Here is a 72,089-nt window from a genome sequence, read left to right as displayed (position 1 = left end):
GCGTGTTGAAGAGTTCGCCTCAGCGAAAAGCCTCAGAAGGGTCACATATAGTCTGTGTAACAGTACATGAACCACGTTAATTTCTCTACTGCCTCGCCCTCCCTGCAATGCTGAGACCCTAAATGAAGCAAGTCTAGATTCCTTCAGGTTCTGAATTTCCCATCTGACTGGGGCATTTTTATTTAATTTAAATGGGTTTATTTTTTACTATCAAAATTATATACATTCAGAGATTAAGCATTGGTCTTGGTCACATACGCCAGTTTGATCAAACACTAGCTAGAGCAGTAAATAAATTCACATCTATTGAACACGAAAAATGTAAAGAAACACTTGCGACCTGGTAATGATCAATACCCATTCACAAATCACTACACAAATTACATTGCAAAGGCATTATAGTAGATGAAGAATGTGTAGCTGCAAATGTCATCAGATTTCAAAACAAAAACTTGCATCGATATCGAGGTGTTGATCGAGAAAACACAAACTGGTTATTGATTTGAAGTTACTTGTTATGTTCCTTGGCAGTGGTCGGTGACAAAGTGCATTCACCCGCTACGAAATTACATTGTATGTGCATTATTGTCGCTAGAGTATGCTTAGCTCCAACATTTCAACATATTTCTAAACAAGAATGGCCATCGGTATAAAGGCGGTCTGTCAATGTAGTTACTTTTAGTTACAGCCATTATTGAGTTGAAAGTATTTGTTTTTGTCGTGGTTGTTGTTCTTGTTATTGTTGTTACATCATGGTTGGTTTCAAAGTACATCCACCCACACTATTTGTGATCTACACAGAGATCCATAATTGTTTGTTCTCGGAAATAAATGCGTTTAATATGAGTTACATCACATTACTGCGGTTCATTGTGTCAGATCCAAAATGGTGTCATGGTGTTGCCAATCGCATCTCACTCACTCACTCACTCACTGATGGGCCATGTTTACAGTTACACATGATGTCCGCAAACAACCGTGATGACACCAATGTGTCGATTGACAGAGTTATTAGCATCCATAAGTATCCACAGAGAAAGGACGATGGTCGCGATGATGGTCACTCAGTAAATTTCTATTCAACATAATATAGTGACATAAGAATCGTGTATTCATGTAATAACTTGATGCTAACAAGCTGTCAATGTACAGCCGAACGTGGAGATTCATAAATGTGTCTAAATTATATTTGTGCTCTTAACATCATCAGTAATAGTGGTCTAATTATGTAGAAAATGTGCTTCCCAAGTGCCGAACTCATTATTCCTCCGTAATCAGAGGAGGCCATGTCACGGATGTAGTCGGAAAATATTTCCTGTGACCCTGCCAGCACGATGTGTGCATCAAAGTGCACAGAGAGGACTTGACGATTAGAGATTGACGTATGAACCAACTGCTGAAACCCTCACTTCATCATTGTTTCTGCTGTAAGGAATCTGTCAGATATTAACATCTTTGCATGCCACACATTGCCACGTTTTACCACTCATCACCGCACGTCACGACCAATCACCACACAACACGACATATCACCACACGTCACAACCAATCACCACATATCACGACATTAGCCGTGAAGATCCGGGTTAGAATTGGTCTTCAGGAACTCACGCTTTCAGCCCATTATTATAGTAAAACAGTAAAAACCCTACATCATATCACACAGTATGAGTTCTATTAACCGGGTTAGAATTGATCTTCAGTAAACCATGCTTGTCGTAAGAGGCGACTGACGGGATCGGGTGATTAGGCTCGCTGACTTGGTTGACACATGTCATTGTATCCTAATTGCGTAGTACGATGCTCATGGTGTTGATCACCGTGTTGACTGGTCCAGATTATTTACAGACGGCCGCCATGTAGCTGGAATATTGCTGACTGTGGCAACCAACCAACAACATCACGACATATCATCACTCATCACGACATATCACCACACGTCACGACGACTCACCACACATCACGACCAATCACCACACATCACGACCAATCACATCACACATCACGACTAATCATATCATCACATATCATCACACATCACGACCAATCACCACACATCAACACATATCATCACACATCACGACCAATCACCACACATCACGACCAATCACCACACATCACGACCAATCACATCACACATCACGACCAATCACCATACATCACGACAAATCATCACACATCACGACATATCATCACACATCACGACATATCATCACATATCATCACACATCACGACATATCACCACACATCAAGACATATCAACACACATCACGACATATCACCACACAACACGACATATCACCACACATCGCGACATATCACCACACATCACGACCAATCACCACACATCACGACCAATCATCACACATCACGACCAATCACATCACACATCACGACTAATCACCGCACATTACGACCAATCACTATACGCTGATACACACAGCCTCCTACAACACAAAGTTGCTACCTAAAACGTCAAAAGCATTCAATTGTTGTGCCTCAAACGTTGCGATATATATGTCGCCTAATTATATATGACTCCAAATAGCTATATATTATTAATGCGCAAATAAAAACATTTGAAAGAATAAGATGACATTTCTAAAAGCTTTCAGAGGGATTTCAATCAGATGGGCACATATTCATGCCAATTTACATCTCCTTCTTATGATGTTCAGGAGTGTTCAAGGAGGAAGATTCTTCAAAAGTACATATGCTGCAATTGTCAAGGCTCTGAAACCAATGTTTCGGTTTGGTCGAGTACATGAAAGCTGTCATGATGACAAGGCCTGGTCTGTTGCTATTAATGAGACCATTTAGAATAGGAATGAATCAGGGTCCCAATCCACAAAGCTTTCGTATCACTACGGCATTCGTTAGCCTTTTATAAGCTATAGAGTTACGACAGGTCATAACGTTACGATTGCCATGTGGATTTGAACTTAGGACTGTAAATATAGCTGTAATAACCCGTAAAAGCTTTTAAGGGCCGTGTAATAATTGAACCAGTTTGTACTTTTGCACTCATTGTACATATCAGGAGACTCATCTGATGTGTTCTCCGAATCTTAATATGAATAAGGTCTCTTTTAAAACTCAGTTTAAACCCATGTATTAAGATCATGTGTGGATTCGAACTTAGGACTGCAAATATAGCTGTGTTTGGAGTAGAATCTTAAATACAGTTATTTGTGTGACAGATAACCTGTAAAAACAATTAAAGGGCTGTGCAACTATGTTTAACATGTTTGTACTTTTACAACTCATTGTACATATCAGGAGACTCATCTGATGTGTTCCTCGGATCTCATCATGAATAAAGTCTTTTTCTAGAAACTCAGTATAAATCCCTATGTCGACATCAATTATTCCAACGTTATCGGAAAAGACAGTGTTAATCCAGTGAATTCATCTTCCCTGCAACTCTTTGTACCGCCACCAGTGTGGCTTAAATCACCTGCAGCATGACAAATCCAATTAGACAATGGAACCAAATACAAATGCACATTAATAACCCAGTACATGTTCCCCACTTCAAACCCAGCCTCTGCTCCTGTCATCGCGTGTTATTTGAACCTCCTCATTGTCTGGGCAATCTCGCTCGGTGCTCCTGTTTATACCGAAACAGCCCTCTTGAATGGTCATAACGCATGTGAACTGGAGCTGACCGTCAGTACATATTCGCAATATCACTTGTGAGATGGTAATAGTTGTATATACCAATAAACGTTTATTGAGTTCACAAGCTTTTCCATTTCCGAAACCACCATAAAAGGTTACTGACAATTACGTCGGTTACCAATAAACCAACAATATTGAAATTTTCCTCTAAATTTCGCTTTGGGAAATGTGTCGTAAATCACACACATCTTTTTACAAATTCTCTAGTGCCTTTAGTAATAAACTATCGTAGCCGTTTTATGTTCGTGTCTTTTTTCTCAAAATATATTGCAACAAAATGTTGGGAATATTCAATAAAACGGTGTCGCAACTAAACGTCCCAGTGTCAAGATTGGTTCATTCCATCCCATTCTTCTTGAAGGGCAGCACCAAGTTCATTGAGAGTGATCGGTGGTTGTTGACGGTAACGTACGCGCCATTCAAGGCTACCCCAGACATGTTCGACGGGTGACAACTCTGGACTGAGTACTGGCCATGGTAAGATGGCTATTTTCTCCTGTTGGTGCTTCCTCCGTAAAAATACGAGTCATAGGCGGATCCAGGAATTTTCAAGGAGGGTGTGTGTGCGTACGGGTGTGTGTGTGTTCGAACCCCCTGTCCGGGGACATGTCCGTGAATAACATGTAAAGGTGGTCTGTCATTCACAGTGATTCCACCCACATCATCACTGAGCCATCCCCAAAACGTAAAAAACGTCAAACGTTAGCGGCATGAAAACGCTCAATCTACTCCACGCTATGTTGTGCCTGCCAAGGAAGTCCAAATGAAACGTTGATTCATCCGAAAACATAACCTTCGTCTCACCACAATTGTTCCTGCGCTCCGCTCGTCTTGTGGTAAGTACTGTGACGGCCCGTCAGTCAAGGGATAACATATTGACGTTGGGCATGCATGTATCATCTGTGTAGCCGCTTACGAATCGTCTCTACTCACTAAAACACATGTAGCTTTGCGAAGCTTATCTCCAATCTGAGAGTCTCTTTGACCACAGTTTTGTAACACAGACGTTTTGATGAAACGGTCTTGTGCGGAAGTTATCCAGACCGACGTCTGTTGTTTATCTGTCGATATCGTGAGTTCATAATCTGCTAATTACTGACTGTGAAACGTTAAGAGCTCGTGCCACAATGTTCCTTCCTGTTCCATCTTCCAACATGCCAATAACAGGTAGCCGTTCCTTAAGTGAATAAGTTTAATTAATTTTAAAACAATATTAGTATTTCAGTCGGCATTTTATCACTGAAAGGGGCAGCCACACTCCGACACGTTTCACTGCAAAATTCGATATTTTTCTCGACCATGTTCACGTGCACATCATGAAAAACATTTGCACGTTTTCCCGTGTTTTCACGAAATTTCATTACAGGTTGCGAATGGAATAATCATTTTCTAAACCCATGTAGAATCATACATCTTGGTTCTCAAATAATGTCACAACAAAACACCTCCAATTCTAATATTATAGAATTTATTCCTTCAGTCAAATATCTCAGTTATCTCAGTAAACTGTTTTTCTTTATTCCATAAAGTCATGGTGGGACAAAAGACACGACTAATGTGTTGATTAAAGGTCAAATGTGAACATTCAGGTTAAAACAGGAACTTCAAGTTAATAAAATTAAGAAATTTGAATGCATTGATGGAAATGTGGATGAGTATGTACTGAAAACATTTCTGTGCCTTATTCAAGTGACAAATTCAGTGATTTGAATATATCGACACCTTTAGATGCAATAATACGGGAACTTTTTTTATGTACAGTAAATACGGTTATAACAAACACCGTGCAACAAATAAATTTAGTTTGTCATAACAGTAGTTCATTCTATGCATTTCGTTTACGATGTATCTCAAGTGGTCGGATATACAGTTTGTTATATCCGTGTGTTTGTTATAATGGTTACGAATATTTAGCATATTTGATAGAGAGAGTGAGTGAATGAGTTTAGATTCTAAATGTGGAATCTTACCGCCCAGTTGTGTGTATTTAGCTTGTGATTCGTTCTCCATGCTGTTAGGTTATCCTAGCATGAATAGTGTACAGGATAGTAGTACTGAGATGATGTATTTTTTGGCCTTTTAAATTAAAAGATTTGTGTTTGTTTGTTTGTTGTTTTACGCCGTTCTGAGCAGTATTCCGGCTATATGGCATCGGTCTGTAAATAATCGAATCTGGAACAGGCAATTTAGTGATCAACAGCATGAGCATCGATCTACACAAATGAGATTCGATGACATGTGTAAACCAAGTCAGCGAGTATGACCACCCGATCCCGTTAGTCGCCTCTTACGACAAGCATGGGTTACTGAAGATCAATTCCAGCCCTGGTTTTCACGGGGAATAGAACTCATACTGTGTGATATGATGAAGGGTTTAAGTTTTTGCTGCTTTACCATAATAATGGGCAAAACCTTTATTGATTTTTTATCATTCAGCTACCTGAGCAGGAAGCAAAATAGGCCACTGGTACAGCCTCATCTGTTTCAGTTTTAGATCGATGAGACACGAGTCCGTGGACAATAATCCAAAAGAAGGTATGACAAGAGGTATGACTTCAACTTTCCATAGTCAACCTGACCTTTATGTCAAGCAATATAACAACAGTTCAAGCATGTGGTGTCTACATTCCGAAACGCCTGAGGTACCATCGAGCACGTTGTATAATTTACTGGAACAATTTACGTACCTTTGTTGTGGGAGACAATTGACTTACCTTTGTTGTGGGAGACAATTTACTTACCTTTTGTCGTGGTAAGCCACGTGTAGCAGCCTGTGATAATATAAGGTGTTGTGTGGTGATGAGTGTCGATGTGCGCTGACGAGAGGCGAGATGCGCTGATGAGTAGGGATGTGTGGTGATGAGTGGCGATGTGTGGTGATGTGTGGGGATGTGTGGTGATGAGTGGTGATGTGTGGTGATGTGATGAGTGGTGATGTGTGGTGATGTGTGGTGATGTGTGGTGATGTGTGGTGATGAGTGGCGATGTGTGGGGATGTGTGGCGATGTATGGTGATGAGTGGCGATGTGTGGTGATGAGTGGCGATGAGTGGTGATGAGTGGCGTAGATGTGATGGTGATGAGTGGGATGAGTGGTGATGTGTGGTGATGAGTGGTGTGGTGATGATGGTGGCGATGTGTGGTGATGTGGTGATGTGTGGTGATGATGAGTGGCGAGTGGTGATGTGTGGTGATGAGTGGTGATGAGTGGGATGATGTGTGGTGATGATGAGTGGCGATGTGTGGTGATGAGTGGCGATGAGTGGTGATGTGGCGATGAGTGTGATGAGTGGTGATCTGTGGTGATGAGTGGCGATGTGTGGTGATGTGTGGTGATGAGTGGTGATGTGTGGTGATGTGTGGTGATGAGTGGTGATGTGTGGTGATGAGTGGTGATGTGTGGTGATGAGTGGCGATGTGTGGTGATGAGTGGCGATTAGTGGTGATGTGTGATGTGTGGTGATGAGTGGTGATGTGTGGTGATGAGTGGCGATGTGTGGTGATGAGTGGCGATGTGTAGCAATGCGTGACGCACGGCTACGCTGCTATTTGAGGATGAGTGATAGTGTATGTCTAGGTGCGGTTAAAGTCGATGTGGAAGTAAATGAGCTACATCAGCATGAAGAGGCTGACAAAGCTGTATTCACTGACACCTTGCCAGAAACAATGACGAAGTGAGACTATACATCAGCGGTTGCGTAAATCTCTTCCAATGCATTCACGTAAATACCTCACTTAGTAAACACTGTTACTCTCGTGCGAATATTATTCGCATCTTTGTTCATCAAACCTCTTTAAAGTTGACATTGCATTTTGATGTGCATCACTAAAGATGATGATAATAGTGATGACAATATTACCATCCGGTCAGAATGTTGTTAGCCTTTATTATTGCTTACAATGCCGTTAGTTACACAACACTGGTTGTAATCCCGTTAGGGTTACAACACTGATGGCAATGTACGAAGCCTTCCAACATCGCTGATAACGCTGTTAGCATATATCACTGGGTATATTAGTCACACAACATTGGATATCATCACTGCATTAGCCGTACACCACTGGTGGTTATATTGGCCTATCAACGCCGGCGGTATTGTTTGCTGTACAACCGTAGGGACAAAGGGACTTAGAGGGACTGCACTTTGAGTTGGAGGGGGCGGGGATCTGTACCCGCTCTGTGGTGGGTGCTGTCGTTGGGGCGGTTCATGCTTGCCCTTTCACAAGCAGCTGGTGTCGTGTGTGGTTCTTGCTGCAGTTTGGCCTTTTGTACTCCATGCAGTCTGCTCCGTCAGATGATTGAGGTGGTTGTTCCCTGGCGTTGACGTGACGTAATCCATTGCCATAACCAACGCATGTTTAAAAAAGCAAGATAAAAGACGTTAATGAACCGTGTTTAGAACCTGCTGCAATGTGACGCTTTGATGTACGTACGTAAATTATGAGCACTCACACAGCACACGGGGAACAGAGACTTAGGTTCCTACCCTCTTACACGTGGCTCCTCATCAGCTGTTCTTGCATGTACCGGCGGGCGTTCCATTGTTCCTGCAGAGCTTCAGTGGGAGCATTAAACCTCAGCAACATGGCTATATACGGCGTCTGGCGTGTTCTTTCTAGTTAAAGATTTCCTTCCGAAGCTGCTTGTGGTGGTTTTATTTAATCTGTAATTGAATCTAGTTTTAGCTGTTCAAGTGTATGCCTTTCAAATGTGGTGAGCATCTATGCACATGTCTACTACAACACGAAAGGCTTCTATCCATATTTGAAATATCCCTTTCGAAATCCGTTGCAATTTTTATTAACAATCATCAGATTTGATACTGTTCCTCGTACTCGGCGTTGTATCTGATACTCTATATAAGACTATGTGTAGTGCTGGATTGATAATAATTTTTCGATTAGGAAGACAAGTATATTTACTATATAGTGTAGAGATTTATCAGCCAAAAGATTATATAACTACAAAGACGTAAAACGACGGAATGTATGATGGATGGCTGAAAGAGATGAGCCTAACTACGAACTATGTATAGAACAACCATACAATACGGTGAACGCTTACCGGCGTCCTTTGGGCTGAATGCACAACCAATTCACACAGTGTTGCACGTAAAAGTATTGCTGGGAATTTTCTGCTGAATACAATAATCCAAACTTGCAACTTCACTGTTATTAAGTATAGCCATCAACTCCAACAGCCATCACTGACTGCCATTTTTAGTAGGTAAACAGCTGAAATGGGAAGAGAGAGCCTGGTAAATGATCCAAGACCAGAAACATCTTCAAATGACACCCACCACTGAGGACAATGTCGATAACATACATGGAATGATCATGGAATGGTCGACGAATTATGACAAGTGAAATGCGGAAGGTATCTCTCATGAGGTAATCGACAAGAAGGTCATCTCTCGTGAGAACAACTGAATGTGTTGTAACTATGGGTATGTTTTGGGGTTAGCGACTAAACCGCAGTGAAAGAAATGGAAACACTTGGAGTCTTTCTGTTTCCAGTTTTCTAGAGATTGAGTTTTACCGGAATTTCTAAGAAAAAACAATGCAATCTGTTTTGGATGCCAGTGAGATTATCACGCACGGATTATACTCTTTTGCGCAAGTCTGTTGCAATATCTGCAAGTAATGGCCATAAACACTTCAATGTACGTATACCAGATTTGGCACCGACAGTTTTCTTCTCTTCCCTGACTTGATGAAAGAACTCCCTTGGAAGCATTATGCAAATGACGAGGAGGTTATTTTCTGTGAGGAGGATTTTCAAACCATCAGTAAGATGCCTACATCCGTGGGCACTACAGCCAATCGCAGACGTGTGTCGACCTCGGTGGGGATTATGTTTCAAAATAATCATTTATCAGCTATTACTTTATATATCAACAATCATACGTTTTGTAACTTTTTTAGTGTCGAAGCCGAAATGTATCATAATAATAGGCTGTAGCTTTGAAGAGATCAAGGTAGCTGTTCATGGAAATAACGCTTGAGACAGAGATTAAGTAAGAACACATGTAAAGCTACCTCCAGGTCAAATTGTGCAGCAACAGTAATAAAATCCGTCCCTGATCATAATAAATCTTAGGGTTTTAAAAGCAGATGCAGTTACAAAACTACACCAAAAGAAGGTTTTTGTGAATAACTAAGTGTTGGTAGTTAGCGGCAGTTTTCGCATATGTCCCAACCGGTGGAGTCTCTTACAGACACGTGTAAAGGTAAGTCAAATGTTCACTTGTCCATACACAGAAACGTATAGTACAAAGTGGCCGTATCTTCCCCTGCCGGCGATTGTTGATATGTAGACAAGGTGAACTGACAGTTGTCATATTACCGTGGTAATAAGCATAATAATGAAACCAAAGATGATGCAATTCAAATAGCAATCACCTACTCATAGAAAATCTGTGTCACAAGCAGAATCCATAGCGCGATTCATCAGAATTGTCATCCAGATCAGTGCCATAGAAACTTTCGAAAGGTCACCTCAGTAGGCCAGTAGAAAAATCCCATAACTTAATTAGACCTAGACATTTTCGATGACAGACAAATATTTGTGCCAAATGTATTCTTTTGTTCATATGTCTTTCCCCCAAACCCCAACAAAATCAACCTCTGGTAAAGTTGTTAAACTTGAGTTTGATTTCCAGTCAAATTTGCTTAATGCCATTTTTTGCATCTTAAGTAGTTGTCAACAGAATAGTATCTGTTGTGACCAAAACAACATGGCACCCACTGGTGGTTTCTCCAGCTCATAGGAATTTTTGTGCGAAGACATTGTTTCAAGATGATGCCATCACCAACACACAGCAGCTCTGGTAAGTATTTTACATCCAAACTCATCCTTCATTGTCGTAATCAAGAAACAACTCCTCAGCAAGAACCTTTGAACTGCTTGAACAACTGTACATCCAATTGTGTGTCTGTTAAGTATAAGTAATTATAAAGGCAGTTTTAATTGTTGTAAATACACCTTTAGTGTTGTCAGTCTGTATCAGTTTTGTGTCCTATATGAAACTGTTCATGTGATATTTTTGAGGAATGGGCGACTGACAATTACAGAATAGGATTTCTAACAATACTTGCACACGGTAAATGTCATGTGTTTAAAGTGCACATTATTCAGCTGTGCGCGATCGTAATATGAAGTAATATGAATATTGATTATGCATAGGCTTTACCTCCAGCAACTGTCTCCCTATGTTCTGAATCACAACAGGTTTTTACAAATCGATAGTATTATCAATATATAAATAACACTGACTGCATTCTAAGAAACCAAATACAAGTGCCTATATTAACGGCATACTGCAACGTTATAACCATACACTACGGCGTGTTAGCGACAACAAGAATGTTAGGGTAATGACAGTGTTCGAGAAGCGGATAATCACGTCCGCCCTATTGATAAATCGTGAGTGAAAGTCAAGACTAAGCTTAAACAAACAGTTCTTTTTATGAATCAATGTGATGTGGTAACAGCAACGATTTCATGTTTTTGTGAAGTTTCTTGAAATTTGTTGACAAAGTAATAGGTAAATCATAGTAATAGCTAAATCAAACCACCTTCGATCGTTGGGCACACTCTTTTTCAATCTCTTTTTCGTGTAGATCATACTCGAATGCTGTAAGTCTAACTGATTATGGTCCGGATTACAATTGATCTTCAGTAACCCATGCTTGTCGTAAGAGGCGATTAACGGGATCGGGTGGTCAGGCTCGATGACTTGGTTGACACATATCATCGGTTCCAAAATGCGCAGATCGATGCTCATGCTGTTGATCACTGGATTTTCTGGTCCAGACTGGATTATTTACAGACCGCGGTCATATAGCTGGAATATTGCTGATTATAATAATTGATATATCTGCTCGCAGAGAATACCAGGTGGCAACTGCCGGACAAGATAGGGAATAATGCTTCAGTTAACCTTCAGAGCTATGTTTTATATATTTAATTTACTTTTGAATAGTGTGGAGATCATTTTATTTATGTCACTGTAGGGTGATAGAGGGAATAATGTTTCGTTTACATTAGACCTACTGCGTATGGTCGACAATGTTTCTATTACGCTTTCATGCTGAAGATGATAACGTTTCATTTGCTGTTGAATAATACTATGGGTACACATGCCTCACTGAATGTGAGATATTGTGTGTTTTAATGAACAAAACTACTGTTTCATTGTTCAACTATTGTCTGATAAAGGTTATAATACTGTTGGATGATATGGGTGATAACGTTTCATTTACTGTTTCGTGATTAAGGAATGCCGTTCAGCATTTCAATGTAGTGTTCCATTTTTATTTCGGTGATATATAAATGTGATCATGTTTCTTCCACTGTTGACGTTTTGGGTGAAAATGTTCATTTATTGATGGATAATGAAGATGAGAATGTTGAATTGACTGTTTTTATTCTATACTTCCCTGATCATTTACTGTCGGATGATATTACAATGTATGTCCAAAAGTACTGATGGATTATACCTTATATAACATTTCATGTACATACATACATACTAACATTTGTATAGCGCCGATATCCAACTCAGCTCAGCTGCTCAAAGGCGCTTTTGTTTTTCCCTCGCTCACTGGATGTCAATCTCAACGGCACATCGTATTGTCAATCTCAACTCCCTGGGGAGCATACAACTCTTGCAGGCACTAGGCGCACCGAGTTATTGTGGCATTCCCATCCTTACGAGGTACACATTCACAGCTGGGTCAGTACACAGTCACAGTACTTTGTCCAAGTTTACTGCACGTTGCTGTACCCGCAACTGGGTGTTTGCACGTATTCATGTGGCCACAATCTGGTCATATACCAACGGATTCTTGGGTTCTTTTAAGTGTACAGGGTTGTGTACTGTACACTAGGGGTTGTGACAACACTGAAAGAGTCTGCACACAAAGTTGACTCCAAGGTTTTAACACCCGGTCACAGATGGGCTCGATCACATCACCTCAAGCTCGCTGGATCACTAGCCTGGCGATTTAGCCAGTTCGCCCACTGTTCGTATACACAGTTTTATTACCAATGGATGGGCTTATTTCCTCTGCATACCCGTGAAAAGCACTGACGTTACGTTTTCTAATATATTCATAATCGGGACATTCGTAAACGAGAAAATTCAACATCACATTCTGGCGAGGCAATGAAAATGTCACGATATATATTTTTCTGTAACTGTTTTCAATTTTCTTCCAAGGTAGACCGTTGTTTCCTAATGAAATATGTGGCATAATGCATTAGTGGCTGACTTTGCAAACTGATGTAATCAGATATCAACATTCCAGACCAGTATGTACATTATCTGCATATTCTGCATAAACAAAGCTGATTTAATTTGTGGATTAGGCCGTCTCACCGCCAAATAGATACAACCTATGTTGATCTATCACAAATTGATCTTTCACACACATTTTGTCAAATATCTCTGCACATAAAAATCCTACTTTCTGTTTCGTCTGCTTGTTAGTGAATGTTTCAATTATGTTTACTTAAGCCAACATGCTGTATACCTACTTTTAACATATTAGTGTATGTCACCTCCACAACGGCATTCCCATTACGGCTATAATATCCCCACGATTGAACACATTTTACACTACTTCCTAAAAGATGCAAACAAATACACATATTGCTGCCAGTTAACCATTTCAGACTAGGCCTTCAGAGTTCTCCACAATTCAATTAACAATTTCCACCAGTGCGGAAAGGCGACGTTCTTTGGCCCTGATGAGGACGAACATTGCTGCAGACTGCTGCAGTCTGGGAGTACGGCCAGGCAATGGATGTCCAGGACAACAGGGTAATTGATTAAAAGAGATGCCGTGTTGGGTTTGATGGCAGAGTGAGTGCCTCCTTCACCCCCTCTACATCCTCCCCTCAGTTCAAGTGACCAACCCCTGCCCTTCTATTAGTGTTTCTATAGATGGTCAGCGTACACAAGACTCTCCTAAAAACAGATTTACGTAGGCTGCTAGTCCAACACATGTGCCCAAATTGTCAACCTATCTTGTAATTCCAACCTCAATAACCCTTCAGAAAATTAAATCTTACCGTTTGGGCCAAATCTCTAACTATTTTTGGCGTTAATTCAGATTTAACTGAAGCCAAAGTTAATTAGAAACACTGAGTTGGAGCTGCATATTGCGCTTAATCAACAACACGGGAATTCATTGATGCAAAATTTGCTAAGTTACATTCGATATTCATGTAAGTGTTTAAGCTGCTATATAAATTTGTCACTTTTAGTAAATACCCATTTGCAATCCGATATGTTTGCTTTTTGCAATTTCGCATAAATGAATCAAGCCACGTAGGATGTCAAGAATACAATCATTAAAATACGAGAGACACATTTGCTTACAGCGACCCTTTAATAGAGTTGTCAGATCAAGGAAAAGGCGTCTATAAGCAAAAACAAGCTCAGTTATAAGCAAACTCCGTTGTATGATTCCAGCAATATCGTGTCTTTATGACATCACACAGTGATTCAGATGAGATAAGGATTTCGCCAAAAAAAGGTCAGCTTATCATGAGCCGCCAGTGGTGCCATTCAAACACAATGCAAAAACAAGTCATTTGTTCACTCGAACATAAACCACGGAAACATACGTGGGGCGTTCAAAAACTAATCAGCCTCATCTAGAAAATTATACAATTGCAGCTGTTTTTATGTTTTATTTTTCTACATATTATCTGTCAACCAAGCAACCAAGCAAATTGGTTTTGCTATGTTCCAGCCTCACGATTTTGTTTGACTTTTTATCCTGGTACCCACAAAAAAACGAAAATCTGCAATAAATGCATCACAAACTTCAGGAAACAAAATATGCAAGAAACATTTTGTGTGTTTAAGATAGGCAGAAGTCAAAACTAGAATCAAACTTAGATATTAAAGTGCATAAAAAGTAATCGCTTGTTAAAGTGACTCCCTCCCTCGTGTTTACCGAATGAGCTTGTTTTGGATACGCTACCCACCCACGTAATCATAAGGACATAACTTATTCTAATGTTTTCACTTATTCATACAAGATGTCAAGGGTTCAAACTAAATACTGAATGGTCACACAAGTGTCAGCTCTTAATACATTGTAAACAGTGCCAGCTTGAATATCTGGTCACAATGTTTTGGAAAGATTAAAATGGGTGTGACCTTTAGCCACCGTCCGAGTATAAATCATGCAAATCTAAATCTTTGAACGTTGATCCAATACTATACGGAACAGAACATATTTCTGAAGGCATACTATTATCCAAGAGGTACCAAATGACAGATCGTTTTTCATTTTCTGCAATTTTGTAAGAATTAGTATACCCCAATTTGTTGTGATAAGTAATATCTTGTTAACCACATTACTAAATATGTGATTTGGATATGGCTTTGCTATTATTTGCTTCAAAATAAAATGGAAGCTTTGGACATCGAGTATATAGCTATACTTTTTGAACGCCACTCGCATGGTAAAAGCCACAATAACATACTGAATCTGACATCAGTTTGGGCACTGATTATCATATTTCAAAACTGTGAATTATTTGATAAATGACAGGTCAATGGTTACTTCCATGAACCTACATTTAACTTTGAATCCAATTCCATTTTCTGAATCTGTTGACAGAGTAGGCGCAAAGAAAAAGACGTTATGCCACACCTGTTACTGGCAAGTAAGTGGCCATTTAGCGGCAGTTCAATGAGAAACTGTGTACAAATATTTAATTCAGTTGATATGTGTACACGTTTGTATGGCTGTCTGTAGTCACGTCATCATAGTTAAGCGTTGTCTATAGCCGAATGTGTGACCAGTAGCTTTCATAATCAACTGTCAGTCGTGGGTCTATCGCTATCTTCAGTCATCGGTGTAAACCATCGCCTTCAGTGGATCACGTCACCAGTAAGTCGAACAGGTCACAAGCAGTCGAACACCTCACTAGTAAGTCGAACAGGTCGCAAGACAGTCGCACACGTCACCAGTAAGTCGAACAGGACACAAGACAGTCGAACACGTCACCAGTAAGTCGAACAGGTCACAAGACAGTCGCACACGTCACCAGTAAGTCGAACAGGACACATGACAGTCGAACACCTCAATTGTAAGTCGAACAGGACACAAGTCAGTCGCACACCTCACCAGTAAGTCGAACAGGTCACAAGACATTCGCACACCTCACCAGTAAGTCGAACAGGACACAAGACAGTCGCACACCTGTCTTCCGCTGTCTGCAGGCGAAAACCTCCAGCAGTGTAGAGCATTTATAAGAGTGTATTGCTAAGATCTTCACCGGATTCATCACTGTCCAAATTAGTTAAATTTCCTTGAAAAAGTGCTTTCATGTTGAGTTAATGAAATCAAGATCAGTGGAGATTCATGACGACTGTCATGGCTGAACCTTCAATCAATGAAAACTAATATCTTCTGACGCTATTCCAAGATGATGGTTTTATATAGCACCGCTTGACAACATTCGCACATACTTTACTATGTTATATCATGTGACCTATTTGCTGCAAAAAATTGCTATGGACCCACATAGATATTGGGCAATATTCCCACTAGGCTACCCCACCGCCCCTATTTTTTGGTAAGAATGTGATCTCAAAAACCTATTATTGTCTCAATAGTTGATTGAACGGATCGGTTGGACATGCGCGGTTACTTTGTTGATTACAAGCAGGGTCGTAAAAAGGCTTAAGCCCGTCGTATGTAAATCTGGATTCCATAACACAGATTCGTCGTGATTACCTGGACTATTGCTAAGTGCGGTGCTAATATCAGAACAAACAAACATATACTGTAGGTTTGGCTGTTACTTAGTTGCAAGTGATACGATTCTGTCAGACTAAATTAAAGAAGAAATGTTTCAGGAGAATGTAACAAGAAACAACGTTTTCGACATATATACGCTCGATGTCAGTTCAAGACTTAAAATGCCGGACAAAAGAACGTAAACAGCTACGTTTGATAGTTGCTACAATGAAAACAACCACGAATTGGTTATCCGATGGTAACCTATTTGATATCACAGATGTATTTCGAACCTTTCGTTTGCAGTGTGTCGGCCACTGTTTTCAGACGAGTAACGTTCAGATCAAATGACTCACGACCTTTCTCGTCACCATATGGTTGAAATATTGCCGAGATGACGTTAAGTTTGAACTCACGCATACACTCACTCTCACTCACTCACTCACACACTCACTCACTCACTCAGGTCAAATGAGTAATTGTTTGCTTCAATCAAGTCGTCCCATATATCTCCCTTTATCCGGCAGTTTAAATCCATACCATTGGAACAAAACCATAAAGAAACTCAAACCTTGAACACAACGCCGATCTGTCGAGTATGTCCCGGGTGCGTCATTCCAGTCGTGTTATGGATCCATTCAGGAAATATTCAACACTGTTTGCATTTTACACCCTGTGAAATCTGTTCCGAGAGGTATTCCATACTGAGCAGTCCTTGGTGTTGACGTTTTGAAAGGATATAAAAAGCTATTCGACTACGAGACGTTAAAGTCGATTCAAAAGACAACCATTGTATTTCAAATGAGCAGCTGTGACACAAGTAAGCAAATTCATTAACACCCCCATAAATCAACAAATCCATATCACGATTTCCGAAGACTCACTGTCTTTCCAGTGATCAGCTGTGTCACAAGTAAGCAAATTCATTAAAACCTCCAAAAATCAATAAAACCGTATTACGATTTCCGAAGACTTCCATTGTCTTCAAATGATCAGCTCTGACACAAGTAAGCAAATTCATTAACACCCCATAAATAAACAAATCCATATCACGATAGTGTAATGAGTAATTTAATTCTTGTATAATTCACAGAACGGCTTAAAATTTTAATCAATAAAACAATAGAGGAGAGGCTAAACGTTTTGAGATATGGAATGAAGGAAATATAATTAATAACACTAAACTCATTCCTTATATTTGCATATAGTCCGTTTTAAGTCCAGATAATGAAGTATGTACGAGCAGTGTCACGGGGGGCACGATACAACTAACGGTGCAGTATGAAATTCGTCCCTAGAGGGATGCCATTAGCTGCAAATCAGCCCCTTGTAATTACACCGCACTAAGGCATTCATCATTGCTAATCTTGCGACTCGGTAACCACTGTTCCGGTGGACCATACTTCCTGTAACTTTCACTGCACAGAGCTCTTTTGGCGTCAATGGATCTTTCATATCCGTCACCGTCGCTCGTTGGTGTATTTCCTTTATTCAGTAACATTAGCGCATGCGTATTTTCAGCCACTAAGTCGTTGGTTACTTCCGCAGAAGGAAGGGTAATTCGCTTCGCTTTGGTTTTGAAGGTTCCTTCAGACGCTCGACACTTTCGATGCGTACCACCATTTATGAGTCTATTTTTTTCGCTCGACTTCCGTATGTTTCTACTGTTACAGCAAAGACATCGGAATATTCTCTTCAAATGTTTGGGTCGTAATGTGAAGAGGCCATAGAGAACTGGATTCAGAGCACTGTGAGTCATGAAAATGTTCTCAGACACGATTAAGGCATCTTTGAGTTTTAGCTTGTAATTGGAATATATCCGCATCAAGGTGACAATAAAATATGGCGTGAGGCACACGAGAAAACCGATGATGACGGTCAATGTCATCACAATTGCTCTTCGTTTGGATGCTGTAACTAAGCCCCGACGAACAGAGATCCTTGGGTAATCCTGCCCTGGTTTAGGGGGTGTCGGCGTAGGTCGTTTTTTACCATAAAGCGAGTGTGATTTACTACTTGGGTGCTCGTTCGTGGAAGCGCGAGCCCATACAACTGTGATGATATTGGAGTAACAGAACAACATAACAGACGCTGGAACCAGTAAAATGTATGTTGTCATGAATGTAAAATAGAACTTTCGCTGCCATTCCTCCGTGTAGCCTCGACTGAGGCAGAGACGTTTTGGCGTCCCGTCATACTTCACACCTTTATTCACCTGCACGAATATAGCTAACTGGGGCAGGGCGAACACAAAGGCCATCGTCCAGGCTACAGTCACCTTCAACCATATCCGGGGTCGATTGGCCAAAGTCTGCATAGGTTTCACGATCACTTGATATCTATCAATACTCATAGCTGTGAGCAGAAACGTCGCACTAGCTAGTGTCACTATTTGTAAATATACAGAGAGCTTGCATAAAACAGGCCCCAAAGCCCAATCTCCAAAGGCAAGAAAAAGAATCTCAGTTGTGTTTGTGATAAGTGCTACAGCTATATCTCCAATGGCTAGGTTGACAAGAAACACATTCACTCTCTTAATCCTTCTCGACTGCTTACATAGCAGCATCAACATTAACACAGAATTGCCAACAATCGTACATACCATTATAATCGCCACGACAGTGACACGTTCCTTAACCTCAGGGGTCCACACATATTCCTTTGAGTTTCTGGGAGTGGTCATTAACCATTCACCGGTAATATGGTCATCCAAAGGGAGGTAATCCGTGAAGTTTGGGTTCCTGGTTTCAATGAGAAGTACTTCCTCTTCCCCCATCTCGGCTCCTCACAGCTTGTGTTTGGTGCAGCGACAGGTGTGAATACATTCCTCCGCTCATCAAGGGAGGTCCAATGTGAAGGTGGGGCTCAGGTTTCTTTGAGAGCGCTTTTACCAGAGAACACCAAGTGTGGGATGCCAAGCCTAACGAACCACGATGAGCTTCCTTGCGTTTATCCACAGATCTTTATCTTACTCCCTAATTGTGGGGCACCTACGTCCAAAGCTTTCCATCTGGGAGCCAAATGTTGATGCAAGGATATGTTGAGTTGCTGAAACAGAAACGAAAATAAGATAAGATTAAAACGTTTCAAAATATTGTATGTGATAGAGCCCACGATGCAGGTAATTATTTTGTAAAATAATAATTATATATTATAATTGGGGGTGAACAAAAGACAGCTGGAATAATATGAACTCATATTTGCAATCTATTCAGGTTTCGGGTGTCAAATTGGAATTGGCTGACTGTGGAATTGAAATTATTTACTTCCATTTCAATTAATATGGGATAAAAGAGTAGCCTTATAGTGATGACATCTAAATGAGAAATGAGAGGTGAAAATGCTATTACTGTTGTGCATTGTTGACTCACATCTGGATAGCTTACATGTTATAGTTCACTTTCATCTCTGAAAGAGTTATAATTTGCTGGTTTAACGAAGCGTTCCCCTTTACTGTAGGTGGATTATGCCCATGGCAATGTCTAAATGTGGAATCTTACCGCCCATTTGTGTGTATTTAGCTTGTGATTCGTTCTCCGTGCTGTAAGGTTATCCTAGCATGAACAGTGTACAGGATAGTAGTACTGAGATTATGTATTTTTTGGCCTTTAAGTTAAAAGATTTGTGTTTGTTTGTTTGTTTGTCGTTTCATGCCGTTCTGAGCAATATTCCAGCTATATGGCGGCAGTCTGTAAATAATCGAGTCTGGACCAGCCAATCCGTGACCAAAAGCATGAGTATCGATTTATGCAATTGGGATACAATGACATGTGTCAACTGAATTAAGAGTTTAATATTTTTTGTTTTAATATCTATTCATTTATCTCCATTCTACCGTGACAAAATAAAATGCGAACTCATTGTGGTTTGCGAAAACATTGAGTGAAACGGCAAGGTTGGTTCAATATTTTGAATGGATTGTCGTGTTAAGTCAGATAAAAGACTTTCAATGAGTCATTGCTCTTCATGAGCCTGAACATCATATTTACATCAGTATGCTTTACTGATATATATGGCAGGCGAAGAAAGTGTGAAGCACAGGGTTATTCTCAGGTTAATTTAGAAAATGTTTGAGCGCAATATACCACTGTGTGAGTGTCAGCACTTCACATTCTTAAACACATTCTTTTCTACTGTCCATGGTCAGAGTAAATCAAGTGTCACAATGTGCTCTTCCAAAACAAACACGGGAATACCTTGAAGAAACGAATCGGAAACACGTTATAGACCGTAAACGACCTTGAAGGACGATGGGGGGTAAAATATGAAATAATAAAATTGACGTCTTTTATCTTTTGAACGTAATACCGCGCCTATTAGTATATATTTCAGTGGCGATTCTTGAGAGTCTTCTTACACCGCCTGCTCAAGTCTAGCCAACGAGGTCGGTGGCCAAAGACTATGACCGTCCATGGGCTCATTGCTAACCATGGCATCGTATGGGTGTTGTGCTGCTGAAGATAAGCTTTGACGAGTCGTTTACCCTTTCAGAGTGATTCCGGTTGATACAATAAACGATTCATGGCCAGATCTGACGCAGGGTCTCAGGTAGACATTGTTTTGACGTTCACTTCAGACATAACCCCAATCTTGAAGTAAGTGCATTGTGAATCGGAACTCTCCTCGAAAGAGTACGTGAAATCGTCGACGATTATACATTTGACACGTGTTTGACAAATGACCGTGGACATAAGCTGTTGACGATTTCTAATTGTGTGACTTCGAACTCCAGCAGCCTGAAGCGAGTTTGCACAAATTTGATTCGCAGTTTAAACCCGATTCCGTGTAGCCTTTTTCGGATCAATCATACTCTTAACGTTGACCTGTGATGGGTCGATAACATGCTGGGTTTGTTGGTCCCCTACCACGGTCTGCTAAGCACAGACTTTGAAACATTGAACGTCCTGGGCACTGTATGATGATATCTGCCGTTCTTCAGCAAGTCAATAGCTTATAGACTCTTCGCACGTTTCAGATGCAGCATCACCAGATCACACAGAAACATGAAATCACTCAAATCCAGCTTTAAGCAGAATATAAAGGACTGACAGTGACAATGATCAACAGGGATTGATTGATCTGCCTTGAAAGTTTCAAAATCAGAAATGACAGCTTACAAATGTATTATGCTATAATCCGTTCGAGGCATGCAAACTGTCGGATTTGTATTGGTGTTACCTTATACATACAAAATGTTCCAACATAGGATGTTTGGTATCAATGATTAATATCATTTGTTACAATACTTGGAATATATATTATATAATTCAGGACACCTACATTTTTGTAAGAGCATACAATTGCACTTCACTTTCAGTTTAGCATTTATTTATAATTATCCATTTTTCCATCACCGTGCCCATAATAAAGGTAAAGAAACACCCACCAATATGGAACCATTTGTCTTCAAAATCCGTACTAAGTTGAATACGTGCACATGTGTTTGGTTAGGTGAGAATCAGTAGAGCTTTAGTTAGGATTACACAAACAGCATTAAGCTCTCTGTGTTATGTTCAGCCAAAATAAGCTTATTTGGTCTGGATAGCGACGCAAGCGAGCATCAGAACAGCCGTAAACGCTAATGTGGTTCTTGTTAAGAACTGGTGCGTGTAGACATATTGATTTTCAATTATGACCGTGTGGGGGAATGATGCATGAACTCAGCGTATGGACAATACCGTGCCTTCACATCAAAACAACCATTGTGTCCTTATCATTAGTACACTACGTAGTTAAACTGACATGGCGTAAAATGCTGACCTATGTACAGAGTCATCTGAGACAGTGACACAGGTCTAACACGCTCGTAAATAACACTGATGTTTTTGGGGTTATTACGTTAGAATTGCACTTCGTTGTCTCCGTTTCAGGTGTTTCGTGATGATTTACTGCCGGGTTGGAAGGGAATTTATGTCAAGGGAAAACATGATTATTTGATGGTTGTTGGTGCAGAACAGTGCATAAGTGTTGGAGATAGAACCTCTCAAACTGAGAGAACTGTGATTCATACCTGAGTGAGTGAGTGAGTTAATATTTAACGTCACATCGGCAATATTTCAGCCATATCGTGACGAGAACATATGTGACATTGAATGGAATAGATGCATATTATAAAAACCTGTCGACGAAGGACAGTAAAACAACTAGAATATCACAATTACAACTACAACTAGTTTGGAAAATTAAAACTAATAGCACTATTTGGACAATACAATATAAAAACTGGCTATAGATCGCCAACAACTGAAGGTAGATCACCAAACTAGGGACCATGGGGACTTACAGTACTTTTGCTACCTGCATGGACTATTCATACTTGAGACAAGTGCATGAGGACCGTACATGAATATTGGAGAAACTCTTATAAAATATACAGAAAAAGTTGTGGGAACAGTGCAAGATTATAGGTGACAAAGTTGGCAATATGTCAGATCAATATCCAGTTTTTAGAACTACGCATAAGTATTAGAGACAGACTAAGAACAGTGAGTAAATATTGGAGAAACACTTATCATGTGCTTAGAACAATTTGTGAGAACAGTGCAAGATTATTGGTGACAAAGTTGGCAATACGTCAGATCACTTATCCAGTTTTTAGAACTACGCATAAGTATAAGAGACAGACTAAGAACAGTGAGTAAATAATGGAGAAACACTTATCATGTGCTTAGAACAATTTGTGAGAACAGTGCAAGATTATGGGAAAAAATATCAGAGCATGAAAGTTTTTTGAGTAAGTGAGGTTAGTTTTACGCCGCACTCAACACTTTTCCAATTATATGACAGCGGTCTGTAAATAATCGAGTCTGGACCAGACAATCCAGTGATCAACAGCATGAGCATCGATCTACGCAATTGGAATACGATGACACGTGTCAACCAAGTCAGCGAACCTGACCACCCGATCCCGTTAGTCGCCTCTTACGAGAAGCATGGGTTACTGAAGATCAATTCTAACCCGGATCTTCACGGGTCTCTTTTGAAATGTCTAGAATTGCTCATGAACATTGGAGACAAACGTGGTAAATGATTGAACATTAGAGATAAAGAGTGATTCAGTATTGGAGACAAACCTGATATGTTTGAGTGAAGTGCATTGAAGTTGGATGCTAACGAAGTACTCTATAATTGAGAGTGGGACAAGGAATATGTGTGATGGGAAAGTGCTTGATACTTCATAGCAAGGTACACATTGCCAATAGACTGACTGACTGAGTTTGATTTTACGCCGCTTTTAGCAATATTCCAGCAACATCAAGGCGGGGGACACCAGGAATGGGCTTCACACATTGTGCCCATGTGGGGATTCGAACCCGGGTCTTCGGCGTGACGAGCCAACGCTTTAACCATTAGGCTACCCCACCGCCCCCATTGCCAATAGATGAACCAACGCTGTGTTAATTTGTGATACACAGATCAGTCATGGCAATCAGGACAGAGATACAGAGTGATGCAATTGCGTCCTGAAGGTACATATGGCAAACTGATGCGACAACGCTGCATGTATGCTTGATACACAGGACAAAGATATAGTGGAGTGGACTTAAAAACAGCAGAAGCATAAAACCTATGACCAGGCTATGAAAGATATCATGAATACCGGAACATCGCATTATGGGAATTGTCGACAGATGTTAGCATCACATAATGCAACGAAATAAACAATATGCTTGAATGCTTCAGGTATACGGGATTTAGATATGGTCCGGTCATCATCCATGCAACTGCATGCAGTTATCACATATTGACAGCTGCGAGCTTAATATATTCTTTTATTGATTGTGCGAGAACAGCTTTCAGAAACTTGATCATCTATAAGCGCATGCAGAATTTGCTGTGTAGAATTTCGTTTGATATTTCATTTGAGTTTAAAGTTGTCCGGGACAGAGCAGATAAGCGGGGCAAGGATTTAAGAGAGCATATGTATGTTCTCAGTAGAGGTCCTCAGTTTTCAGGTAGCTGGATAATGAAGACTCTACGAACCGTAGAGATAATAGCATGAGCCCTTAACGCATAACCAGTGCTCCTTGTCCATTAAGATTTACAATGTGTATGGATAAAACCATGGAGCTTTCGGTAATGCAGGATAGTTTTTGTCGGAAGCTCATTTTTAATGTCTTATTCGGTTACGTTGGTATTTGTTCTGTTTAAGTGAACAAATATTGCTTAACGTGGGATCAGCTGTCATGCACCTATTTACGACGATTGTCACTTTTTTCTTGAACCAATCGCAGGTCAAAAGTGAAGACTTGTATTTGATAAAATAAATAACGACATTCAAACGTCGCTACAGGAAACTGTCAGAAACGTTTCAAACTTAAAGTCAAAAACATATATTTGATACCAGAAATAATTATATCACCGCGGAATAACAACGTTTTGTTTGTTTCATTTCCAGCCGCTATCAAAAAAGTGATCTCCTGACCTGGCAGTTCAATAAGCTATGCTGTTATCCGTTTATATACATGCGACCAAGTTCCAAAACATGGTCGTTAACATATACAATATCTCCCTTGTGGGCAATTATATAAACCGGTCCCCTTGTTAATCAACGCATACAATTTGTCCCTTGTGAGTTCTTGTATAAACTATGACCGTGTTCTTGACGAACACAATATGTCATTTGTGCTCTGACATACACAATAAGCCCCTTATTTGAAAGTAGTTACCGCATAAATACATTTGCCTCTTTTAAAGCTGTATTCATGTAAATGTCAAGACCTCTGTCCATCATAACGTACTCAATGGCATGCATGGAATGTATGACTTCAGTTTGTCCATGCACAGTCAATGATACCGGTCATGCCAGGGATTTACTTGGTATGAGAAAACGCGAGGAGGCACCGTCGGGAGAAATAATAACAACAAACGAGAGAACGTTTATCAGTAGGGTTGAGTTGGTACGTGTTGTTTATCTGTGTCCGGTGTTGACCATACAGGAAGGGCTATCACCCGAGATAATTGGCTGGGGCCAGACCATGGCAAAGTTAAACTTGCCCCCGTAACTGTCTTTTCCAGTAACGTACTCTGACAACTAATTACATGCTTGGACGTTCAGGTTTACACAGAGGATAAGTGTCTGAGCTTTGTCATTATTTCGCGAAAGCTTCAAAGTTTGTGTACAGGTATTTCTGACAAAACATCCAGGTTAAATATGTACTTTATTGTGATTGTTCTAAAACATCAAGGCCAGAATAAATAATATAACCATACAAAACAACACGATTTAGAATACATGTGCACACTCGTTACCAACAGCTGGGTCTTGTATTGACAGAAGATGCATAATTGCTAGTGGAAACAGGTTGCGTTCATAGCAGTTATTCGATCGCTTATCAAATAGAACAAATCTAGGGTTCCCTGAACTATCTACTAAAGTTCTATATGTAGATATGTAGCCATTCCAACAGTGAGTCACCGCTCGCTCGGGTCAGGTGAAATCAGCATACGATCAAGTTACTGTATGTTTTCATTTAAAAAAGCCTTTTTTTCCATCAGGAAAGGTTATGCATGTGACCTATGCATAAACGAAGTAATGTAGGAATGGTTGCTAGGCATCGAAGGTCAAGAGTGATAGTGATTATTGCTTTTATTATGACGTACACGTTATCGATACAGTGGCATTAACCTGGACATCTTGCCGACGACAACAACGGAACTGGCTTTCGCCGCAGTATATTGGAAATTAATAATTTTGATCCCTACCATGGCGTCGAAATTTGATCTGGCTCGGTGTGGATTTGTTTCCAGACATTGACAGGTGTGACGATTAAATACGTTATAACCAACGGAAAAATGTAAATCATTACAGGTAGCCTCCATACGATCTTTACAACAGCCAACATTACGGTTTTGATGGTGATAATATATTTTTATCATTGGCTGATGTGGCAGTTTTGTGAAGATACAAATTGGTATTGCGATGACTGAAACAACGTGTGTCACTGAAGTGTCATGTGGTGATTAAATCAATAAACTAATGGAAAACACGCCAGGTAGCAGTGCAAGGGTTAGAATTAGACACGGTCCAAGCAGCAGGTCTAGCGATAGACAAGGTCAGTACAGTAGTTCTGGGGATAGATACGATCGTAACAGCAGGTCTATAGATGGGCACGGTAATAACAGCAGGTCTATAAATGCACCCGATAATAACAGCAGATCTAGACATAGACAGAGTCATAGCAGATGGCTTAGAGAAAGATACGATCGTTATAGAAGGTCTAGAGATAGACATCATAGACGTATACATATAGACAATGTCATAACAGAAGGTCTAGAGAAGGACGCGGTCAAACCCATCGATAAATACAGTTAAATGTTCATTACAGCATGTCTAATGGCAGACACAGACATTACAGCAGGTCTAGACATAGACACGATCTCACAGCAGGTCTAGTGACCTACACGGTCATTACAGCAGGTCTAGTGACAGACACCGTCATTCAAGCAGGTCTAGTGACACACAGGGTCATCACGGCAGGTCTAGAGACAGACAAGGTCATGAAAGCAAATCTAGAGACAGACAAGATCAGTACAGCAAGTCTAGAGGCAGACAGGGTCATTACAGCAGGTCTAGTGACAGGCACGGTCATTACAGCAGGTCTAGAGACAGACAAGGTCATTACAGCAGGTCTAGAGACAGACAGGGTCATTACGGCAGGTCTAGTGACAGACAAGGTTACACCACCAGGTCCCATGACACAACGGTCGAGAGTAGTGTTTTGTCACTAGAAACAAGAGATAGAGACGGTCAATCCAACAGGGTGTGACTGAACGCACGATTGTTAAAGCAGTTTGTCTAAATTTAGACATGCACGGTCTTTCCACAAGGTTGTGACTATGGCTATGGACTCGCTGTGGGCTATGGCTATGGACTCGATGTGTGTCAGGATGTAGAATCACTGTCCCACAAAACAATTCGGCATCAATACGTTAAGTGTCACTGTGTTAAGATGTTTATCGCTGAAGTCAGTATGTTCTCACTGACAGCACAAACCTTGAGTTTAAACATCAGAGCGTTGTCACTGCATGAAGCTGTTTATCAGTGAAGTCGCTATCTTCACAAAAGGTACCTCTAAAGTGAAAACCAGACAGTTGTCAGTCTCTGTAGCTGTCTAGATCTGCTATTTGTCTTGTAAGTGTGAAAACACCCTTGATATTAAGTCATTAGAAGAATCAGTATAATCCAACTTTTTTTTTAAAGGAAGACGTCTCGTTACTCCTCTGTAGTTTCTTTAAACAACTCACATTGTGTAATCAATGCATTAAAGCATACGCGAAACAAGAAATGACAAATCACCAGTTTCTCGTGAATAAGTCAAACAACATTCCCATGTTCAGGAGACATAATCTGTATCTTCCCAGCCCGCCAGTTGCTCTCTAGATCAAGCAATGAAGGCAAGCAAATAAAAAGCCTCATTAAGGAACTGCGTTTTTAACTGAAATGGCTTTACTGCACGGAATTACTCTGATGTGCCTCTCCCGATGTAAGTGGTGAATATGTATGGTTATGTCAATCTACCCTGCCCTCTCATACCACCATGCGTTCAAGATTCTGTCCAAATTGATGTTTATGCTTATAACTAAGTCTGGTTCACTGACTTAGGTCTGGAAGATGGATGGTCTCTTGTCAAAATTGTCGAAAATCAGTTTCCATTATCTTGAAGCATATGGGATTCGAGAAGGACGGGCTTAACTGGGAGATTTCCTGGCATGCTGTTGTAGGGACTTTATAATGATTGCGTATTTTCCGAATTTAAGTAACTCTTTTGGTTGTGGCTGATGTCACATGATCCGTATAAATATTCACTTCTTTATGTGTAAAACGGGAAAATGACATTTATGGTTTGGTCCAATTAATGCCACGATTAGTTGACTGTAGCCTTTTGACCCCAAGTGTTACATCATGTCTGTGATTGTGTGCAACTGCATAAATCCATATGTTATGATTTCAGGACACCGACATTCTCTCTGTGGCTTAGACACACTACAGAAACATGTTTATTTCATGATGTGCCCGACTTGGAACACTGAGTGAGTTCAAAGGCACTGCCGGTGTTTACACTCTGTATCGGTTCTTGTACTCTATTTTCATATTCTTAGAACTATGACTAAATGTTAAAGTGCCGATCATGTCAAGTGAACTTTGCAGAACCAGTCCCTAGAGTGTCTGTGACAGTCAGTTGTATAACAGATGGAGTCTGTGAGTATGGTTACCTCTGTTGGCAATATTCCAACATTATCACCCTGATCATTCTATTTCAAATAGTCTCTGTGCTTCCTGCTCAGAATATCTATTCTTTAGAGACGACTGACATGGGATAGAATGGTCACTGTCGTGACTGATTGTCTGTCATTTGTGGAATGTGTCTCATGATTTCAGTCTGTGGTTTGTCAGACCCAGCGCGAAAAATCACATGATTACTGGGGCCTCTGCAGCACTGTTTAAGGAAGGTTTCGTTTAACAATGAGACAGTTGTTACCGTGGTGCAACCCGACATACTAATAAAAAAACAAACGATAGAAATATTTCTTTAAAATATTATGCCTATCACTGGATTGTCAGGTCCAGATACATCAATTTATAGACCGCCTCTGCATTAAACAAACAAACAAAGTGATAACGAGTCACGTGGGCTGTTATCTACGACCCAGGATACATATTACATAATTAATGAAAGTAATTGGCGAATGCATATATTTCAAAATTGGAAAACAGCAGTTTGGCACAATTGGCGTTATTGAGTGTTAACAGCCACAGTTAAAATAATACAAGAATCGGTATCGAAACGCCGCATCACCTGAATAAAGTAGTAGTTCATCCAAAAAGTTGTCCTTATCTGACTCTTCAACTTCTGAAAATGTCACTCAAAGAGGTCACAGTGACCTAGTAATGACAACCATTGTCTGATTGAACATCTAATTACAATGGTCAGTTAACACGTGCTAATGACATGCATGATTAGAATCACTGCCATGAAACTCAGTTTGATAATCATTTTATATGTACTGTCCACCCGTGAAGATCCGGTTTAGAATTGGTCTTCAGTAACCCATGCTTGTCGTAAGAGGCAACCAACGGGATCGGGTGGACAGGCTCTCTGACTTGGTTGACACATGTCATCGTATCCCATTTGCGTAGATTGATGCTCATGCTGTTGCTCATTGGATTATGTGGTCCAGACTCAATTATTTACAGACAGCCGCAATATAGCTGGAATATTGCTGAGTACTGCGTTAAACAACAAACTAACCAACAGCCAATATGTGATGTCAGCGGGACAGGGCAGCTGAACTACTGTTTGAATATATGACTTAACCCATGACCGATGACCAAGGCGATATATACCTCTCGTCTGAATCACCAGAGACAAAGGGAGAGAAAAGGACACTAACACTTCGAGTTCAGTAGGTTTCTAATTAACTTGGTACACTGTACAGCTTCTATATGTCTATCTGTTAGTTATGACTGACTGACTGACTGAGTTTTAGTTTTACGCCGCTTTTAGCAATATTCCAGCAATATCACGGCGGGGGACACCAGAAATGGGCTTCACACATTGTGCCCATGTGGGGAATCGAACCCGGGTCTTCGGCGTGACGATGTTAATTATGAACGTGATGCTGTCACTTTATATGGACAACAGTAAGTCGCCAATTTCTTATATATATATGATGATCATGACCAATTTCGCAAGCGTCCCTAAGCCATTTGCCAACGCGGCGTTAGAACGTTATGGCGAGACAATACTTTTTTTATGATATCTAAATAATGCGAAAGCTTCCACGTTTGCATCAATCAATCAAATGCTAGGGGAAGCGATACAATCCCCTGAACATCTTGACTGAAGAACAGTTTTTTTTATCTCTCTGGATTCTCCCTGGTGATAAAACAGCGATACGTGAAACAAAACAAGGCCCACTGGCTCACTCGCCCAATCGCGCACTCACGTTCACGGAATGACGTTCATATTGATGGCAGGACATACGTTAGGAAAACGGTAGGAACGAGTGAATAAGTTTAGTTTCACACCGCTTTGCTTACCCAGCAATGTCGGGTGCAGTAGGAATTAAATCTGAACTTCAATGCATTCATGAAGTCTGCAGTGATAAGATTTACATAGAGCTGGACATGAAAACACCTGGTGTCATAACTGATTTCAGTGTTCAGTATTTCAAGCTTTTGCGCCCTTCTGAATCTGCAGATAATCGAGACTGAGTATTCCCTGGCTTTTACGTTTGATACGTAAAACTTCAAAGGGATGTCATTATGTCAGAACTTCGGATAGCAATCAGGCATTTTCGTACTGGCAACGTGACAGACAGAAGTCACAGCCTCAAAGAGCCGGGCTCATGTTTGAACTTCATACAGCATCGCGTACGACAAATGTTCTTTAAACAGAATCTTATTTCTATATGTATTGTTTGCAAGGAATGTGTTTTCCCATTTTTCCGATACTAATAACGTACTAGTTATTACGTATTTGCATAAAACACAATTTTCACGAGCACATGAATAATTTCCTAATCAAAAATGTGTATCAATCACGGGCCATAACTCGCACAACATGTGATGTCCTTACATTAGTTGGTAGACAATACATCATCATGTTATATTAATTGGAATGTGCATTCACGTGAATAGATAACCGAGTATGACAAATACTGTAAACAAGATGACGCACACATTTGAATTCATTGTTCTGAGGTCAAGGTATAGTTGTAAACATGAATCCCTGATCCTATTGACAGTACTAAGTGATCTTGTAATGAGTTGTTGCAAACCATGCGTGACATGCCACATCGCTGGCATGAGAATCAATAGAGAGGATTCAATGTAAATCGCTGCATGTCTATATTCAGCTTCAGATAATAAGGTACAGGCGATTTTAGCAATTAGGCACAGCGCGATCTGCTACAGACGCCCATTATTCAGCTGTTTGATGCTGGCTAAATATGTTTGTAAAACTGGCTTTCGGGGACTGATTTCAACCAAGTTACGTTTAAATAACGTTTGTAATCGTTTCGTTAAATTTAATTTTCTAATTTTGCAGTTTACTTGCAAGAGAATACATGCATGTCGGTTGAGAAAGGCAAAGCTGTATTTTCGTGATGCTTTGCTCCAGGTTGCATTCTAGGCAGCGGAGGTTGTGTAAACGCCGCATAAGGAACTACACCATTGCTTGTTAATGATAGATTGTTTGATTCGTTGGTTGGTTTGTTGTTTACGCCGCACTCAGCACTATTCCAGCTTTATGGCAGTGGTCTGTAAATAATCGAGTCTGGACCAGACAATCCAGTGATCAGCATCATGAGCATCGACTTTCGCAATTGGGATACGATGACATGTGTAAACCAAGTCAGCGAGCCTGTCCACCCGATACCGTTAGTCGCCTCTTGCGACGAGCATGTGTTACCGAAGATCACTTCTAACCCGGATCTTCACGGATCTGCTGATGATGGAATGTTAAGCATCATATGACTGCACGCCAGAGCAAGACGCCACGCTATAGAGTTTGGACGACTCCCAAAGGCGTTTTAGTAGGCACTTCCACAAGCGGTGTCTTCTGGAATTTGATTAACCCAGAAGGCTTAGAGATGAAAACGCAGCGATAAAATTGTTCAAGATTTGTACTTTATATTTTGTACAGGATATGAGATCGTGGATGCAGCATGTGCTCATTTTCATATGTGATATATGATTTAAACGATTATATTAAAATTATTTACAAGAGGATTACTTTTAACGCGACGGTTTGCGATTCCATTGTATGAAGTATGTGGATAAAGATAACTTGTATCAATGGTGGTTAAGGGATCGTTTCCCGGATATCTTGTGGACATTTGACTGCATGTGAATATTTCCCATGCTAATCTCTTCTCGCTCAATTCAAACATTCGGAGAAAGAACATACTTTCTGTTTTGTAAACTTCATCTCAGTATTTTACTCCAACCAAACAGATATCATTCATGACATTCACGACGTCATATATTCTGTGATGACGTCATAACATCCAGAGTGACAATTTGGATGTGTGCTCATCTATAGAGACACTTACGGAATATTTCCGTTCATATTTGTAGTTCACAATTTAGATACTCATTATCAATTACCAAGTCTGCGCTAGTAATTGATTGAGCATTCACCTACCTGAAATTGTAACATTTTTAGGGTACCAAATACTTAATTATGCACATAAACCTATTTATTTATGACATAAGTGTTTGTGGGAACAATAATAAGAATAATATATAGCATCTTTCATGGCATAAACATGATTATAGCATCGGTAAAACATCCTTGCATTTATACATTTGATTTCAATATCATTTACACCTAAAGAATTGCAAAGATTACTTTTTGCAAACATATAACAGCAGAAACGATAATTATAAGAAACACTGAAATCATTAGTAACAATCAGAACTTCGACAACAAGTTTAGTCTCTGCAGCGACTTACTCACCGTACTTCTGGAGTGGTATGCTATAATGAGAGTTTTACAAGCGTTAAATCGCTTATCTGACAGATGTCCAGATTCTCTTGACCGAGAGTTCTTCTTTATCTGTCCCTTGTCCTCGCCAACGCGCACTGACCACCAGAAGGTATTGTCAGCATGACGAAAGAATCATCCACGCAGCGCCAGTACCAACACAAAGATTTCCAAAACAATCATAGACGTCGCACCTCCCACTCACATATGTGTAGTATTGGAGTTCCTCCTCCAGATTGAGTGCTGAGATTACGGTGCATCAACAAGACTCGACTCAGGTCTTAATGAACAGCAATTATTTCCTCTTAGAATACAATTACATACACCAGCCGAACTGTCAGCTATGCGTTCTTTCAATGAATGTTCCAGTGTATTTGTTATCCGTTCTGGTGTTCCTTGTTTAAAGACTTCTAGCGACTTTGTGGTCGCTCGGCACCGTCAGGAGCCCGGTCTTATACATACTCCTGATTACGGTGTTTGTGGAACTATGCAAAGTGGAGGCCGAACACCTCCCCTGTTACAATGTGGGATGTATGTGCCGCGCGGCTAATGTGCCGCCACTGACGTCGTCACGAGATCAATGCTAGTGGTTACTATAAGCGACGTTGTGGTAGAGTGGAAGCAGCAGCCAGTCAGTCAACAGCACGACTAGCACCAACAGGGGCTCTGGCTGAAAGCTGGGCGGAGAGCGGAGCCTATAGTCGCTCTTACACACGTACAGGAACGCTAGATGTAGTAGCACTGCTGGTGGCCAATGCAGGTAGATGTTGAGATGCTGTATCTGTCAACACTTGAGTCTCTGGTGAAATCATTGCAGGATTGGTGCATAGGAATATGGACTTTGGTTTGTTATGACTGCATTAATCACCCCATTGATAGGAAATTGGTAACATTTTCGTGCACTGAAGTGCATGTAATTACTCCTGGAGTAGAAACGTTAGGCCATGTTTGAAATCTGTAACGCTCGAAGGAGGAAATTAAGGTGAAAATACATGCCTGTAGGAACATGACGGGTGGAGGTTACAGGATTCGTGCAAATCAGGGTTTTCGTGTATTAATTAGCGAAACTCTAACATGCAAGTGCTGGGGCAGAGTAGGTTGTATGTGTGAGAGGTGTAATACCCAACGGTCATATCTGTAGCAAGTGATACATGTTAGTTGCAGGGCCAATATACAACCTTCAAACGTGCACATTCAGATATACTCAAAAGCAATTTCATTTAACATGCATTGCTTTCTCGACAAATATATAATATATCTCTTTTTATTCTATACAGATTGAGAAAGAACTTTGTTTGGTTTTCTAATGCTGAAAAAGTAAAAAACTTTTTTATCATGTTTTTTATGAATTTCTTCTTATCTTCACTCCCTATTATGCATGTACAGCAGATTGAAGGTGTAATAATACAATGATGTGGTCTTCTGTTCATCTCCATACGGACGTAAAAAAACAGTATCTCAGTTAAATGACTGGTCAACTTGTGCAACTGTGATATTTTAGCTATCAGTTAAGTTTGCTATTCATAGATACATATTATTGTGCATTTTGCCTTAGATCATGTATCTGTGTTAAAGAAATGTAACAGACAGATTTTAACGGTCAAATTTACATCAGCTTCGGTTCCCATGAATGAGTTTATGTAATATCTCCTGTTTACCCTGCTGCAAAGATAATGGAAGATAAAACATTCGACGTTATAACCTACACATTTTCCTCCAAGGAGCAGTGTACCATACATGAGGAAAGATAATATCTGCGTGGGCGGCAAGAAAGCAAACGGTGCGGTTCTGTTGTTTGTGAGATTTAGCGAAGGTGTGGCAATGTTGTGTGTAAGTGTAGATGTGTTTTTTGGGATGGGAAGTTAGGGAGTTATATAAAAGACTGTACTGTGTAATGAGTGGTAGTGTTTATTCCGGATTCGAAGCAATGATTTTATACCCTACTTGTACTGGGATTTCATGAAATAGAGATGTCCTTGCGTCATATAGATGAAATTACCATAGAAAATTTATGTATTAAAACTCGATGGCAGAGATTGATTATCCGACGAAACTGAGCTTAAAATGAAAAATAGCAGTGACGATTATGTGAAAAGTGGTGACTCAATGAGTTCGCGAAAATGCAAGTGAAAGTTTGTTGTCTAACACAGCGCAGTGTACCCGAATTGGGGCTCGATGTGTTGCCAACATATTGTCACAGGTTAAAATTGCAAAGCTACATATGTTGCCATGTTTATCGCTGGACGCTGGGGTCAGTCAAAGGACATCACAGACAGTGATACTGATTTTACCGATTACATCCATCGACTTTGTATCCATTTGCACACAGAATCACGACAAGGGCCTCGATTAAAGCGCGTACGACCAATGTCAAGGATGACGCGTAACTAACAAGATGGCCCGCACCTATAAATGTTATTATTGGTGGAAAACCAGTGTCAACAGAGGTGAGTTAAAATGGGAATGAACGTCGCGTTTAAACAATCATATTTCACTTATATAGCGAATATAATGTGTATTAACAACATTAAATTTAGAAAGGCGACACATGGTTTAGAGTGAATGAGTGAGTTAATATTTAACGTCACATCGGCAATATCTCAGCCATATCGTGACGAAAACAATTTATACAATAAAACATGAAAACATTTTGGAGAGTAAAACCTGTCGACGATGGACAGTATAAATACTAGAATATCACATATATGAACATAAAACTAGCATGTCAAACTAAAAGATTTTAATAAAGGAAGACAATACAATATAAAACACGGGCTATTGATCGCCAACGACTGAAGGTAGATCACCATACCAGGGACCATGGGGACTTACATTACATTTGCTACCTGCATGGACCCTAGTTGGATTTACACCATCCCTTCAGCTGTCAGCAATATTTGACAATCCAGCCGTAAATTAAAAGAACATATATGCTACGATTAAAACATGGTTTAGAAGCTCTTTGACTGTCATGGAATGTAAAATGGTAAATAGTCTTTCTTACGTGTAAGATGACGAAACCTTCATTGTGTAATGTCAAGGACGAAAAACAATAGTTGTTTCATTTTGCGAATTGCGAACTTTGACGTCGACAATAACCTGACGTCGTAAAGTTGTACCCTGTTTGACGTCATAAGTATGTACCTTGTTTGACGTCATAAGGATGTACCTTGTTTGACGTCATAAGGCTGTACCTGTTTGACGTCATAAGATGTACCTTGTTTGACGTCATAAGGATGTACCTTGTTTGACGTCATAAGGATGTACCCTGTTTGACGTCATAAGGATGTACCTTGTTTGACGTCGTAAGGTTTTACCTTGTTTGACGTCATAAGGATGTACCTTGTTTGACGTCATGGCGTTTCTACCTGTCACTGATTGATTATTCAGAACATGATGTCAGGTAAATATTCTCTTCTCTCTCTGTCTCTTTCTCGGGGGCGATAGGGTAGCCTAATGGTTAAAGCGTTCACTCGTCGCGCCGAAGACTCGGGTTCGAATACCCACATAGGTACAATGTGTGAAGCCCATTTCTGGTGGTCCCCGCTGTAATATTGCTGGAATATGGCTAAAAGCGACGTAAAACCAAACCCTGCTGTGTCTCTCTTTCTCTCACATGCTGTTTGTACCATAGTGCTATCCCTCTAATACATCGCCGTTCTTATTATGGATACTACACTCAGACACATTACACTGACATTTTCTTTATACACATAAAACCGTGTGAAAGGTGTTTTCGTTCATCACGTAATTATTCACATCACCAGATTATATCTGCTCTGAGACTGGAAAAAACACAATGAAATTAATCTAGTACTTATGAAATTAGACAAATGGCATTATAGTTACGGAAAGTGCGCCTTAATATGTGAAGGCGCAGAGCCTGCCGTTCTGCCTTTCATCAACACATCCTTGTCAAATCTCTTGTAATGAATCTTTTTATCTGCGAAGAGTACACGTCAGAACTGGGGATGCGGTTATTCACATTTCATTAGTTTTCTGGACCCAGCAATGTTGTCCATGTACATTACAGAATACAGACACGAATCTGTCTCGTCTATCCAGAGTGACGACAGCGGATGTATTGCTGTGGATGGATGTTTCAAAACAGTGTGGTTCTTCAGCCAATCAATACCAACGAAAGAAGTTCCTCTGAGATGGATACATATAATAACAGATAAGCTTTTACATGTATTAGAATGACTGTTGTTCATTATTGCAGCAGTCATTATCTATCTGTGCAATGATTGCAATGGGCATTATCTATCTGCACGATTAAACATTGATTAAAATTTAACGAAGACTACCTTTCGTTCAATGCTTTTATTGGATGATATTTGTTCCTTCAAGGTTTAGGCATATGCAAATTATCTACATTTGCCACAAGTATCCATCTGACGTGATGTTACATTATACCTTGTTGACGTTCTGGGGGTTTCTGTTATCGTGACAGTGTGAGAGAGACCTGTTGAGGATGGCCTTTTGTATTGCAGTATTCGCGTAAAACGTAACCAAATAGCAAGATTTAATGTTTGTATCATAGGCTTTTAGTTCATCTTGCCCATATCTGATTTGGGGAATTAGTATCACTGTTGTTTAGTGTATTGGTGTTTCGTCATTTCGCTGCAACAGGATCCGCTGCTCGTGGATAAGAACACAAAATGAGGCGGTGGGGTAGGTCAGTGGTCAAAGCGTTCGCTCGTCATGCCGAAGGCCCGGGTTTTCCCACAGGTGTACAAAGTGTGAAGCCCATTTCAGGTGTTCCCCGCCGTAATATTGCGGGTAAATTGCTAAAAGCGGCATAAAAACCAACTCACTCACTCACTCACTAGAACAACAAATTGCCCTAGGTATCGGTATTTTGTTTAACTATAAGCTGCTATCGTCTACGGTCTCCATTACCATAAGCTTTCTTCCCCCATTGAACTGACACGCCGTGAAATGACTGAATTACTGCGGCCCAGAGTGGCGTTTAAGCCAACTTACACGTATTTCATGCTCGCTGCACAGACATCGTTGTGAGAACGAATTATGATCTATTTATCAAAAAGAGAAACGTCAACGCACGCAACGAGTTTACTGACCTTAACTATGAAACGTATTTTCCTTCAACATACATCAAGTAATCATTAATTTTCATGCTATTTCATAATGAGATAAGCAAACTCTTGCTCTCAAAATATCGCCGTGAGGCAAAACACTTTTGGAATATGGTCGGTCAAAGCAAAATCGTCTCTCAAACGCGATAACCAGCTGGCTGTGTGTTCTGAAGCGATATATATATGTAACGATACCCCATCAACCGTTCTTCCTAAGGTCTAATCAAGTCCACCTTATTGTAAACATTAGTGATCGTTTGGGTAAAATTCATATCTATATCCAATCTCATGCATGAGAAACGTTTCATTCATTTCATCACATGAGCTGTGTTATTGTGAACAGTTTCCAGCTACTGAAACAAATGGACAATCCACATCATGTTAGCGTCTGAGCTAACGGAACGGATCCTGACAACGCCTTGTTTCCGTAGAGGACCTGGCCCCGATTTCTCGAAACAAAATTAAGTCTGAGTTTTGACTTAAGTCTGAGTTTTTACTCAAATTTGAGAAAACGCAGGAAAATGCATTTCCCAGAATAAACTGAAATCAATATTGAACTCAAACTCAGCAGACAATTTGTGTTTGGTGGATAGATTACTTAAGTTGTTTGGGCTTTTTTTAGTTAAAAAATGCAGTTGAGTTAAAAATTCAGCTGTTTCAAATTGTAAAACTCAGTTTGAAATTTGAGTAAAAACTTAAGTTTGTTTCGAGAAATCGGGGCCAATTACACTCATAATACCAGATAATGAAGCCTTTTTTATGCAGCATGCAAGAATCCACACTTATGACCAAAATTCATCACCGTGAGAATGTAGCTAAATTTTCCCACGTTTCTTCTTCAAGAAGCGGGTTAGTATTGATCTTCTGCAGCCCGTGCATGTCGCAAGAGATATCTGACAGGATCGGGTGGAGACGTTCGCTGACTCAGTTGATGCACGTCCTCCCATATCCCATGTGGGTAGATGGATGCTCATCATGTCAGGCACAGGATTGCCTTGTCAAGACTTGAATATTTACATGATGTCGTCATATCTCTGGGACATTGTTGAGAGCGGTAGTAAATAACAAATAAATATACAAAGCATGACGACATGAGACATCGTTCGTTTGTTTGTTTGTGTGTTGTGTATCAATCCCTTTAGTCTCCTCTTACGACACGCATGGGTTGTTAAAAACCAATTTTAATCCGGATCTTCTCGGGTTAAAACCAACTGGATGATACAGCAGCGATACAGCTGAGTGAAGTAAACGTGGGTCCACTCTGTGGTCAACAATGTTGATAATGTTCAAATACTGAGCAAACAAACCAGTGGCCTCAGCTATGACTTTGATCAACGTTGTCCAGGCAACTGTACAACGTGACAGCAGCCTTTCAGGCGGTCACCGTCACAGAAATAACAACATCAATCTGCTGTTTTCTTGCAGCTGTAATCCACTAATATCATTTCATGACAATAACAGAGAGAACCAGAAAAACTCTGCTGTGTGACACTGTATGATTACTCCACACGGAATGCAGGAGTGTAATTGGGTTTTTCCAAGCCACACTAATACGTTTCTATCCCAGGTAGTGCCAGTAAGTGCCCCTCCACGCCGGACGACTAATAGTACTGTTTTTAGTAAAAACAATATGACTGTTTCTTTCACTTGCTTTCCTCTCAAAAGTCAGAGTGCGGAATGGCCAAACAAGGCATCAAAGTTTTTCTTGTAAACAATCACTGAATAGCGCGTCACAGACCTATATAATGTGATGAAGCTAGAGGACAGAGCGTCTGTCCAGAATGACGCCATAACCATCTATCTCTAAGTAATGGCTTTGTATGGATGCAAATAGCATGCAATCCTAACGTAGTTACTGTGGGCGTTACGCAGTTGAAGGATATTCCTTGCAGGCTTGGACTTTGATTATCGGACTTGTATAATGAAGCTTTACTGGGAGCTCACTGAGAAAACATGTAACGCCTGGAGGAATTATTGTGAGATACTTGAGGATGATGAATAGCATTTAGGATCGAGCATTTGGACTCAACAATAATTAACAGATCACATTCGCTGAGATATTGAGAATTCTTGGCGATATGCAATTGTAAAATATGTACTTGTCAATAGTTTCTGTTTCCAATGCATGTAATTGAAGAAAAGGTTTCGTTTCATTTCTTGAAAGTGAACGATAACTTCAGGCAAGACCCGACATTAAGCTTGAAAATCAATTAATCGACAGATAACATATCCTCAAACAGTTAAGAAGCATATTAACAGATTTCAGTTTGTGTCTGTTTTCAGTTTTGTTTATGCTCAGATAAACCCACCAACTGTGGTACATGTCAAAATTGTATCATATAGATTTATATATAATAATATAAGCAGACTTACAAGGGTAGTGGGCAAATACGTACAGAGAGTGAGAGTTTCAATGAAATATGACAGAATTAAGGTAAGAGGAATCTCATATAGGTTTTTGAACAGCTTCGACATTTCTAAGGATGGTATTGGTGAATTAAGACAAATATTTTTACTCTAGTGCTGGATAAACATTTCTGTTCAACTTATACGTATTAGGCCATTCGTAGAGATCTTTCGGTATGTATATAAACCGGAGACTGCAGAAGAGCTTCACACCTGAAAAGGTAGTGGAAATAGATACAGTGCGTTCTATTTGATGGGGTGTTACGTGACTTATATTTTTTCTTACTCTGAAGTTATTTTTGCATTTTCCTGCACTCATTATTAAGCCACGGTGTATCATGTTTTTTATTTTCCTGTTTGGGACGATTCGAATGAATACACAATCCAATGAGGTGTGCAATATTATCAATATTTATATTATTCAAGTAGAGTTCAGATTTCTTGGCATCATATCGTCGCGGTTAGAGTACGTTCAATGACGAAATAACATAATGCATTACAGATTTGCCTTCACTTGCTGCTTTACGTATTGTGTGGTCTAAGCCAACTATTACAGATAAAAGATTCAAATTTTTACACAGTTCTATTAATTTAAACCCGAAACTATTAGCCCTAGCTTCATCTTCTGTGCATCTCCAATGTGACAGGCTAAGCTGATCTGTTATATTCAAAGGGTTAATAACATTTTCGATTTCTGATCCATTTCGAATTCATCAACAATATGCTTAACCACTAAAACACATCGTATTAGTTCTGACATTAAGATCCCCCATAAGGCTCACATAATCACTGACTGATTGAAGTGTAATAGAGATTGTTCAATCTCATTAAGTGCGTTAACAATTCATGTACCTGGAACCTTCAGGGAAGTAATATATATTTTTACTAATATGCATATCCTGATCAACGTGAAACACAAACTCTGATATCGTAATCCACAAAACATAAATGCTTGCTGCTTCTGGGCATGTGACCAAATCCTTTAAAGTAATCCTGATGGCAAACAAAAATGTAATTCATTTCTATATAATCTTTGATCATCAAAGATGTCAGTCGTGGTTTCTTGAAAATCGATAATGTCATACTTTTTAATAAACTATGTAAATTCGGCACATTCAAGTCTTTTTTCTTAAACCATGCACATTAAATGTTAAGAAATTTCACTTGTATTCATTATCATTATTTGCAAAAGCATTTTCCCCCTCCAGAAAAGGGGCGGTATGGTAGCCTAGGGGTTAAAGCTTTCGCCCGTCACGCCGAAGACCAGGGTTCGAATCCCCACATGGGTACAATGTGGTGTCACGATATTGCTGGAACAAAAGGGGGCGTAAAACAAATTAACCAACTCAGTGGGAAAAGGTTTTTCGAACCAGCTGAGAATTGTTACGGGTCTATATGTTTGGACCAAGGGTTTCACCCATATTTCTTATATATCAGTCTCATTATACCCTTCAGTAAACAGTCTGGTACCCATCCAGAAATGAGTATCAACTTTAAGAAGTCCGTTAAGAGTGCTGGTAAATGTGTGGAAGTATCATTAAAATAATCGTTTTCAACGAAATATAGTTCAGTAGGTTATTTCGTTTAAGGTTCCTAATTCGGAAAGGATGACTGTCTTTACCCCCTTATTTAAGACATCAGTGTCATTTTTTATATTGTGGCATTCTTTTCTCCGTAAATATTTTTATGCTCTAGATACAGTGCGTTCTATTTGATGGGGTGTTACGTGACTTATATTTTTCTTACTCTTATGAAGTAATTTTTGCATTTTACTGCACTCATTATTAAGCCACGGTGTATCATTTTTTATTTTCCTGTTTGGGACGATTCGAATGAATACACAATCCAATGAGGTGTGCAATATTATCAATATTTATATTATTCAAGTAGAGTTCAGATTTCTTGGCATCATATCGTCGCGGTTAGAGTACGTTCAATGACGAAATAACATAATGCATTACAGATTTGCCTTCACTTGCTGCTTTACGTATTGTGTGGTCTAAGCCAACTATTACAGATAAAAAGATTCAAATTTTACACAGTTCTATTAATTTAAACCCGAAACTATTAGCCCTAGCTTCATCTTCTGTGCATCTCCAACGTGACAGGCTAAGCTGATCTGTTATATTCAAAGGGTTAATAACATTTTCGATTTCTGATCCATTTCGAATTCATAAACAATATGCTTAACCACTAAAACACATCGTATTAGTTCTGACATTAAGATCCCCCATGAGGCTCACATAATCACTGACTGATTGAAGTGTAATAGAGATTGTTCAATCTCATTAAGTGCGTTACAATTCATGTACCTGGAACCTTCAGGGAAGAAATATACATTTTACTAATATACATTTCCTGATCAACGTGAAACACAAACTCTGATATCGTAATCCACAAAACATAAATGCTTGCTGCTTCTGGGCATGTGACCAAATCCTTTAAAGTAATCCTGATGGCAAACAAAAATGTAATTCATTTCTATATAATCTTTGATCATCAAAGATGTCAGTCGTGGTTTCTTGAAAATCGATAATGTCATACTTTTTAATAAACTATGTAAATTCGGCACATTCAAGTCTTTTTTCTTAAACCATGCACATTAAATGTTAAGAAATTTCACTTGTATTCATTATCATTATTTGCAAAAGCATTTTCCCCCTCCAGAAAAGGGGCGGTATGGTAGCCTAGGGGTTAAAGCTTTCGCCCGTCACGCCGAAGACCAGGGTTCGAATCCCCACATGGGTACAATGTGGTGTCACGTGATATTGCTGGAACAAAAGGGGGCGTAAAACAAATTAACCAACTCTCTCCCCCAGAAAAAATTATCATTGGTGACATATCCCTTATCTATAAAGTTCAAAGAATTGTCATTTTTTTCTCTCATTAATTTGGAGTTATGTACACAATCAGATATGATTTTCTCATCTGTGATATTCAGAGAGTTATCCTAAAGATTCTTATGTGAAATTGTTTGCACAATCAGATTGAGTTTCTGTTTCTGTGATATTCCAAGAGTTATCATTTAAAGATTATAAATGTGAAATTGTCCAAACAACCAGAGACAGTTTCCTTTTAAATGATATTCAGAGAGTTCTCTTAAAGATTCCCATGGGGAATTGTTCACACAATCAGATACAGTTTCCTTATTAATGATATCGAAAGAGTTGTCATCTAAAGAAATCCAGTGTGAAATTGTCCAAACAATCAGATACAGTTTCCTTGGGAATGATATCAAAAGAGTTATCATTTAAAGATTCCAATGTGAAATTGACCACACAATCAGAAAGTTTCCTTGTCAATGATATCGAAAGAGTTATCATTTAAAGATTCCAATGTGAAATTGTCTACACAATGAAAAACATTTTCCTTATACATGATATCAAAAGAGTTTACAGATTCTAATATGAAATGGTTTACACGGTCAGATGCAGTTCCTTTATCCGTAGTATTCAAAGAGTTATTAATTACAGATTCGTATATGAAATTGTTCAATAATCCGAACTTTAAGTTACTTAAAGATTCTAACGTAAACTTGCAATCAAAAGCAGCTTCATTATCTATGATATTCGATGATTTATTGTTTACATATTTAACTGTGAAATTGGGCACATAACTTTCCTTATCTGCGATATTCAAAAAGTTATTATTTACAGATTCTAGCGTGAGGATATTTACAGAGCCTAATGTACAAATGTTTGCACAATCAAATGCATTTTTCTTATCTAGGATATTCAAAGACTTATTACTTACAGATTCTAAAGTAAGGGTATTTGCCGTGTCAGATATAGTATCATTATCAACATGTTCTGAGTGTTATTTGCATTTTCAACTGAGAAGTTGTTCAAACAATCAGCTTCACTCACTGTGTGATGTTCAGACAGATATCATGCACAGTTACAGCACAGCCAGATGGAGTCTTGTTATTCGGAGGGTCAATTGTCCTCCTGAGAGGATACGTAAGTCCCAAACACTTTCAAAGTCAATTTCGCGCAACCATACTTTTTAATCGTAGTATTTCTGTTATTTTAACTTTCAGCTAGATCTTCCTAAATTGCCAGCGGCTGAAGGGATGGTGTAAATCCAGCTAGGCTCCATGCAGGTAGCAAAAGTAATGTAAGTCCCCATATTCCTCGTATGGTAATCTTCCTTCAGTTGTTGGCGATCTACAGCCCGTGTTTTATATTGTATTGTCTTCTTTGATTAACATCTTTTAGTTTGACATGCTAGTCCTATGTTCATATATGTGATATTTTAGTATTTTTACTGTCCATCGTCGACAGATTTTACTCTCCAAAATGTTTTCATTTTTTATTGCATAAATTGTTTTCGTCACGATATGGCTGCGATATTGCCGATGTGACGTTAAATATTAACTCACTCACTCTCTCACGTTCGGAGGGTCAGTGTTTCTTTTTGCAGGTGCGTGATTCTTATCTTGAGTACTAGGACACATGCATGGACAGCTCTTTGGAACTTTCAAAGATCGTTTCAGTTTCGTGTATCAGATTATCTCTCTGATTGATCTACATCGTTGACCTATGACGGATTCTGTGAGTTAAAAGTTCTCCTGATTAGTGAGTGAGTGAGTGAATTTAGTTTTACGAGGCTTTTAGCAATGTTGCAGCAATATCACGACGGGGACACCAGAAATGGGCTTCACAAATTGTGCCCATGTGGGGTTTCGAAACCGCACTTTCGGCGTGATGAGCGAACGCTTTAACCACTAGGCTACCCCACCGCCCTTCTCCTGATTAAGCTTACCACTAGTGGATTTACTCCCCATCACTTGATATTATATGCTTTTCACGTTGAATATTCGTGTTAACTTTCTTCCAATCCAGGTATTGGTCGGCTACAAACGTCACGCTTTCCTTCACACACACATGAAACACACGACTTGGCTCTCTTTTATCTCGAGCATTGCCACTTTTGTTTTGATTTCGGAAAATATCGTTCGCGATGAGATCGTGTTCAGACAGCTGTTCTTGCGTCCTTATTATTTGCTCTTATTTGCAAATGCATATTTGACATTACTACTAGCATGTGATATGAGAGTTTTGGTGTCCGATAATGTTATGTTACAGGACAATCTTGATACGAAATATGTTCATATTGACATGTGATATAGCAGTTGTGATATACAAAATCTATTATGTATTGATATGTTGTGAGACAATTAAATTTGCAACATGTTCTTATTCGTGTATGGTTTCAAACTGTTCATCTGCAGCATGACAATACTGACATGTGAAATCTGTTCGTGATATGACAAATTATATGAGACATTGATGTGACAATATGAAGCAAGTATCTATCCTTTGATGAATAAGGCTCAATTGTGTGGGAATACCCTGAAGTACTTAATTTTTCATATTTTTCCAATCGATAATAGGACTTATTGACAAAAACCATAATAGTAAAACGACCTCAGGCATATATTCTATATTGGTTGCTTTATTTGAATATGCTTTGAGTGTTATTTTCGATGTGGGCGTTACTGCGCATATACTTCAAAGCTGCAAGTCTTCATATGAAAAACGAGTTGAAACAGCAGCATTAAATGATGAAAGAAACTACTTCAGAAGAGATATAGTATATATTATATCTGTGATATCGAGAATGGAACATCAGATTTAAACCTTTACGAAACCTTATAAAGGTCAATAGGATATTATATATTATATGTTATATTACATGTCATGACGAGAATAGAACATCAGATTTAAACCTGTATGAAACCTTGGTAAAGTCAATAGGATGCTAATTAGATCGAACCATTAACTGCTTATTAATCAATCACTTATTGGTTGAAACTTTGGTATAATCCTTCTGGACCTCTATATAACAGCACACAAACAAAACTGCCCAGCTGCTTCCAGTAAGGGTATTTCAGGGTACAGCACCCTGCCTATGTTCCTATTGACAAGAGGAAGCAGTCTTTGTGGTCCATGACGTAATGCACGCCCCTTCGTGTGAGACATCCGACTCTTGCTTCCTCCTTGGGGACTGTACAATGAAGGAGTATCGATAATCGATTATGCTTATTACCAGAGGTTGCTGGCAGCAATACCATGGGTGCGTACCCTGCCAGATGGCATCAGTGGCCGTGTCGTGTATTGATTGAAGAAGTGTCCAGATGTTGTGATTGAAGAAGTGTCTTGGATGTCTAAGGGCGGTGTTGTGGCAACTTCACTTCACAACTGTTTGGTTTCGTGTATGCATATGTTGTTAGCTCCGTGTTGTCCTTTCATCTTATAAGACGCGTATCAACCTGTCAACTTAAGTCTCGCTGTAAATAAACTTGATATGTTTATGGATTGATCTTTACCGTTGAAGAGGGTGTTATCAGCTAAGCTATATACACAGCTCTATGTTGAAAGTACACATATTTCCTGCGTTCAATATATTGATGTTTCTATTGTCAGGTAGCTAATTGGCTGAGGCCTCTGTCAACAAATGTGCATATACGGTCGAAATGGTAACTTTTAGATATATTAACAGTACATAGAGTATTATTCTGTAACATGTTAGGGTTTGAGCCTTGCTTTGAAAGAGTATCTACATGAAACCATGGTCATCAACAACAACTCTTTTGATGAAGTGGGATTCATTCCATTCCATATCTACTTCATAACCTGCAGCCGGTTGTGGTGTCTTTCTGGAATGGATTTGATAGTCCCAAGAACGTTGAAATCCCTATTAGCCGAAACCCTATGTCTATTACATCGATAGGGTGCCATGTGAAACCATCGAGTGTCGATCTTAAAATATGGACCTTAAGTTACCCGCTTTCAACGTGTATATATATTTTTAAAATCAAAAACAAATCAGAAGTGCTGAACAAAGTACACGTTCACCACATTCACGTAAGTTCACATGCACCAATACTTGACCTAACCCTGATGGACATGTTAACGGTAAGCGTGTTGTCACTGCGGCTGAGTCCCATCATGACATCCATTATCAACATGGGGGTTTAGAACAATTTGCTTGTAGTGTCAGTTAATACACGAGGTCAAGGTACCCTTTGTCGAGCCGACTCAGCCAGGCTCAAGGGTAATCCTGTATGAAAGCCCACAGCTAAAACTACAGCCAGGATTGTCTTGCCAAGACTGGGCAGTGTCTGCGATATAAACGGCCTCAAGCTTTCTTAATGGCCGACTGAAAGTCAAGTTATTTATACATCTTACTGAGTTCGTTTGTCCACTATTCTGTCTCTCCCGTTCTCTCTGTCTCTTTCTCAGCCGTTTTCTCTCTCAGCCCCCACCCTCACCCCACCCATCCCTCTCCTCTCTTCAGCGTTAGCATTAAGTTCTTGACGTTACTTTTTAAACATGGCTTCCGTAAAACATTCTTGATATCAACGCATTATTGTGCCTGCTAATAGTATGGTTTACCCTGTTTTTCATTCATGACAGATCTTCAACTTCCGTCATCTCATCTGTCGCCCTGTGTTACCAACACAGTATTTTCCTTATCACTAGGACGACGTAATCCACAGAGTTATTCCCAGTGGCGTACCGGCTATATCGGGACAACCTACTCATCAACGTACCGACTTGTTTTTGTGTCAGCGATCGATGTTATGATATAACCAGTCGGGGTCAATTTTGATACACATGTACCAGCAAATACATCTGAAAACTAAATCAAAGAAAATATAACTTGATCACATTAATAAACCCCTTTGTTTAAATTATGTGTTTGTATTATATGTCTGACTGAGTTTAGTTGTACGCCGCTTTTAGCAATATTCCAGCAATATCACGGCGGGGGACACCAGAAATGGGCTTCACACATTGTGCCCATGTGGGGCATCGAACCCGGGTCTTCGGCGTGACGAGCCAGTGCTTTAACCACTAGGCTACCCCACCGCCCTTGTATTATATGTGTTGAAAAAATATCTATAAAAAATAGGTCAGTTCACGTAAAGTAATACTATTCTCTGACGGCTCGTGTCTCACATAAAGCTATATAAATAAACCCAAGAATACCTGAAATGAAATGATTCGTCTTGCATTGCATATTAAAAACATCTACGACAAATGTCATAGTATCACAGTATGGAACTTTTTTTATCAGCAACGAAGATGGAACTTAAGTATAATCTGTGAAACTGAAATCTACATTTTTTCAATATATGCCTGTACTATGCATTCTCAAACAAAATATCCGGCAAAGTAATAGCACTGCCTTCACCAATTAATTTCTTTTGAGTGAGTGAGTGAATATGGTTTTACGCCGCTTTTAGCAATAATCCAGCAATATCACGGCGGGGGACACCAGAAATGGGCTTCACGCATTGTGCCCATGTGGGGCATCGAACCCGGGTCTTCGGCGTGACGAGCCAATGCTTTAACCACTAGGCTACCCCACCGCCCGAGTTTCTTTTGAAGCATCAATGCAAGCACAAACAAATATATTGTAATGTACCATTAGAAGTACCAGTAATGCTCACACAAACGCCCACCCCATCCTCCATCGCTGCTAGTGTCTTGACATGGTGTACTCACATGTTAGACACATGAGTCTGAGAAGTAGTGTAGTGGCATGGAATGTCAACTTCTGCATAGACATAACATACCTTGGTTAAACGAAAGTATTGGATACTGATTGTTGTCATACACTAGCAGCTTTGAAAACCAAAGAATTTTAGACAATAATCTATGTTCTTAATTATCAAAAGTTTTAGATTCAGTCGGAAACTGCATTTTCTTGAATATTTTGTAGTCTGCTCCTGATGCCAAGACAATTCTGCATGTACATTTTGTAGATCTGGTCCAGTTGTCTGCAAGTCAAACAGTATTATCCATCTCCTAATCCTCAATAAGCCGAGCGTGAAATCGAATCCACATTTCATCACAATTTGATGCATCAGAACATCTGTATCCCAACTTCTTTCGTTCCCAATTACTACTGACTCACCATGAATAACAAAGAAATAATTTTAAACGGCTCCGATTTCTAACTTACTTACTCGAAAAGAATTACCATGAATACAGACAGCTTCTTACTGATATAAAATGCATGGAGTTTTAAAAGCCGTGCTGATAGTCTGAAGGGGTTTGAATTTCATCTGGTTCAGGTCAAGCACAAGATTATTTTCTATAAAGGAGCCTTCGTTCTCCCGTGTGTTTACATCGTGCTATAACAATCACTACGGACATTTTATGCCTGTATTTTAACAAGCTATGGTTATTTCGCTTTAATTGTGTGCAAATAAATATGGATGTTCAATGTAAACGACCTATCCATCGTTAATTCCCACCAAACAAGCAAGAAACAACATTTGAAGAAAAACGAGACTCGCTGAAGTATTTTGATTACCGTATGTATATTTGCATGATTCTATCTAAGTTACGCCTCCCCAAAAAGATGTCAGTCAGATGTTCGTGACGTTAGGTCCTGCGGCAAGCACATCATGTAGGAATCATGTTTTTTTCTCTTAAAAAAAAGAAACGCGTAGGTGACTTTGAGAATATTGGACTCATTTAGCTGCGGCAAAAACAATACAAATATACTATTTCTTTCCAAAACGTCATATTTGTGTGATTGTAAACAGCTTCAGTGCAAAACGCGGCGATTTTACCTTTTTCCCTTGTTTTAGAAGCGTTTGAAGAAATATTCCGCAAAACGTCAAGAAAAAAACATGCAAAGCAAAATGCACGTGCAAGTAAGCAGAAAAGCATGCGGTATCGATCACTATAAAAAGACAAACGTTGTGTTTAATTTTGTCATTCATTTTTGCCTGGAAAAGAGGAAATCATCATGCCACGACTGAGTGCCGCCAATCGAAACATCGCCATAGACCGCCATTAAGCTTCAGTTGCCCGACATTTCAACGTTTATCAGAGCGCCATATTTCGCCTTTGGGATCGTTTCCTGCAGGCCAATTCTGCCCAAGATAGCCCGAGAAGCGGCCGTTCAAGAGTTACCACCCAAGACAAGGGCCGCTACATCCGGGTTGCTCACTTGCGTCATTGTCTTACCACAGCCGTGGAAACTGCACAACGCATCCCTGGTTTCAGAAGAATTTCCGACAAAACTGTCACGAATCGATTGCGTGAAGTGGGGATTCGACCAAGAAGGCCAGTTGTCGCCCCTTTTTTGAGAGACTTCTATCGGCGCAATCGCTTGCGGTGGTGTCATAGTGTCCGGAACTGGATCATTAGACTGGAGGCTAGTCTGGTTCAGTGATGAATCATGATTTCTTCTTCACCGGCGAGACCGAAGACAGCGTGTTTACAGTCGGAAAAATGAACGTTCGACATGTCGTTAGATTCGGTGGAGATAGTGTCATGGTCTGGGGTGAGATATCCAGCACACAGAGGTCTGATTCAGCGGTGGTTCAGGGGAATTTGACCAATCCGATACATCAACAAAGTCCTGCCATGTCACATGCTCCTGATTATGGAAGGACAGAGGATAACACTACTTCACATACAGCACGCGTCACGGACCGTTACCTTGCCAATGTTTTGCCATGGCCTTCCCCATCACCAGATCTAAACCCGATAGAACACCTATGGGATGACCTCGACCGACGTGTACGTCAACGTCAAAACACGCCTCAGACACTTCCACAACTGGCCAGCGCATTGCAGGAAGAGTAGGGAAGAATTCCGCAAGAGCGACTTATCCAGCCTGTGCCGAGACAGTGCCCAGCAGTAATTGCTGCCAATGGTGGCGACACAAAGTACAGACTTTGACACTATCTTGTGGACTCAGTTAAACAGACACACAACAATAGAGGCCGCTGTTGTGTTGGCGAACTCCTTGTCTACAGACGTGTGAATTGTGACATTTTTACCATTGAAATTACACGAAATAATTGCTCTTAAACTACCGCAATAAATTGTTCCAAAAATCACTTATACGTTTCCTGTTTGAAGAGTGTATTTCTATGAGACGACTTTGTGAAGAGATAAACTGTGAAAGTCATATTGACCTGTGCATACATTTATCGCCACAAAATACTGACAGGTGTTTGATAAACATAAAATGAAACAATTAACTCAAGTATTTCTTGAAATGAGCTCTTTGAAGTTTCGTGTGTTTTCGTTTCTGAAATAAAGCTAAAGACTCACCCCGTCTTTGCGACACACACTGGCTGCCCATTATCGATGGAATACTGATAAAATAAACCAAAGTAAATGACGGATACTTGAAAATGGTTTTCTCAGTTTGGATGGGTTCAAACCACGAGAGAGTCTCGGGTTTGTGGAGGTTCTGACCCCGAGATACGTCTTGCTGAGATATGCCCAAGAGGGACTTGTAGCTTCTGATCTTACACACACAGCATCGTCTAGTTGATTTGAAACTGCCTCGACGCATTCATGAATTTCCTTCAGTGTACATACATACTGTGTTACTTTTGCAAATATTCACTTGACGTTTTGTGAGCATGTTTAATAATTATATTGATGACTTGGATCTAGTCACTTTCGCAGGATAACGGCGCAAGACCCTACACCGAAACGTCGCTCTGTGCAATGAATAAGACGTAATTATCCATAAAGGTGATTGCTTTGTTAATGATAGTGATTCATAGACACATGCACTTGATAGTCGTAATAGTAAATTGACTTTGCATTCGGTAGAGATTTCCCATGAATATGAGAAGGCTTTTGTCATTTTCATTTATATCATGTACGCCTTAAAATGTAAAGGCATATCCAGATGTTCAGCGTGGGAGGTAACACATATTTACTGCACATGTGATGGGGGTTGGACGATTGCAAACATCAATGGACACGTTCAACATTAAGTGCTATCTTGTACCTATTGGCAATGGATGAAATGATCGAACGGATGATACCATGAATGCTGCCCGTGAAGACCCGGACTAGAATTGGTCTTCAGTATCCTAGGCTTGACTAACAGGATCGGGGGATCAGGCTTGCTGATTTGGTTGATGCATGTCATCATATCCCAATAATGTAGAACAATGCTCATGATGTTGACGAACGGATTGTCTAATCGAGACTCGAATATATACCCGACCGTTGCCATATAGCTGGAATATTGCTGAATGCCGCTTTAAATTACAAAGAAAGAAACAAACAATAAATTGTAGCGTTAATGTCATTGCATCGTCAGTGCTTCCGGACGTGACACAAGGTGACACGATGGCGAGGTGTCCACGCAATTCTAGATCCGGGTGTCAGGACAATGGGAAATCAATCATACTTTTCTCCATTACCACATCCGCCTTGCGTGGTGAGGTTAGCCAAGAAGGTGTATTTTGACGCAGAAAACGTCTACTTACGTCAATGTCAAAGAAACTGCATTCAATTAGATCGGCAATGGAAACATTGTGAATGCATGACATGTGCAGGTGTCGACGTATTTCAACATGGATCAAAGTTAAAAATAGCGATACCGGCATCGCTGAATTGATTTGATTAATGAATATTTTTGTCAGGACAAAAACATTCTTATTTCTACTTCTGAGATCTGGTAAAGTATCAGGCTTTTGAAACAACACTCCTGCCTGATGAACGTTGTCGTAAACAACCTTCAGATCTGATCATCCCTGCCTTGCCAACAACCATTCAGCACCGCCGCCATTATGTACAAACTGCATTTTGTTCTTGTTATTCGGCTGCAGTGGAAGCCGTCATCCTATTATCTCGCAAGAACGACCTTCTTCTCACCTTCATCCCACTGTGTTCCATGCCGACTCGTAAACTAAATCAAGTAAGGACTGTTTTTGCAATGAGGCTTCCAATCTCTTAACATGCTTAAATTGCCTATGGCAGAGAGGCGGATAGCCCATTGGGCATTTATGCTGCTGTTGTCTCTGTGTGAAGACACAGAACTGTATTCGGAGGTTGAAAGGTGTAATTTGGTAAAATCTGTTACGCAATAATAGGGCATTTCCAAAATGTAAGATATCCGCAATATGCTTGTATGGGAATGCACTTTTGAGTGCAAAACGCGTATATTACGGGCGGCACCGATTGCAGGGCCTTTACTTAGGATACAAAGAGTAAAAAGGTTTCCGCTTCTGGACACGGAAGGACTAAAAGAGAACGTGAAGATGTTGCTCTGAAAAAAATTAGGTCGAACTTATATTTCCAATAGAGAGTGAGTGAGTTATTGTTTAACGTCACATCGGCAATATCGTGACGAATTTCCAATAGTAATCAAGAATGGGTGAGTGAGTGATGGAATGGGTGGGTGTTAATGCGCGGTTGCAGATTGGAGGTAGGAGACGAATGGTTGTCAATGTGCGGTTAGAGATTTGAAGTAGTAGAAGGGTGGTTGTCAATGTGTGGTAACATATTGGAGGTAGGACATGAATGGTTGTCAATGTGCGGTTAGAAATTTGAGGTAGTAGATGGGTGGGTATTAATGTGCGGTTACAGATTGGAGGTAGGAGACGAATGGTTGTCAATGTGCGGTTAGAGATTTGAGGTAGTAGATGGGAGGTTGTCAATGTGTGGTAACATATTGGAGGTAGGACATGAATGGTTGTCAATGTGTGGTAACATATTGAAGGTAGGACATGAATGGTTGTCAATATGTGGTAACATATTGAAGGTAGGACATGAATGGTTGTCAATGTGTGGTAACATATTGAAGGTAGGACATGAATGGTTGTCAATATTGTGGTAACAGTTAGAGATGAATATTGTTGTCAAGGTAGGACATGAATGGTTGTCAATGTGTGGTAACATATTGAAGGTAGGACATGAATGGTTGTCAATGTGTGGTAACATATTGAAGGTAGGACATGAATGGTTGTCAATGTGTGGTAACATATTGGAGGTAGGACATGAATGGTTGTCAATGTGTGGTAACATATTGGAGGTAGGACATGAATGGTTGTCAATGTGTGGTAACATATTGGAGGTAGGACATGAATGGTTGTCAATGTGTGGTAACATATTGAAGGTAGGACATGAATGGTTGTCAATGTGTGGTAACATATTGAAGGTAGGACATGAATGGTTGTCAATGTGTGGTAACATATTGAAGGTAGGACATGAATAGTTGTCAATGTGTGGTAACATATTGAAGGTAGGACATGAATGGTTATTGAAGGTAGGTGAATAGTTGTCAAGGACATGAATGGTTGTCAATGTGTGGTAACATATTGGAGGTAGGACATGAATGGTTGTCAATGTGTGGTAACATATTGAAGGTAGGACATGAATGGTTGTCAATGTGTGGTAACATATTGAAGGTAGGACAAGAATGGTTGTCAATGTGTGGTAACATATTGAAGGTAGACATGAATGGTTGTCAATGTGTGGTAACATATTGAAGGTAGGACATGAATGGTTGTCAATGTGCGGTTAGAGATTTGAGGTAGTAGATGAGAGGTTGTCAATGTGTGGTTGCAGTAAAAGATAGTTGGTAGTTACCGAATGTTTGTCAAAGGATGGTGGTAGATGGATAGCAGTAAAACGACCTAACTTTCCGCTTTAACCTCCTTGCAGTAAACATATTCTCCGAGAGAAGGGAAGCAAGTTGGGTGAACCACACCACATATTTTTCAGGACGTCGTGTTTTTTCCCTGTGCATTACTTTTTTTCCTTCTTGTATTGGAATATTTGTAAATTCAATTATTAGGACAAAACCTGAGGCAGTTAAAAGCGACAATTAAGAAGTAGGCGCACTTGTTTAGCAATATTGCGCTGTTTCATCGGTATCTCCTCCCGCTGCTTGTAGGTTCAAGAGAGGCAAGACAATGCGCAGCCAAGCTAAATCCAGAGCAATTAAAGCTTGGTCGATGTAAGGAGAATGTCTGCTCAATTCAAGTGCTACTTCGTTCTACACAACAGGTCAATCACGCTACAGGACGCTGTCCGGAGCTTACGCTGCCAACATCACGCTTTAAGTTGCCTCTCTTATCGCGCTGGTTGAATTGTTCATTATGCACTGAAAAGTACATTAGAATGTATTTACGAAAGAAGGACATATGACCGTGACATATGCTAGACAGACAAAAACTTCCAAACGTTGGTGGTTTAAAACTTGAATTACAATGTGGAAGTCTTGTCTTGCCATTCTGAAACAGTGTCCACTTTTCACACTTAGCACTCAAATGAAAGAGAGGGAAATTGGTTGTGAACTTCTAATTACTCTATAACACCACTACATTATATACAGTTTGATGTCAATAATTGCAATAGAAGCGGATATAATAGTGCTTTTATTTATAAAGATGGGTGTTAGACATATTCCATCAATATATAGAGGGACAGCAGAAATGGGCTCCACACATTGTACCCATTTAGACAATTGGAGTGACACTTTGACCACAGGGCTACCCCTCCGCCCCTAGAAATGAAGATAGAACATTGATTGCTCTTTTACGAAGAGAATAGGGCTGTTTTAACTACATACTAATATGTAAAGATACTTGTATCATTACATTAATATAGATGGAATAATACTAAAAGTCATGGAAATAGAATAGTCATTAAAGTAATGAGGATGCAATACGCTTGAAGCAATGGAACAACCTTCATGATAATGAAGACGAAATAAACTTAAAAATCATGAAGATAGTATTACGTATTCAGTAATGAAGATGGAATACATAGTTTGTGCTTTGTGAAAAGAATAGAGCTGTAGTAAACGATGGAATAACACTTGCAATGGTGCCGATAGGAATGTGCCATTGTAATTTTAGTGATAATGGTCGTGAAAGGCTTTTGAATAGCGTAATGTCTTTAATCTCTATACTAGTATGTAACGATTTTAAAAGCATGAACAAAATTTGTTAGATATATTCAAACTGTGTTGTAAATGTATCACATATATTAGCCTTAAATAATATTTTCAGTTCATTTTGCGTGCAAAGAAAAAATTGAATATTGATATTTCCAAGAAAATGATATTGCCACCCATACCAGATGCGACAGGCATTCGACTTGAATTGTTTTATGTTGTATGTATGGAGCACGGCCAGAGATGAAATCATAAGACCCGGTTGATGTTGTTCCTCACGGTAACTCAACCATAGGCTGAGCGGTGTCACATTGTGCAGTGATGTCTTCTTTGAAGGGATTAGTGAGTGCCACTTGAGGTCATGTAGAAGTGATGTAATATTCTAATGTAGGAAGCCAATGAATTGAATTGTCCAGTGCTCAGAGTTATCGTCGCCAGTCTACAGTCTCACGGGTCACACACACAGACAGAATTTGAAAGGCTCGTATAAATAAATCATGGCTGATCAGATAGATCGTCTACGTATTCATCAAAGGCAAATCTGGAGTAAAACAATGTCTTTTGTCTGAGTTATTCGGAAACGTGTGGGGAATAATACATAACATATCGTTTCCTCTTTGAATAGGTTTTGCCCGGAATTTGTCTTCTTTGTATCATAGGGCAAATGAAGTGTCAAACACATACATATAACTACTACATTACACGGCCGATATTCTTGTCGAATCACATCCTCATATATATACCAGACATAAATATGCCATGGAAATTCATCATCAGTTCTAAATGTCCGAAATAAAAAGAAAGCTATGACCGTGGTCAAATCGTATAAAAATTAGCAATTCAAACGCTGTTCTCGAACGTATTAATCATTATGATTTATGGGACCATCAACAACACTGTAGGCCATGTATTGTTTTTGGTCAGTACATGAACATGACATAAATGGAGCTAAATACAGAGACAGAAAAGCCAAAACTTTGAATGATTGTTCATAAATAATTTCATTTCAAATTCTAGAGAGATAGTCCCGTGCCCATGTTTCACACTTTAATTCATTGAATATTTCATAAATAAATCCAAAAATGAAACCATGAATCTCAGGAGCACTGTTACCGCGGTTATAGTCCTCTACGGGCCATATTTCAATCATATCATTGTTTAGTGGCGATTCTTTGAAACCCAGGAACACATGCATGGTGTCAGTAAACCTAGAAACATAACAAGGGTGAATAGCGGATCAGAACTCGCGGTAATTGGTTGCTGAAACGTCTAAGAAACGCAACCCTGCACCGCGAAATGTAAAAGTCTTGTTACCAAAGGAATTTAACCTCTAATGCGTATTAAGGAGGAATATAAAAGAGAAAACAATGATTATCCACCGTAACAGATTTCATTTCACTTAAAAGCTAACACAGCAGTGAAAATGAATCTCTCAAAATGAGTGATGATATTGAGTTTTCACAAAATTAAGAATCTCCTCTGATCTGCCAGTAGTGCCCGCCACTCACAATATTTGCACACAACAGTATCTGTTTGTTTGTGTGTTTGTAGGCAGAAGCTGCACTACAGTACTTCTGTCAAGCAACGGTGACTTGTAATCAAACCAGAAAATCAAGTTACATACGAGATAATCCAGTGTCACAACTGCAAATGTACTGATTCTCATAGAAACAATATTAGTTTTTAATTACCTATGCTCTGTGGACGTTTGCATCAAGTTATTCAAAAATCAGTATCAATTGGTCTCAGTATCGATTTCTTGTTTTTTAACAATCATGTATTTCCTGTTTTATACTTCACAGACGTTCTGGGGAAAGTGCTTATGTACATATTGATGTCGAAGTCACCCACGCCTAGATTTAAGATTAGATGTCTTGTTTAGCCTGGTATATACTTGTTATCAACCAGTCATGCGAATATAGCTGCTTGCCAACGATAACTATCCATCCATTTCAGCCTCCCTATTCACAGTATGTCACACAGAGTAATTATACGTCTATTCTACTCTCAAGTATGCTGTGTTGTGGTGACATAGATAGCTCGATCAGGGAGCAGCATAACGATCCTTCCTCACCCACAGCTACATCAAGTGCAATTAATATCTACAAATAGACCATCACATCTCTAGGAGAGGAAACTGGATTACCGGAGTCAATCCTGTTGAGATGGAGAAGATGGCAACTTGCTTTTGTTTGTGTCTCTGGAAAGATTCCGAGAATTTCCCTTTCATACAAAATTACAACCTCCGTGTCAAATGTTTGATTCACCTTGACCATTTCTGACAGATAATTCTTTTGCGAGATTAAGTGATGCGACGAAGATTCTATTTAGATAGCATAGGACAACTATCAAGTCAGACTTAGATAGGATCTGATTAGTTTAACGCCAGTGACACAAGCTTCAATTAAATAGACCCATGCCAATAAATCAGAGGATTCAATAAGACATCTTCTGACCTGATGAACCCATGGATGTCTACAGTATCAGAAGGTGTATAGAATGCACTGCCACACCAATCACCACTATTAGGAATATGTAGAAGCTAGTTACCGCAACTCTACATCTATGAGCTACAGAAAGCCTATAATCTAACACAGTACGTTAATCGTAATACGGATATTAGTCTATACCTTCGAGTAAGGGGTTTTGAGTCAATACCATGCTTTGACATTGTCATTAACATAGTCACCATGATGCATATTGACGTGTCATCTAAAAAGATCGCTGCATATTGAATATACCCAATTTCTTTCGTGATTTCATACATTGAATACACAAGGCAAAATACTGATCCCTCCAACCGAAACCGTTAGTGGTCACACAAGTCAGCTGCAGTATTTGCCATAGTACGTCCATCTTATTTTCAGCCAGTCAGGCTTGTAAAACAATCCTACAAAACATCACTTAACGGCCCCCGATCCTCCATATATCATCAGATATGGAACCCAACATATACATAATACTGGTATCCACGTCACTTTCTTCCAGACCAATAGACCCTTATCAACATGCACTGTGAAACCCTGATATAAGGAAATAATCACAGTGTTGACTTACCCATTGCGTAATACACCTTTAACAGTAACTTTATAACATATGCTATATTTGGGTTTAGACTTTCTCAGTAAAGTACAGATTTTAGTACTTTTGGTATTGAGTCCCATCCGGGATTCGAACCCGCACCCTCAGAGTCAGGCACCTAATCGCCAGCACACACATTCAGACGCCTAAAAGTACTAGAATCTGTACTTTACTGAAAAAGTGTGATCCCAAATATAACATATGCTACATTTGACCACTTTCTAAAATGGCATTGTAAATTTCATAGTAACTATATAGTTGTGGATGAACGACGCATCAGTGTGATCTGTCACTCGGATGAACTATTTACGCCTCGCTTACAGGAATACCTGCAATGATACAGTTTATGACATGTCTAACCTGAATGCCACAGTAAATGAATCTTATGTGAGGGTCTATAACGGCAAATATTGTTTAAGCTTGAGTTTTATGTTGAATCTTGTGAAATAATGCGCCTACTTTAGTGGTGCAAAGTCCGACCTTTCTGAGTGAATAATACACACTGTAAGTTGATTGATGACAATCATTATCATGGTGCAGTTCTGTACTTTTCACGTGCATATTGTGAAGGTCACACGTGTAAGACTAACAGCTAATGTGACCATAGACAGTCTGAGCTTTATTAACAATTGCCGTATTATACAAGTGCAACTTTATATCTGAACTCTTGAAACCTCCCCTCAAAACTGGGGGACGTGATTACTATTCATCATTATGAATAAAAAGCACTCTTTACGCATGTGAAAGTAAAGATCAGCTTGCTCATTTCTGATCAGTCCGCAGGCAAATCTGGGTTACTATTCTTGGACCACCAGAGGCAACTCTGCAATTAGGGAAGACAAAAGATTGCAATGAATACCAATATTTCAGTAACAATAATATGAAGCAGTCTGACAGATTAGTTAAATACTGCATACTATTTGGAGACCGTGCATCGAGGTATAACAAAAACACAATAGAAAAATCTCTGAATGATGTTCAAATTCTTTCAAACGAAAAACAATGAAACTAATTATTGCACGGTTTTAAAACACAATACATAGATCTTTTCTTCATCTAATGAAAACAGAATAACTAATCCACACAAACAAAAGTAAAAATGCATATCAAAATATATAAAAACTGTAAAGATGTTTATTCGCCAACTTCACTGTGTTGGATGAAAACATATTATTCTTTCGAGACTATTAGGACACTCATTATCATCAATGTCACAACCTTTAATTATTGCACGTATTGTATTAGACCGAGACACACAGGTGCAGGTTCATTAAAACCATTCAAGCCTCGTCCTAACAAATTCTTTCTTTCTAATTGAGTAAAACGTGAATTTCCTTTAGTTTGCTACATAAAGATTAATCTATTCTATTCACATAAAACAAAAACACATCTTCCCTCAATAGGAACAAATTTAGCAAATGTGATTTGGTAGTTACATCAGCGAAGCATGTGGCTGCCAACATGACCGGAATATCTGAAGGTGTTGAGATTGTCAGTAGAAACTGTGCAATTCCACCACAACGCTCCCGAAATCATCAATAACAGTAAAGTAACCAGTGATATATTGTAACATCGGGATCCACATGGACATACAATTTCTTATTAGAATATGTGGACATTTTATTTCAGATTATGGACAATGATATAGTGAAGTTTCTGAACAATGCACTAGATTCAGCACTCTTTTGGGCACATTGCAGGAATAGGCATGTATTTTATGACATCAAACAGAGAGAGTTTACACAACCACCTGTGTATAGTGTAGTGTGTGTGTGTTCCTTTGTAATTTCAGTAGTAAGTACACACAAAACACCGTTGTTTATACAATGAAGGGACATGTGTGATACGGTAACACACGCAAGACCATAGTAAAAGAATATTTGTCAGAATTAAGTACACAAGAAACGCTGCATCTGAATAAAGTGAAGCAATATGTGTGGTATCGTCACATCAGAAATACGTACACACAACCCACCGCTATTGCGTACAGTTAATGAAGAGGTGTATTGTAACATAAAGCAAACACGCAGTACAGGAATAAGAACGACAAACTCATTTTTTTCCATTTCCGCAAGAATTCACAAAACACCACTCCCTTTATACGTTGTTGGAATAAGTGGTATTTTAAAATCAGACACACATAGCACAATGGGCATGTGGACAATGAAGGAAGCTTTGGGCTACAAATGTCTGTTATTGTTACAAGACTTCAAACACTCATATGACAAAGCATGTTGCGACGACAATTACCGTCTCTTGTGCGCTACTCAGAAGAGATGTTTCTGCTCCTGCGGTAGGTTTGATTGCCTGATTTAACGTCAACACACACATTCTCTCTCGTATCTCTGTCACATGAACCTTGCATCAGGGAATATATGGAAGCGACAGACTCAAATTCCGACAGAAATGAATGATTTTAATGACAGCAAAAGAAGTGGTCATGCCTTTTCTCATATCGTCTGGGGAAAATGCATCACATAAGGAAAATTAGTTTCGAGTTTTATCGATAAAGGGATGAATGTTTCAGTCACTTGACTTTTATGAATTTGCCATATAAGGCGTGTTTATCAATGCAATAATAATAATAATCTGAGATGATTCGAAGATTACTAAATGAATATCGATACAGTGGATATGAGTGAGTGAGTTTAATTTTACGCCGCTTTTGGCAATATTCAAGCAATATCATTGTTGGGGACACGAGAAATGGGCTTCACACTGTGTACCCATATGGGGAATCGAACCCGGGTTTTCAGCTTGACGAACGAACGCTTTAACCATTAGGCTACCCCATAGCCCCCAGTGGATATGAATGTTGATGTGAAATGTATAAATAGTACACAAAAATGTTGCTTTGTTTTGAAAAGTGAATATTGTTTCAGGTAATATTGCTCATTTATATTTTGATAATGGAAATAATTGTTGTCTCTGATTAAGCAATAATCTGTAGCAGTGATGGTAAATTGGTAGAATGGTTATAAGCTAAAAGGGAGAGGGGAGGAGGAAGTATACGCCCGAAAATGAACACCAAAACATAGTGATGATATCTGTATCAAATCCATCACCATCGAATAGCCTTTTCTGTTTTGTTACATTTTTAGCCACCACAGACATAGGTGTATACTGCTATTTCCGCTGAATGTATTTTTGTTCCAAGGATACAAATTACATGGTGAATCATGAGGATAGATATTATTTTCTCAGGTTTCCGTATTTGGACAGGTTGTAGTTCTTACCAAACTGGAGGAAATGTAAGGATCCGGAATGGTGGGCAGTATGGAAAGACACGAGTGGGCTGTCTAACAGAAGAAACCACTTAAAGGTCACCTGATCGCTTCCAGACAGGACCTGAGATTCACTAAGACAATTTCAAGTTTAATCCATCAGACGCGCACGGAGAAGAAGTCGAAATGTGATTGCTGTTGATAATAAGACGTACACGAAGGGCTATGTTTGAGTGCATGTCCCATTTATTGATAGGTCAACATTACGGATATGAACGATAGTCCTGGTTGAGGGGGGGTATTTCATCACATGTATCTCTATGTGTTCTGTTGTAAAGTGGATGGAATGTCATCCACATTGGCTCCGTGTCATAAATATGTCGTCGCTGTTGGATTCAGGCTCTTAGACAGGGTTGTTCTTGATGAGATACTAATACTGTTATTTTGATAATGTTGTTGATGACATGTACGCTGGATACATAAACCAATGCTGGAATATAACAGTGAACTGGATTCATCAATTCGAATTGTCCATTAGTTTTGCTTGTTTATCATACGATAAATGTCTCTCAGTGCGTGTATATATAAAGGAGTATATTGACAGTTGAACCAACACGATGGGAACGGCTCCCTCAGTCTGGGCAGATGCACTCAACTCTCCCTCACACTGAAGATACATTATCACTTACGAGTGTCATCAGATCAAATATTGATTCTGAACCTTTTAAATCCGTGTGTGTATTGAACTTTCACAAAATATATTTTACCATTTTTATCCACTAATTACCTTCATGGTGTCATTAAAATGACAGAGACACGAATAAAGGTATTCACAAATCGTTTCATCCAACGAAGACTATCTTACATTTATCTTTCAGGATGTACATGTACATGTCCTTCACATATTTGCTGTGGAAAAGAGTACTTTCGAGCTAGCATTACTAGACACATTAGTATGAGAGAAATACGTTTGCAAGCCACGTGCTGGACTGTATTCTGTGTTTAATCTGGGGTTTTTCATCGAACGAGATTCAGGTCATCGTCAGGTAATAGAGACGACATGTACATTCAATTTCAAGTCATATTAACATGGCTGAGACTTGAAAGTCAGAGTAAATAGCTAAAGCATTCGAGAAATACTGTGGACTCTCTTCGACACTTGGCTATTCCACTGCTGGTTGTCTTTGCAATAGATGAAACATTGATAATTATCTCTTATATCTGTCTAAGGCATAACTGAATGTCTCGGGATCATGTATTGTAAAGCATTGGTCAGTGGTCAAAACTTCATTGTTTTCACAAAACAGAATTATTATAGTTACGTACCATCAGATGTTGACTATCAGAAGAAGAGCAATGAGCATGACCCTGCCTCACACAATTAAGCGATACGTTCTAAGAGAATGGGTGCCACAAAGGCCACATGACCGTAATATACACTAGACATACAATATTACAAAACGTTGGTGGTTTACAACTTGAATTTGAATGTGAAAGTCATCGAGGCTTTCAACTTTGTGTGAAATTATACATTTCTTACCGTTCGGAATCAATTTTACCTTTTCACTTAGCGCTTTAATGAAAGAGAGGGAAATTGTTTGTAAATGTATGATTACTCTCTATTTTGTAACATTATAAATAATTGCAATAGAATGGATTGAATAGTGCTTTCATTGATAAAGACTGGATAAAACTATCAGTAATGGAAATAGAATAATCGTCAAAGTAATGAAGATGGAATATCCTTGAATCAATGAAGATGGAAGGACGCTTGTAGCAATTGAGATGGAACAACCTTCACACTAAGAGAGACGAAACAGCGGTACTCTTGAAGTCGTGAAGATTGTGTTAGGTATTCAGTAATAAGGAATGTGTGAGTGAGTTTAGTTTTACGCCACTGTAAACACTATTCCAGCAGTGTACCAACGTGGACAATCGAACCTGGGTCCGCGTGAAGAACGAATTCTTTAACCATTAGGCTACCCCATCGCAGCTAGTAATGGAATATTATTTGTTTTGCTACGATTGGAATAGAGTTGCAGTAAACGACGGAATAACACATGCAATCGTGCCTATAGAAATGTGCCATGGCAATTTTAGTGATAAAATAGCGTTAACAGAGTTAGGTTTTAAAATACTTACTAATACGTGACGATTTTAATTCGTTTACACAATGTGTTACATATATTCGATCTTTGTTGCAAATGTATCACATATTTTAGCCTTAAATAATATTTTCAGTTCATTTTCCGTGCAAAGAAAAAACAGAATATTGATGTTTTTCCCAAGAAAATAATATTGCCACCCATATAACGCGAATGCGACAGGCATTCGACTCGAATTGTTTTTTCGTTCCTCAACGAAATAGAAAAGTCCTGTTTCCTTTAGAATGTAACCTCAAATGCGTATTGAGGAGGATTATTAAAGGGGGAAAGAATGATTATGAACCGTAACAGATTCCATTTAACTTAAAAGAGAAAAAAGCGGTGAAAATGGATCTCTGAAAATGTATGATGATATTCAGTGCTCACGAAAAGAGTAAGCATGTCCTGCGCATGTCCGCGCGCCACTCACGAAATTTGCAAATGTGCTTGTTTGTTTGTTGCCTGCACAGCTGCACAGCAGTACTGCTGCATGGCAACGGTCACCTGTACTCAAAGCAGAAAATCAAGTGACATAAGCAATAACCCAGTGTCACGACGGCGAATTTTCTGATTTTGTTGAAATGATATTAGATTTCAATTATGTTTGCTGTGTGGAGATTCCCACCATGTTTATAAAAAACAATATCGATTGGGCAAGGTATTGGTCACAATCCAGTTTATTAATAATCATGTATCTCCTGTTTTGCAGTTCACAGACGTTCTGGGAAGGTGCTTATGTACATACTGATGTCAAAGTCGCCCACGCCTAGTTTTAAGATCAGATGACCTGTTTAGCCTCATATGTACATAGTATCAACCTGTCATGCGAACAAAACTGTTTTTCAAGTATCCATTTCGACCTTCCTATTCACAGTATGCCACACAGAGTAATTTATACGTCTATTCTACTCTCAAGTATGCTGTGTTGTGGTGACATAGACAGCTCGATCAGGGAGCAGCATAACGATCCTTCCTCACCCACAGCTACATCACGTGCAATTAATATCTACAAATAGACCATCACATCTCTAGGAGAGGAAACTGGATTACCGGAGTCAATCCTGTTGAGATGGAGAACTTGCTTTTGTTTGAGTCGCTGGAAAGATCTCTTTCATACAAAATTACGACCTTCGTGTCAAATGTTTGATTCACCTTGACCGTTCCTGACAGATAATTCCTGGACGAGATTAGGTGATTTGGCCAAGATTCTATTTAGATAGCATAGGACAACCATTAAATCAGGCTTAGATAGGCAACGCCAGTGACACAAGCTTCAATTAAATAGACCCATGCCAATAAATCTCAGGATTCAATAAGACATCTTCTAACCTGATGAACCCATGGATGTCTACAGTATCAGAAATGTATCAGGACTTGCTAACGGACTACCGCACCAATCACCACTATAAGGAATGTGTAGAAGCTAGTTACCACAACTCTACATCTACGAGCTATAGAAAGCCTATAATCTTACATAGTACGTTAGTCGTAATACCAAATAATTCTATACATTTGACAAAGGGGTTTCGAGTCAAGACCATGCTTTGGGTTAACAGTTACCAGGATACATATTGACATGCTTTTTAAACAGATGGCTGTTTTGAAAGCTTTGAAATGTCTTTGAATGTTGTAACCCTGATCAGTCAACGTTAGAGGAAGTGTCGCGTCACGAGTGAGATGATAATTCTGCAACTACTACATTCTGAACCTCAGAGTGAGTTTAGTTTTACGCCACACTCAGCAATATTCCAGCTTTATGGCGACGGTCTGTGAATAATTTGATCTGGACCAGACAATCCAGTGATCAACAGCATGAACATCGATCTGCGCAATTGGGGATAAGATGGCATGTGCCAACTCAATGAGCGAACCCAACCATCCGATCCCGTTTGTCGCCCCTACGACAAGCATGTGTTACTAAAGATCAATTCTAACCCGGATCGTCACGGGTACGTCAGTACTGGATACGCAGATGAGCTGCAATATGTGTGCTGTTACCCTGAAGTTGTCATAAATAATAGTCTGTCATAAACCATGTCTTTATTCTAAATTGCAAGTCATTCAGGTCTACGTTCTGGTAAAACAATCCTACACAAAACATCAGTTAACAGCCTGAGCCTCCATATGCCCTAGGTGACAAACGTAATACAGTTACACAGCGTACAATCTTTCTCCCAGACCAATAGACCCTTATCAACAAGCATTGTGACACCGTTATATAAACTCAGCAGCAATGTAAGCAATTAATCACAATCGCGGTACTGTGTTGACTTACCGATTGCGTAATACACCTGTAACAGTACTTTCACAGTTGTGGCTGAATGCTACATTAGTGTGATCTGTGACTCAGGTGAACTATTTACGCCCACCCTGACCAGAGGACCTGTAATGACACAGTCTAACCAACCTGACATGTTTATCCTGAACACTTCAGTAAATGGATCTTTTGTGAGAATGTCATGTAAGGCAGAGGCTGTTTAAGGTTGGGGTTTATCTGGAATCATGTGAAATAATTCGTGTATATTACAGTCCGTTTGAGTCAGAAACGGACCGATGAATTGCAACTTTTATCATTGTACAAAATTGCCACATAAATAGAAATAGTTCACATGTTTATCATTTTCTAATACCCAACAGCTTTCTTATATTTGAAAATTTTCCGGACTCCACCAAAAAAGTTCTTTAAGAAACTATCACTAAAATTTTGACACAGTTCACTATTTGTTACGAGGGAGGAGTGCAGAGAAAGGGACAGCCAGGTGTAAGAGAAGCATATGGGAGGAGTGCAGAGAAAGGGACAGCCAGGTGTTAGAGAACACCTGCATGTCCCTTCTCTGCTAACTCCTCCCTCGTAACAAATAGTGAACTTTTTTGGTGGAGTCCGGAACATTTTCAAATATAAGAAAGCTGTTGGGTATTAGAAAATGATAAACATGTGTACTATTTCTATTTATGTGGTAATTTTGTACAATGATAAAATTTGCAATTTATCGGTCCGTTTCTGACTCAAACGGACTGTAGTAGGTTTGTAGGAAAACCTTTCTGAGTGAATAATGGCACACTGTAAATCAATTGATGAAAACTCTTAATTATGTACGTTTCACGTGTATATTAACGGGAAGACAATGGAGCTACGTATGTGAAACGTGAATGTTATTGACAAGGCCGTGTAACAATGTCGCTGACACGTGTGTCTTATCAGCAAGGACGTGTACAATGTACTTGTATCATATCGGAAAAGCGTAAGGGACCGTTCATAATTCATGGCTAGGGGGGTGATGATAGGTTTTATGAAGAAGCGTGTACAATGTGAATGACCCCCCTAAAATTTATACAATAAGTGACCCCCCTGCATGACATGTACAAAATCAAATACCCCTCTCCCCTTTCCTCCTAGTGCGTGTGTAAAAAATTTATGACCCACCGTATCTCCCCAGAACAAAATGGGTGACAACCCCCCCACCCCCTTAAAATCATGATCAACCCCTAGCCATAAATTATGAACGACCCCTTAGAACAATACAATTTGTATATACAACGTGTATTTCATCAGGTGTAGCAATATACGTGAGTCACGTATCATATCGGAAAAACGGTAGAGCAATAAACATGACACGTGTATTCAATCGGGTAGATGGTGTAGTAATGTACGTGACACATGAATCTCATCGGCAAGGCGGTGATGGAGTGTACGTAACTCGTGTGTCATGATACATAGCACGTGTGTCCTGTCAGCAAAGGCAATGTACGTTACACGTGTATCGTATCTGGAGCCATGTACGTGACACTTGCATCCTTGGATGTTGCAACATGCATGGCACATGTATCCTATCGGCTAGGAAATTCACGTTGCACGAGTTTCTTAACTGTAGAGTTTGCGTCATTTCTGAAAGGCAGTATGGCAATGAACGTGCCCCAAGTATCTGACCAGGATGCAGTATAGAAAAATATGTTATACGTACATCTTATCGGGAAAGAGGTGGGGTGTGGTTTATAATGTTAACGGAACAGTGTCATGAAGGTCATGAAATGTCATGAAGGTCACATAAAAATTATGTAGGAGTAGCAACTAATGTGACCGTAGACAGTCTAAACTGTATAAACAATTACCTTATTGTACAAGTGCAACTATATATTTGAACACCCCAAGTAGCATCTCAAAACAGGGGGAGTTGACTTCTATTCATTGTTCATGAATAAACAGTAATCTTTATTGCATGTAAAAGTAATGATCAGCTTGAGTATCTCTGATCAGTCCGCAGGCAAAGCGGAAATAGTGTGACCGACATCCAGTCAAGGTTATTATTCCACCAGAAACAACACTGCAATTAGGGAAGACAAAAGATTGCAAAGAATTCCAATATTTCAGTAACAATAAGACAGATGGTGATTAGTGAAATACTGCATACTATTTGGAGACTGTGCGTCGAGATAAAACAAAAAACGTAATAGAACATTCTCTGAATGATGTTCAAACACGTTCAAGCGAAAAACAATGAAACTAATTATTGCACTTTATCAAACACAATACATAGATCTTTTCTTCACCTAATTAAAATAAAATATCGTGTTCACACAAACGAAAGAAGTAAACTTACACATAAAAATAGATAATGAATCTGAAGATTTTTATTTATCAACTTCACTGTGCTGCGTGAAAAATATTATTCTTTCGAGAGGAAGTTTTCAAATTAGAAAACCCATTATCGTCAACCTCACAAGGTCTCATTTTTGTACGTATTGTATTAGATCGAGACACAAAGGTGCAGGTTCAAACCATTCAAGCCTAGTTCTAACAAAATATTTCTTTCTATCTGAGTAAAACGTGAATTTCCTTTAGTATGCTACAAAAAAGATGAGCTTATTCTATTCACATAAAACCACAAATCCTGTTCCTTCAATAGGAACAAATTGAGCAAATGTGATTTGGTAGTTACATCAGCGAAGCATGTGGCTGTCAACATTACATGACCGGAATATCTGAAGGTGCTGGGATTGCCAGAAGAAACTGTGCAATTACACCACAGCGCTCCCGAAAACATCAATAACATTAACAGTGTAACATCGGGCTACTTTTAGGCATGTTGTTTTGTAACATCAAACAGAGAGAGTATACACGACCATCTGTGTTTATTGTAGGGTGTGTATGTGTGTTCTATATAGTTATCTCAGTAGTGAGTACACACAGAACACCGCTTCTGTGTACATTGAATCTAAACGTGTGAAACCGTAACATTAAAAAGAAAGTACACACAAAACACCGCTTCTGCATAGAATGAAGGATGTGTTATAACAAGTACACACAAAACACCGCTTCTGCATAGAATGAAGCATGTGTTATAACAAGTACACACAAAACACCGCTTCTGCATAGAATAAAGGATGTGTTATAACAAGTACACACAAAACACCGCTTCTGCATAGAATGAAGCATGTGTTATAACAAGTACACACAAAACACCGTTTCTGTATACGAGGAAGGTGTATGTGTGATACCGTAACACACAATACCACTGGAAAGGAATATTCGTTATTGTAACATCAGAAACACACAAAACACACCATGTGGCGAGGGATATGTGCAGAAGTAAGTACACCAGAAACACCACTTCTGCATAGAGGTAAGAATCTTTGTGTTATCTTTGCATCAGAATTGAGTACACAAGAAACGCCGCTTCTGTATAAAGTGAATCAATATGTGTAGTATCGGCACATCAGAATTACGTACACAAACCATCGCTTTTTGTATACAGTTGAGGAAGTGGTGTGTTGTAACATAAATAAATAGTACAGGAATAAGAACGACAAACTCCTTTCCATGTTCAAAAAACTCCACAAAACACCCCTCCCTTTATACAATGTAGGAATATGCGGTATTATGAAACAGACACACGTAGGACAATGGGCATGTGGACAATGAAGGAAGCTGTGGCTATAAATTTCTATTATTGTAAGACTTCAAACGCGCACATGACAAAACATGTTGCGGCGACAATTACTGGCTCATGTCTGCAACTCAGAAGAGATGTTTTTGCTGTTGCGGCAGGTTTGAATGCCGGATTTAACGTCAACTCACACATTCCAGCTCGTATCAGAACATTGATTGCACCAGAGAATAAACGGAAGCGTCAAACTCCGAAATGAATGATTTTAATGTCAGCAACGATACCGTGTGTTAGTAAAATTAGTGCTCATGTCTTTTCTCTTATATCCTCTTGGGAATATCCGTGACTTATGTAAGGTATCTGGATTATTATTTTCTTTTAGTGAGATACGGAGGTGTTGGAGTGTTACCGAACGAAAGATAAATGCGTTGTTTTCTTTTATTCATGTATTTCCATATTATTATAAATGCAGTAATTTCTGAAATGATGCGAGGATGACTTAATGGATACTGACACAGTTGATATGTATACTGTTGTGAAAGGTACAATACATAATGCTTTGTGTTGGTGCTTTGCTGAGTGAATATTGATTGAGGTGTAAAATGCTACAAATAGAATTTGGGATAATAAGCATAATTGTTGTTTCTGATTTCCCAGCAAGCTGTAGCAGTGATGGTAATTTCGTAGAACTGATGCATGCTGAAAGAGGGGGAAAAGGAAGTACACAATACTAAAAACAAACATCGAAACACTGTAATGATAGATGCCCATTTCAGTGTTGCTACATTTTTAGCCATCACAGACATAGGTGTATACTGTCATTTACCCAGAGTGTATTTTTGTGCCAAGGATACAAATTACATGGTGAATCATAAGGATGGATATTATATTCTCAGTTTTGGGGGGATTTCCGTATTTGGAGATGCTGCAGTACTTAACAAACTGGTGGAGGGGGAGGGCTGTATAACAGTAGAAACCACTATATGGACACATGATCCCTTCCAGCCAGGGCCTGAGATGCATTAAGACAATTTCAAGCTTAATCCATCAAACGTACACGAAGGTCTAAGGTTATATGTTTGAGTGCATGTCCCATTCATTGAAGGGTCAACATTACAGATATGAATGATGGTCCTTGCTGAGGGGGTCTATTTCATCACATGCTATTTGTTCTGCTGTAAAGTGGATGGAATGTCATCCACGCTGACTCCGTGTCATAAATATGTCGTCGCTATTGGATTCAGGTACTTAGACAGGGTTGTTCTTGATTAGATACTAATACTGTTCTTTTGATAATGTTGGGGATGACATGTGCACTAAACACATAAATCAATGCTGGAATATGACTGTGAACTGCATTCATCAAATGTCCATTAGTTTTGCTTGTTTATTGTACGATAAACGTCTCTCAACACGTGCATATATAAAGGAGGATATTCGCAGTTGAACCAACACGATGGGAACGACTCCCACAGTCTGGACATATACACTCAACTCTCCTTACAGTGAAGAAATATTATCACATACGAGTGTTAACAGATCATATATTGCTTCTGCATCTTGAAATCCGTGTGTATATTGAACTTTAACAAAATATATTTTACCATTTTCATCCACCTAT

At 39.4% G+C, this 72,089-nt stretch overlaps 1 protein-coding gene across 1 annotated transcript; it reads right to left on the bottom strand.

Moving 5' to 3' along the window:
- Positions 1 to 17,502: 17,502 nt before the first annotated feature.
- On the bottom strand, positions 17,503 to 33,505 carry LOC124278373 (neuropeptide S receptor-like). Its single transcript, XM_046714091.1, has 2 exons — positions 32,916 to 33,505; positions 17,503 to 19,497 (listed from the first exon to the last, which is right to left on the bottom strand). The coding sequence occupies exon 2, from the start codon at positions 19,223 to 19,225 to the stop codon at positions 17,783 to 17,785; it is 1,443 nt and encodes a 480-aa protein (XP_046570047.1). The 5' UTR covers positions 19,226 to 19,497; positions 32,916 to 33,505; the 3' UTR covers positions 17,503 to 17,782.
- Between the last annotated feature and the right edge of the window lie 38,584 nt (positions 33,506 to 72,089).

Source organism: Haliotis rubra, unplaced genomic scaffold (genome assembly GCF_003918875.1).
Source record: "Haliotis rubra isolate DU_JTF1 unplaced genomic scaffold, ASM391887v1 Scf236, whole genome shotgun sequence".
Lineage (NCBI taxonomy): Eukaryota > Metazoa > Mollusca > Gastropoda > Lepetellida > Haliotidae > Haliotis > Haliotis rubra.
This window is presented reverse-complemented; position numbering and strand designations above follow the sequence as displayed.

Coding starts and splice junctions, on each gene's coding strand:
- LOC124278373 (XM_046714091.1), bottom strand. CDS start 19,225: ATGGGGGAAGAGGAAGTACTTCTCATTGAAACCAGGAACCCAAACTTC.